At 41.8% G+C, this 67647-nt stretch overlaps 2 protein-coding genes and 1 non-coding gene across 3 annotated transcripts; 2 read left to right on the plus strand and 1 right to left on the minus strand.

The window, feature by feature from the left end:
* Positions 1 to 3076: 3076 nt before the first annotated feature.
* SNX3 (sorting nexin 3) lies at positions 3077 to 55514 on the plus strand. Its single transcript, XM_010382493.2, has 4 exons — positions 3077 to 3544; positions 44258 to 44353; positions 52419 to 52543; positions 54773 to 55514. Exons 1-4 carry the CDS (start codon positions 3383 to 3385, stop codon positions 54876 to 54878), a joined length of 489 nt encoding a protein of 162 aa, XP_010380795.1. The 5' UTR covers positions 3077 to 3382; the 3' UTR covers positions 54879 to 55514.
* Positions 14893 to 16820, plus strand: LOC115896880 (heterogeneous nuclear ribonucleoprotein C-like). Its single transcript, XM_030928563.1, has 2 exons — positions 14893 to 15281; positions 15604 to 16820. Exons 1-2 carry the CDS (start codon positions 14914 to 14916, stop codon positions 16151 to 16153), a joined length of 918 nt encoding a protein of 305 aa, XP_030784423.1. The 5' UTR covers positions 14893 to 14913; the 3' UTR covers positions 16154 to 16820.
* Positions 23914 to 24017, minus strand: LOC115897196. The gene has a single exon (XR_004057125.1). It is a non-coding gene; the product is annotated as a small nucleolar RNA U13 (small nucleolar RNA).
* Positions 55515 to 67647: the final 12133 nt, after the last annotated feature.

Raw genomic sequence — 67647 nt, forward strand, 5'->3', positions numbered from 1 at the left:
ACCACACTGAGATTCTAATTGTATTAAGTTATTAATTTTAGAAAGAGTGACATTTTTCTGATATTAAGTCCTCCCATCCAGGAACACAGACTCTTTTCTCTTTAGGTTTTGTCTTACATCTTTCAATACAATTTCATAGTTTTAGTCCTATGTTTCCTTTGCTCCCTATAGCTCCTATCCCTTCCTTCCTTCCTATTTTGTACTTCTGGTCACTTGCGAACAGGGTATTTTCTTCCATTTCCATTCTAACTAGATACTGCCTAGACAAAGGAAAGCTATTACATTCTATATTTCTATTCTGCCACTACATTTTCTTGTTAATTCTAGTAGCTTATTCTTTCTGGATTTGCATTCTAGAAATGCAATCACAATTCCTGAAAAATAAAGATTTTTTTTTTTCCTGATATTTACACCAAGGTCTTCTTTGGCTATACAACTGTGCTATGATGCTGTGCTGCTGTCCCTCCTAGCCGCTTCCCCACTGCAGGCATTTGTTCCGGCTGCCCAAGTGTGCCCTGAGTGGCCACCAAGGAATCAGACAGAAGCATTCTATAGTAATATTCTATGATTGCTTTGTTCAGGTGTCACCGATGACAACATAATACAGTAGTTCCTGGTCTCTTAGCTTTCATAGACTTCAATTCAGAGCCATTGATATACATTTCTTGAGCTCACATTTCTAATCATACCAGTGAAATTCCCATTTGGTCTGTTGTATTAGGAGACATGCCCAGCATTAATATCTAATGAGCTTGTCTGTCGCTATCTGTCACATTATTCAGTTTTGTCTCATAGCACCAATCATATTGGCAGGTGTATTATTTACTGATTTGTCTCCCTAAGATAGACTATATACTAGGTTATAAACCTGACTTATCTACCCTTTAATCTCTAGTACCTAGAATGAAAACATCTAATAGGCCTTCAACAAATATTTGTTGAATGAATAAATGAATGTTGTTTTCTGGAAAATAATATACAATGTATTTAAGTAATTTCTTTTTCTTTTCTTTTCTTTTTTTTATGAGACAGAGTTTTGTTCTTGTTGTCCAGGCTGTAGTGCAATGGCACGATCTTGGCTCACCACAATCTCCACCACCCAGATTCAAGCAATTCTCCTGCCTCAGCTTCCTGAGTAGCTGGGATTACAGGTATGTGCTACCACGCCCGGCTAATTTTGTATTTTTAGTAGAGATGGGGTTTCTCCATGTTGGTCAGGCTGGTCTCGAACTCCCCACCTGAGGTGATCCGCCCGCCTGGGCCTCCGAGAGTGCTGGGATTACAGGAGTAAACCATCGCACCCGGACAAGTAATTTCTTTTTATTCCAGTGTTTCTTAGTGTTATTAAGAATGGTTGCTGTTGGCCGGGCACGGTGGCTCATGCCTGTACTACCAGCACTTTGGGAGGCTGAGGCAAGCGGATCAGCTGATGTTAGGAGTTCGAGACCAGCCCGGCCAACAAGGAGAAACCCCATTTCTATTAAAAATACACAAAAGTTAGCTGGGTGTCGTGGCACACGCCTGTAATCCCAGCTACTCGGGAGGCTGAGGCAGGAGAATTGCTTGAATCCGGAAGGTGGAGATTGCAGTAAGACAAGATGCGCCACTGCACTCCAGCCTGAACAACACAGCGAGACTCCGTCTCAAAAAAAAAAAAAAAAAGAAAAAAAAAAAGAAAGAAAGGAAAAGAAACAAAGAAAAGAAAAGAAAATTTCAGTTCAACGGATCAAGGGACAGATCAGGCTGAGCACAGTGGCTCATGCCTGCCATCTCAGTACTTATGGTAGGCTGCGGCGGGAGGATCACTTTGATGCTAGGAGTTGGAGACCAGCCTGGGAATCATAGTGAGATCTCGTCTCCACAAATAATTACTAATAATTTAAAATCTAAAAAAAACGGGGGAGGGGAAGATCAGGTTATTTAAAGTAATTATAGGATTAAACTTGACATATTAAAAAATGCAGAAATAGTTGTGAGACCATACCATTAAGAGGGATAACTCTCCGGGCAAAGAGAGAAAAATGTATCGTATCTCAACATTTTAAATCTGCATTTCCCATTGGACCATGAGAGATGAACTAGGACCTAATTAACTGGGTTTTCTCCCCATTTCTTTCCTTTTTTTTTTTTTTTTTTCTTTTTTTTGAGATGAAGTCTCACTCTATTGCCCAGGCTGGAGTGCAATGGCGCGATCTCCGCTCACTGCAACTTCCGCCTCCTGGGTTCAAGCGATTCTCCTGCCTCAGCCTCCTAAGTAGCTGGCATTACAGGCGCACACCACCACGCCCAGCTAAGTTTGCATTTTCAAGTAGAGATGGGGTTTCACCATGTGGGCAAGGCTACTCTCGAACTCCTGACCTCGTGATCCACCCGCCCCGGCCTCCCAAAGTGTTGGGATTACAGGCATAAGCCACCGTGCCCGGCCTTCCTCCCTGTTTCTTAAAAAGGCTTATGTGAGTTGCATTTCCAGTCCTGTAGAGGTACGTTTAATATTTAAAAAAAAAAAAAAAAAAAAAAAAAAAAAAAAAAAAAAAAAACCTTACCAGGACTTCGTGAGAAATGAAAGTGGACACCCAAGGCAGCTTGCAGCCGGTCTACTGTTACTTTGTTTTAGCTGGCCGACCTGTCTCCAAATACGGTTTGACCATAATGCTAGGATTTAGCTAGGGCTTTTGTTTTTATTTCACTCCCACACTTTACTGGTTTCAATTTATCAATCCAGACGGGTGTCTGGTGGAATGCTCAGGTTTATGGCAAAATCATTTCAGGCATTTGTTTAACCCTCTCCAGAAAGGCATTTTCAGGGGTTCACTGTTGGTACAGTTAGTAGGGGCAGTTTTGTTTCGATTTGCTGGCAAATCTCTAAAATCTCCCCGTTTAACTTTCGCCCGCAATTCCTAACGCCGCGAAGGCCGTTTCCGGCGCTCTCCCCGCTGCAGGCCGAGGCTGGCGCAGAGACACAGGAAGCACCGCCCCTGGGCGTCTGGGTCCTCGCCTCGTCGGCCGCAGCCCCGCGGCGGCGGCGCTCGCGGTGCATTGTGGGCGCTGTAGTCCGGCCGGAACCTGTTTGCAACCGCGAGTCCCATGACACCGCTTCGCCTCACACCCCAACCCGCAGTGCCCCTCCCCAGCCTCGGCCGGGCCTCCCAGGACAAGGGCGCGGCGTTCCAGCGAGTCAGCTGTTTCTCCCCTGGGCTCGGCGGCGGAAGCTTGAGGGGCGCGGGGAGGAGCTTCGCGTGCGGGGTGAACGCCCGCTCTACGTGCTCGTTCGCTTCGCGACCGCTGCGCGCGAGCCCCGTGTCCCCACGGCGGGCAGCCTCGGCGGCGGCGGCTGAACGCGGAGGGGGCGGAGGGAGCCCGCGGCGGCGGCGGCTACAGCGAAATGGCGGAGACCGTGGCTGACACCCGGCGGCTGATCACCAAGCCGCAGAACCTAAATGATGCCTACGGACCCCCCAGCAACTTCCTCGAGATCGATGTGAGCAACCCGCAGACGGTGGGGGTCGGCCGGGGCCGCTTCACCACTTACGAAATCAGGGTCAAGGTGAGGCCGTCTTTCCCCTTTCCCAAGAAGCCCCTCCCGCTGGCTCTGGTCACCCCCAACTCGGCCCAGGAGTGAACCTCCGCGGGCAGCCACAGCCGCTCAGGCCTGGAGCCCCCTTGCAGAGGCTGGCCGGGGTCGTGAGCCAGGGCCCCTCTTCCTATAGGGCTGGTGTGGGGGGGCTGCAGAGCGAGCCCGGCGCCCTGGCACTTGGAGAAGGTGCTCGAAGAGGAGGGCGTGGGTTGAGCGCCGCTTGCCCCTCCAGCAGCTGATCTGGGAATGACATTTGAGTTGAAAAGGGGTAGATCTTTCGAGAACACATCCCTTCACAGGGAAGGGAAGAAGATGTTGACTGAGAAAAGGGGCTTGCGCAAAGTTAAAGCCTTTTCCCAGTTTTCTCTTCCTGGAGACTTCCCAGAGGTAGCAAGCCAAGCCGGCTGCTCCGGGCCCTTCCCGAGCTACTAAAGTAACCTAGGTTGTGCAGTCTTCTAAACGGGACTTAATGAAAGTTCACAGAAGCCTGACAATTTTTGATAGGGCTGAGCCAGACCAGAAGGGTGGTTGGACATGGTTGACTTAAGCACTTTGGGCCACCGCCCTGCTAAAGGCTGAAGTGTGGTGTCACTTACCTCATAATCCAAAACTACAGTTGCTTTAAGAAAAGCCTATTTATTTAGGGATCTTGCTGTCTTAATTCGAGATTTGCATTTAACCGAATGAAGAAATCAACAGAAATAAAATATACCTAATTTCACAACTAGTGTTTGTTGGCAATAAATAATTCAGATGATTTGAAAGATATTGAAAATAGTGCTTCACTTTCACTCTATAGTTCAGTATTAAAGAATTTGCCGGCCGGGCGCGGTGGCTCAAGCCTGTAATCCCAGCACTTTGGGAGGCCGAGACGGGCGGATCACGAGGTCAGGAGATCAAGACCATCCTGGCTAACATGGTGAAACCCTAAAAATACAAAAAACTAGCCGGGCGACGAGGCGGGCGCCTGTAGTCCCAGCTACTCGGGAGGCTGAGGCAGGAGAATGGCGTGAACCCGGGAGGCGGAGCTTGCAGTGAGCTGAGATCCGGCCACTGCACTCCAGCCTGGGCGACAGAGCGAGACTCCGTCTCAAAAAAAAAAAAAAAGAAAAAGAATTTGCCCATGTATGGAAGCATCTTTAAAAATTAACATTAACTTAAAGATGACAGCAAATTGTTTTATTAAAAATTAAGTATAAGATAATTTTGCCTTTAATCAAAATTTATATGACAAGCTACTATTAACATTTAAGTGAAATAATTTCTCACTGACTTATGCACTTTGTGTCGTGAAAAACACAGAACGTGAACTTTGCCATCCTAACCATTTTTAAGTGTACAGCTCAGTAGTATATTCACTTAAGTTGTGAAACTTAAGTATTTTTAAAAAACGATTCTTATGTAGTTAGCATTGATATTAAAAAGTTAAACTTTAAAATATGAAACGAATAGTTTAATGTTTCAAGCCACTGTTGTCTTCTTATGGATGTGTAAAATGTGAATCATAGGCCGGGCGCGGTGACTCACGCCTGTAATCCCAGCACTTTGGGAGGACCAGGTGGGCGGAACACCGAGGTTGGGAATTCGACACCAGCCTGACCAGCATGGAGAAACCCCATCTGTACTAGAAATACAAAATTAGCCGGGTGTGGTGGCGCATGCCTGTAATCCTAGCTACTCGGGAGGCTGAGGCTGGAGAATCGCTTGAACCGGGGAGGCAGAGGTTGCAGTGAGTCTAGATCGGGCCATTGCACTCCAGCCTGGGCAACAAGAGCGAAACCCTGTCTCTAAATAAATAAATAAATAAAAATTGAATCATAGGCTATGTTGCCATAGGGAAACTGCAAAATCCAGGCTCCAGTACACCTGGGGAACTACATTCCCACATAAACCTAGCGGAAAAGTGAATGTTTTCCTAATTGTCTGTAATACCTGACAGATGGTTCACTAGAAGGAACTTCCTCTTTTGCCCTATACACCAGTGTTTTCTTTTTTTTTTTTTCTCTTGTGCTAAAACAGAACTTGGTATTCTTGTTTCTAGACTTCCATAGCAGGTACTTCCTGTCACAAAATTGAATTGGAATATCCTGCCTACACTTCCTCCACTTACTAACTTTGAGTTTGTCTTGCCGAGTGCATTATATTAAATGGATTCTAGTATAATAACTTAATCCTGTTTTGTTTTTTTTTTTTTTTGAGACAGAGTCTCGGTCTGTCGCCCAGGATGGAGTGCAGTGGCCAGATCTCAGCTCACTGCAAGCTCCGCCTCCCGGGTTTACGCCATTCTCCTGCCTCAGCCTCCCAAGAGGCTGGGACTCTTTTTTTTTTTTTTTTTTTAAATACAGCTAATACCTTAGCAAATAACTGATGTGACACTTAAAAATGGTTTTTGGGCCTGGCACAGTGGCTCACGCCTCTAGTCCCAGCACTTTGAGAGGCTGAGGCTGGTGGATCACTTGAGCTCTGCAATTTGAGACCAGCCTGGGCAACATGTTGAAACCCCTTCTCCACAATAAAAGAAATTAGCTGGGCATGGTAGTGCGCATGCCTGAGGTCCTAGCTACTCCGGAGGCTGAGATGGGAGCATCACTTGAGCCCAGAATAGTCATTTGTATGTTAAATAAAAAATTTTTTTGTTTTTTTTGAGATGGAGTCTCGAACTGTCGCCCAGGTTGGAGTGCAGTGGCGCTATTTTGGCTCACAGCAACCTCCGCCTCCCAGGTTCAAGCAATTCTCCTGCCTCAGCCTCCTGAGTAGCTGGGATTACAGGCATGCGCCACCACGCCTGGCTAATTTTTGTATTTTTAGTAGAGATGGGGTTTCACCCTGTTGGTCAGGCCGGTCTTGAACTCCTGACCTCATTATACACCTGCCTTGGCTTCCCAAAGTGCTGGGATTACAGACATGAACCACTGCGCCCGGCCTGAAAATAATCTTTTTTAAGAATGATTAATGAGTCAGAGAACTAACAAATTATACACTTACTTTGGTTTGTATTTTTGTATAAACCAACTCACTGGGTGTTAATAGCTGTTAACAGTCGTAAATGCAGGTGCCTATATGAAAACCTAATTGAGTTTTTAATGCATGAAATGCCCTTGGATTTCTTTCTTTCTTTCTTTCTTTTTTTTTTTTTGAGATGGAGTCTTGCTCTGTCGCCAGGCTGGAGTGCAGTGGCGCAATCTCGGCCCACTGCAACCTCTGCCTCCCGAGTTAAAGCTATTCTCCTGCCTCAGCCGCCCAAGTAGCTGGGACTACAGGCACGCACCACCATGCCCAGCTAATTTTTGTATTTTTAGTAGACATGGGGTTTCACTGTGTTGACCAGAATGGTCTCGATCCCTTGACCTCATGATCCATCTGCCTTTGCCTCCCAAAGTTCTGGGATTACAGGCGTGAGCCCCCACACCCAGCCTGGATTTCTTTTAGTATGTAATGTGTTAACTTAAAACTAAGGACACCATATAGTAAGGAAATTAGCCCTTATTTGAGCAGCATATGATTTTTTAGAGTAATTTTAGTCTTGTATTAAGGCAGAGTGGCTATGACATGAATAGTTTAATATTTTGTAATTTTTTTTTTCTTGAGATGAGAGTATCGCTCTGTAGCCCAGGCTGGAATGCAATGGCGTGATCGTGGCTCACTGCAGTCTCAAACTTCAGGGCTCAAGTGTTACCCCCGCCTCAGCCTCCCAAGTAGCTGGGACTACAGGGTGCTACTATCCCTGGCTAATTTTTTATTTTTTGTCAGATGAGACTTGCTGTGTTGCCCATGATGGTCTTGAACTCCTGGCCTCAAGTGACCCTACCCCACTCAGCCTCCCAGTGTTGGAATTACAGGCATGAGCCACCTCACCCAGCCCTGCAATTTTATTATTCTCTAAACTGTTACTGCTCTCCCTAACCCCTACTGACTACCTTTTGCTATTGAATTTGCTATGTGGAAAACCATTTTATGTTACAGAATTTGAACTTTTAAACTATCTTACAGTTACTGTCTCATTCTGGTCTTGAGAAAAATTTTCAGTTTTACAGGATCTGATTGAAATTACTCTAATTCACAGGGCAATTTTATCTGGATGGTGGCACTTAGAATGCAAGTTTCCCAATCTCCATTTATCTTTTGGTTTGAGGATAGTGTTTAAGACTATTAGGATCACTTGATTAGTATCTCTGGGCTTTTGAAAATAATTACACAGTGTTATGTTTTTAAAAATTGTTCTAATGGATAGGTGCAGCAGAGAGCGCCATAAATGATGAAAGGTTTAGGAAAGTTCAAGGTCTAGAATTATTTAGGCATATTAAAGAGAAGGCTGAAAGTAAAATTCAGTCACTGTTTATAAGTTTGTGCTATAATGTAACTTTAATATTCTGGAGATTTTTAAATTAATCAAGATCTATTTTACCTGGAGACCACTGTTTTGAACAGGAATGAAATTAGAATCTTTCTTGAGCTCTGACATAGTCCTCAGTTCAAAGAATAGATTTAGCATTTCCTAGCTGGGTAGGGTACAAAATCAAAGCTCCACTTCCCCTCTGTGAAATAGGTGTGCTAATAATAGTACCTACCTCTTAGGACTAAATGGGATAAGGCACATGAATCTTTCTAGCACAGTGCCTGGCACATAATAAGCACGCAAAATTTAGCTCTTTCTGAAGATAGACATTTTCTAAATTAAACGTCAGTGATCAACTACATTTTCTATGTGTTAACGTGTAATTGAGTTACTAAAATTGTTAGATTTTCTTATCAAGAAACCTACTTGTCTTGGAAGTATACCTTCATTAAGTAAGCATGGTATAAAAAGAAGCTATCTTATTTGGTACTTAACCAAGTAACCTTTGTGTATGTATTTATTTTTTCAAGGCAGGGTCTCCCTCTGTCTCTCAGCCTAGAGTGCAGTGGTGCAATCACAGCTCACTGAAGCCTTGACCTCCAGGCTCAAATGATCCTCCCAACCTCAGCCTCTCTAGTAGTTGGAACCACAGGCACACACCACCACGCCCAGCTAATTTTTAAATTATTTGCAGAGACGAGATCTCACTATGTTGCCCGGGCTGCTCTTGAACTCCTGGGCTCAAGTGATACTCCCACCTCAGCCTCCAAAACTGCTAGGATTATAAGTATGAGCTACCACACCCGGCTCCAAATAATCTTTTAAAGTTGAGCTTTATTAAAGTATAAAGCTGAATAATAACGTTGGCTGATAAAAATTTTAACAAGATGCTAAATAAATGTAGCATCTTATCTTGACTGTTTGCCATTCTAAACTTGTATGTTTTTTGCTCTGGGTCAGTCATCTAATCTTAAATTAGGAGTCATTAATATCCAGATTGGAAGCTGAGAAATAAATTTTAAAATCTTAGACTTAATTTTAGGAATTATAAACATGTATTATTGAAGGGCTAAAATATTAATAGTATTTTAAAGATTTGGGGGGTCGGGCATGGCAAATCCTGTATGTAATCCCAGCGCTTTGGGAGGCCAAGGTGGGAGGACTACTCGAGCTCAGGTGTTGCCACAAGCCTGGGCAATGCAGTGAGACCCTGTCTCTACAAAAATTTAAAAATTAGCCAGGTGTGGTGGTATGTGCCTATAGTCCCACCTATGTGGGAGGCTGAAGTGGGAGGATTTCTTGAGCCCAGGAGGAGGTCAAGGCTGCAGTGAGTCATGATCACACCACTGCACTGTAGCCTGGGTGACACAGTGAGACCCTGTCTCTAAAAAAAGAAAAGAAAGGTCAGGCGCGGTGGCTCACGCTTGTAATCCCAGCACTTTGGGAGGCCGAGGTGGGCAGATCACGAGGTCAGGAGATCGAGACCATCCTGGCAAACACGGTGAAACCCCATCTCTATTAAAAATACAAAAAATTAGCCGGGCGTGGTGGCAGGCGCCTGTAGTCTCAGCTACTCGGGAGGCTGAAGCAGGAGAATGGCGTGAACCCGGGAGGCGGAGCTTGCAGTGAGCTGAGATCGCACCACTGCACTCTAGCCTGGGCGACAGAGCAAGAATCCATCTCAAAAAAAAGAAAAGAAAAAAATCAGGACATTTTGATGCCAAAGGACATCTGCAGAATCTATGTAGTTCTATCAATTGGCCAATGAGATGTTGTCTGTTATAAATGTTCCTGCCAGCTATGGCTGACATTTCTAGGATCTCCATCAAAGAGAAGCATGCTATTAGCAGTGAAGATTCTGTTCTTATCTCATCCATCCCTTAAGAGAATGGAGAGTGGGGGAGGAAGACAGTGGCAATTTTAAAGTAGCCCTGTTATATTGAGTTTTTAGGGATTCTGTTCTGTTAAGGGATGTATCATTTGAGTATCTATTATGTGCAAGGCACTGTGCTGTATGTGTAAAATTTAATATTGAGATAACCAAGCAGAGCAGATAATACTCCTGTTTTGCAGATGTAGAAGCCGAAGTCCCAATTGATCCTCATCTCTTGTCCTTTCCTCATTTTGACTCCAGTCCTGAACTGGTATCTCCCAATTAAGCTGAGTTCTTTTGTATCCAAGCCTTTTGCACACTCTTCCTCCTCTGTTAAGAACAGGCTTCCTTTAACAGCCTCATCTGGTTACTATGACTTATCCTGCAGGACTCAGCCTTAATGTCCGCTTTTTAGAAATTTTGGTGATCCCTTGACTCTGGACCAGATTTCCTTCCTGTGTGTCCTAGTAGCCTTGTTAGGATTAAATTTGTTTGCTTGTCTTTGGCTTCCTGTAAGTTCCTATCACCCATTATAAGCTCTTAGAGGACAGGGGGTCATAATCACCCTTACTCAATATCTAACACTGCTTGGCACATAGTGAACACTTACAAATAAATGAAGTTTAGGAAAGTTAACTTCCCCAAGGTCACAGCTATTAAATGGTAAAACTGGGATTTGAACCTAGATTTTTCTGACCTTCAGAGCCCATATTTTTTTTTTTGAGACAGTTTCTCACTCTTGCCCAAGCTAGAGTGCACGGTGATGCAATCTCGGCTCATTGCAGCCTCAACCTCCTGGGCTCAGGCAACCCTCCCACCTTCACCTCCTGAGTAATTGGGGCTCCAGGAGCATGCAACTATGCCTGGCTAATTTTTTTGTATTTGTAGAGACAGGGTTTCTCCATGTAGCCCAGGCTTGTCTCAGTCAAAGGTTTCACCGTCGTTGCCCAGAGCCCTCACAGAACATTCATACCACCTGAGGAGGCTTTGAAACCATTCAGGTTCTCTTTCAATTGGGGTGGGGTGGGGTTTGGGCAGTGGTGGGGTTTTTTTTTCTTTTTTTTGTCTTTGAGACAGAGTCTTGCTCTGTCACCAGGCTGGAGTGCAGTAGCACAATCTTGGCTCACTGCAAGTTCCGCCTCCCAGGTTCATGCCATTCTCCTGCCTCAGCCTCCTGAGTAGCTGGGACTACAGGCGCCCGCCACCACGCGCAGCTAATTTTTTGTATTTTTAGTAGAGATGGGGTTTTACTGTGTTAGCCAGGATGGTCTCGATCTCCTGACCTCATGATCCACCCGCCTCGGCCTCCCAAAGTGCTGGGATTACAGGCGTGAGCTACCGCGCCCGGCTGGCAGTGGTGGTTTAAAAAGCATCCCAGTAAGGGCACTTTACTGATATGCAGCAAGGATTTCTGCTGCTGTTTATCATGCTCTCTGTCTCATTGAGATAGACAGTAGAGAAGGAGGAAAAATATACATAAAACCACAGTGGTTGGTAGCTTTGATGGGGTTAAAAAAAAAAAAACAGATTCTAAAATAGTAAAACATGAAATGAATAGCAGATCTTGGCAACAGAGATGAAAACCAGCGACATTTGCCAAAGATAGAAAACTTTTTGGAGGGGAGGCATTTAAATATTAACTGAAAGCATACTAATCTCTACAGCTTAAGTTTTTGGGAAGAAGAGGAGACACAGACTACATCCAGTCAAGCCAGATCTTTTTACCCTTGTCTTGCATCATCCATGTCTATATCCCTGTATAATAATCATGAAAGTAAGCCAGAAGTAAAAAACAAAAAAAAAAAGAGACAAAAATACATATTGATTTAAGAAAGGAATTTTTTAGAGACAGTGTTTTGCTGTGTTGCCCAGGATGGTCTTGAACTCCTGGGCTGAAGTGAGCCTCCCACCTCAGCCAAGTAGCTGGGATTACTGTTGCATACCATCAAGCATGCCTCAAAAAAGGAGTCTTTATAAATATTGTCACTTTATACTTTTAAAGGGGAAAATCTAAAAAAATGCTTTGAACTATCCTGGTGATCACATGTAATAGACATTTTCCTCTCCCGCTCACCTTCATCATCATGCTTATCTCACCCCTTCCAGAAAGTACTAGACTGTTATTATTAGATACTTTGATGTTTGTACCATGTTATGCTGCTTTCATGTAAACAGAGCCAGCAATTGAATATCAGATAAGAAAGATGATGTCCAAGAAAATCTTGGAACTGCTATTTTCTTTTTTCCAGAAGTTTATTCCTAGGGCCGGGTGCCGTAGGTAGCTCATGCCTGTAATCCCAGCACTTTGGGAGGCTGAGGTGGGTGGATCACTCGAGATCAGGAGTTCGAGACCAGCCTTACCAACATGGCAAAAAACCGTATCTACTAAAATACAAAAATTAGCCAGTGTGGTGGTGCATGCCTATAATCCCAGCTACTCAGGAGGCTGAGGCACAAAGATTGCTTGAACCCTGGAGGCAGAGAGTGCAGTCAGTCGAGATTGCACTACCACATTCCGTCCTGGGTGGCAGCGAGATTCTGTGCTTAAAAAAAAAAAAAAAAAGAGAGGAAGCTTATTATTAAATGTGCAACAGGCTCCAAGACATTTCATCCTTTGCTTCCTAGAGTGGAAGCAGAAGATTTTATGGTAGGAAATACAGATATTTAAATAGGAATGGGATCAAGGGTCATCATTGCCTCGGGCACAGTGGTTCGTTTTTTGGTTTTTGTTCTTGTTTTCCAGATTTCTCCCTTCTAAGTACTAACCAGGCCCAACCCTGCTTAGCTTCTGAGATCAGATGAGCAATTGGGTGCATTCAGGATAGAATGGCCATAGACTTTTGCCAGATTTGTTAATTCCACCTGTCCAGGGAACCGTTCCCTGTGGCCTTTGCTTTTAGCTCCTCAAGTTTTTTCTGCTCCTCTTTTTGTTTCTGCTTGAAATCCTTGTCTTCCTCATACATCTCCTTGGCCTGTTTCTTGTCAGGGGCTTCTTGCCGTAGGTGCCTGTCAGGAAGGCTGGACGTGGTGCCTGCCATTCCTTCCTCAGACCCTGCACAGGAAACTGGAACTGCAGTTTACTGTTTTGATTCCTTAGTTAAAAGACATAAAGCTTTCAACCAAAGTTCTACTTTGTTTTTTGTTTTTTTTGTTTAATTTTTTTTTTTTAGACAAGAGTCTCACTCTGTTGCCCAGACTGGAGTACAATGGTGCCATCTCAGCTCACTGCAGCCTCCGCCTCCATGGTTCAAGCAATTCTCGTGCTTCAGCCTCCCAAGTAGCTGGGAGTATACAGGTCATGCACCGCCATGCCCGGCTAATTTTTGTATTTTTAGTAGAGATGGGGTTTCACCATGTTGCCAAGGCTGGTCTCAAACTCCTGGCCTCAAGTGATCTGCCCACTTCAGCCTCCCAAAATACAGGCGTGAGCCACCGCGCCTGGCCACTACTTCTTTAAAGAAATATTTAACCGACAACCTCGGAATTTGGACTGTGTTGGTAAAATGTGATGTTTGCTATAGCTTTCCAGAAAGGTTGTATCAAATAGTGTAGAGTTTGGGTTGTTCTCAGATAAAGAAGATAATTTTGTTGTTCTTTTGGTTTTTTTCTCCACATAGAGAGGTTTCAGGCACAGTCTAGGGTTAGTATCATGGCTTGACTATCAGCTTCTAATATATTCACATTCTAGCCAGGGGGAAGGTTTATTTCTGCCCTTGAAGGACACAACCAGGAAGTTGTATTATTTCTGTTTCTGCCCCATTGCCGTACTTAGCTACAAAAGAAGCTGGGAAATTTAACCAGGCAGCCATGTGAAGAAGGGAAGAGTAGATACTGTTCTTTGCTTTGCCACATTAACAAATGGTTGTGGTTGGCCCTTCTAGGATATGGCTTTAAGCTACACTGTGATCATCTCTTACTTCCTTTTTTTTGCTGATGCCTGGAATTTCGGTTTAGAGTAAGTTCATTTGATTTGCAAGAAATAAAATTGTACTTTCATTAGTTTGGAAGTCTTAAGTGAGTAAGTTTTGATTCTTTCATGATAATTTTGTTAAGTTGAGAAAAAAGGCAAGCATGAAGACATGGCATATCTGATAGAGGTATACCTTGAGATTGGGCTAGAGATTCTAAAAATAGTTGATTGACCTTTTTTTTTTCCCCTTCCAAGGCTGCTTAAAACTATATTGGTTTTACTTAGGACCACCATTGTGGTTGCTGACATTGAATGATGGGAGTATATAATTTGAGCCACCAAAATAAATGAGGCCAGTGTCTCTTAGCAGAGAATCACTTAATCTCCTAGCAGAGAAGTAGATAATTACTTAAAATAATTTCGTAAAGTTACTTTGTGTCCAGCAGTATTGGAATGGTCATTCCATAATTATTTGTTCTGTAAGCTTAGATTTTATCACTGATGGAGCATTTCTTTTGGCTTTCCTAAAGTTATTTTAGCACCTGTCACCTATAGCTTGTTTGCTTTCTGTTTTTTCTAGTCCTGCCCTTGTGGAATGACCTTCTCTGTTGTACAATAAGTCTCATTCATACTGAGAAACAGGAGTCTCAAAGCCCCTCCTTGTGTCTGGTCTTGGTATCTCACCCCTCTCTTGTGTTGACTTTACTGGTTATCTTCAAGTGGAAACAAGTAGAGAAAAATCTTGTCAGCTAGGCATGTATGTGTATATCACCAGGTCTTGTCTTAAATTTACACCCAAAGATTCCCCCATGGTATATAACTGAGGACATTCTTAGGACACTAAGGAGTGTAGATAGAGCAAGGGTTGGCAAACTGTGGGCTTACCTTTTTTTTATAAATAAAGTTTTATTGGAACACAGCATATCCATTTCTTCCCATATTATCTAAGACCACTTTTATACTATAAGGGCAGAATTGAGTAGTTGAAACAGTATGTTTACTATCTTGCCCCTTAAGAAAAGGTTTGCCGATTTTGTGAAGAGACGAAGACTGAGCGGTTGTGTCCGCGTTGCCGACCTCGACCAGCAGTCGGTTTCTCCACGCAGAATCCGGGAGTAGGAGACTCAGAATCGAATCTCTTCTCCCTCCCCCCTCCTGTGAGATTTTTTTGATCTTCAGCTACATTTTCAGCTTTGTGAGAAACCTTATCATCAAACACAATGGCCAGCAACGTTACCAACAAGACAGATCCTCGCTCCATGAACTCCCGTGTGTTCATTGGGAATCTCAACACTCTTGTGGTCAAGAAATCTGATGTGGAGGCAATCTTTTCGAAGTACGGCAAAATTGTGGGCTGCTCTGTTCATAAGGGCTTTGCCTTCGTTCAATATGTTAATGAGAGAAATGCCCGGGCTGCTGTAGCAGGAGAGGATGGCAGAATGATTGCTGGCCAGGTTGTAGATATTAACCTGGCTGCAGAGCCAAAAGTGAACCGAGGAAAAGCAGGTGTGAAACGATCTGCAGCGGAGATGTACGGGTCAGTAACAGAACACCCTTCTCCGTCCCCTCTACTCAGCTCCTCTTTTGACTTGGACTATGACTTTCTTTTTTTTTTTTTTTTTTTTTTTTTTTGAGGCGGAGTCTCGCTCTGTCACCTGGACTGGAGTGCAGTGGCCAGATCTCAGCTCACTGCAAGCTCCGCCTCCTGGGTTTATGCCATTCTCCTGGCTCAGCCTCCTGAGTAGCTGGGACTACAGGCGCCCGCCACCTCGCCCGGCTAGTTTTTGTATTTTTGGTAGAGATGGGGTTTCACCGTGTTAGCCAGGATGGTCTCGATCTCCTGACCTCGTGATCCGCCCGTCTCGGCCTCCCAAAGTGCTGGGATTACAGGCTTGAGCCACCGCGCCCGGCCTGGACTATGACTTTCAACGGGACTATTATGATAGGATGTACAGTTACCCAGCACGTGTACCTCCTCCTACTCCTATTGCTCGCGCTGTAGTGCCCTCGAAACGCCAGCGTGTATCAGGAAACACCTCACGAAGGGGCAAAAGTGGCTTCAATTCTAAGAGTGGACAGCGGGGATCTTCCAAGTCTGGAAAGTTGAAAGGAGATGACCTTCAGGCCATTAAGAAGAAGTTGACCCAGATAAAACAAAAAGTGGATTCTCTCCTGGAAAACCTGGAAAAAATTGAAAAGGAACAGAGCAAACAAGCAGAGATGAAGAACGATAAGTCAGAAGAGGGGCAGAGCAGCAGCTCCGTGAAGAAAGATGAGACTAATGTGAAGATGGAGTCTGAGGGGGGTGCAGATGACTCTGCTGAGGAGGGGGACCTACTGGATGATGATGATAATGAAGATCGGGGGGATGACCAGCTGGAGTTGATCAAGGATGATGAAAAAGAGGCTGAGGAAGGAGAGGATGACAGAGACAGCGCCAATGGCGAGGATGACTCTTAAGCACATAGTGGGGTTTAGAAATCTTATCCCATTATTTCTTTACCTAGGCGCTTGTCTAAGATCAAATTTTTCACCAGATCCTCTCCCCTAGTATCTTCAGCACATGCTCACTGATCTCCCCATCCTTGTCCTTCCCATGTTCATTAATTCATATTGCCCCGCGCCTAGTCCCATTTTCACTTCCTTTGACGCTCCTAGTAGTTTTGTTAAGTCTTACCCCGTAATTTTTGCTTTTAATTTTGATACCTCTTTATGACTTAACAATAAAAAGGATGTATGGTTTTTATCAACCGTCTCCAAAATAATCTCTTGTTATGCAGGGAGTACAGTTCTATTCATTCATACATAAGTTCAGTAGTTGCTTCCCTAACTGCAAAGGCAATCTCATTTAGTTGAGTAGCTCCTGAAAGCAGCTTTGAGTTAGAAGTATGTGTTTTACACCCCCACATTAGTGTGCTGTGTGGGGCAGTTCAACACAAATGTAACAATGTATTTTTGTGAATGAGAGTTGGCATGTCAAATGCATCCTCTAGAAAAATAATTAGTGTTATAGTCTTAAGATTTGTTTTCTAAAGTTGATACTGTGGGTTATTTTTGTGAACAGCCTGATGTTTGGGACCTTTTTTCCTCAAAATAAACAAGTCCTTATTAAACCAGGAATTTGGAGGAAAAAAAAAAAAAAAGAAAAGGTTTGCCAATTTTATGTCTAGAGTTTGTTCATGTAACATTGAAATAATGGAAATCAAAAGGTACTTGGAGAGTCTATTATCAAAACATGAGGCCAAGCATGGTGCCTCGCTCCTTAATTCCAGCACTTGTGGAGTCTGAGGTGGGTGGATCACTTGAGGTCAGGAGTTCAAGACCAGCCTGACCAACGTGGCAAAACCTTGTCTCTACTAAAAATACAAAAATTAGCCAGATGTGGTGGTGTGCCCCTGTAGTCCCAGCTACTCAAGAGCCTGAGGTGGGAGGATCACTTGAACCCTGGAGGTGGAGGTTACAGTGAGCCAAGATCACAACACTGCACTCCAGCCTATGTGACAGAGTAGAACCCTGTCTCAAACCCTAAAAAATATCATGAGGTTGTGGAAAGAACATTCATTTAGGAAGCCAGTAGTAAATGACTGAGGAAATAGTCATTAAATATAACACTGCACATTCATCAAATAATAGGATCTTAATGCATAGCCCTATTGTTGGGTGGTGAATGAAATATTAAATACCATTCTTTCCTCCTAGAGGTCCAGTTTTTTTTTTTTTTTTTTTTTTTTTTTTGAGACGGAGTCTTGCTCTGTCGCCCGGTCTGGAGTGCAGTGGCCGGATCTCAGCTCACTGCAAGCTCCGCCTCCCGGGTTTACGCCATTCTCCTGCCTCAGCCTCCCGAGTAGCTGGGACTACAGGCGCCTGCCACCTTGCCCGGCTAGTTTTTTGTATTTTTAGTAGAGACGGGGTTTCACCGTGTTAGCCAGGATGGTCTCGATCTCCTGACCTCGTGATCCGCCCGTCTCGGCCTCCCAAAGTGCTGGGATTACAGGCTTGAGCCACCGCGCCCGGCCTGAGGTCCAGTTTTACATAGAAATTGTAACTTTGTGTTGTCATCCCACTGGTAATACTAAGGCCAGGCACAAGGATTTTCAACTTTTGAAGTTTATTTTCCCACTCGAAGCCTTTTATGTAAACTCCTTTGAATACCCACATAAAGCAAAGAAAGTTGGTGCTGATAAACTAGTGGGCAGCAGGTTCATGGTGGTTCAGGGTTGGTCAGCAAACCAGTGCCAACACTGAAGATGATGCCAAACAAAATTGACTGCAATCAGTTCTAGCCAGGATCATGGTTTAGATATTTTCTAGCCAGAATTAATTAATTTTTTCTTTTTTTGGATGGAGTCTCACTCTGTTGCCAGGCTGGAGTACAGTGGCGCAATCTTGGCTCACTGCAACCTCCACTTCCTGGGTTCAAGCGATTCTCCTGCCTCAGCCTCCCGAGTAGCTGGGATTACAGGCGCGTGCCACCACGCCCAGCTAGTTTTTGTATAATTAATTAATTTCTTATACAGTATCATCATTTAATGATTTGTGGGGTTTTATGTGTGTGTGTGTGTTTTAAGAGACAGAATATCACTATATAGCCCAGGTTGGTCTTGAACTCCTGAGCTCAAGCAATCCTCTTATCTGCCTCAGTCTTCTGAGTAGCTGGTACTACAGATATGAGCCATTACACCCATCTTAATGTTTCGTGTTCTTACATGTTAACCCCCTATGTAATAGGGCAGTGTGCCATTGTATAAACAATAGTTAATAAAATTTAAATTGGTCTTGGTTGAACTATTAACATAGGTAAGTCCTTTCTACAAAATTTGTCTGTCTGTCTAAAAGCTGGGTGTGGTGGTGCCCAGCTGTAGTCCCAGCTACTCAGGAGGTTGAGGTGGGAGACTCATTTGAGCCCAGGAGGTTGAAGCTGCAGTGAGCTATAATGGTACCACTGCACTCCAGCCTGGGTGACAGAGTGAGACCCTGTCTCAAAAAAAGAAAGGAAGGAGTTAAGTGGAAAATTGAGAAACTGTGATACCGACTCTAAATGGGACAACGTAGTAAACTGATAGAAGTTTTGTCTTAGTTTAGAAGGCCAGGTTATGTTGATATACTTAAGTTGGGATAAATTGCCGTTTTAGAGCGTTTTTCTTTAGACATCAGGATATGATTCTTATCTATAATTGATATTTGCTGAGTTTTCTTCCCTCAAGACATCTGATCAGTTGTTTTTTTCTAACTAAATTTCTTTTTTAGAGTTGCTGACTTTAACTTGAGTAGCTCCTGTGGGTCAGTTGCTTTATTGAGTACTTGGAATGCTAAGTTTAATAACATATGTTACTGCATTTAGTAAGTTCACAACAGCCTGAAACAGGGCCAGATTTCTCTGATAAGTTTTCCCCAGAACTGTCCAATAAATGAACATTTATGAACTGTCTGCTATATTCCAGACATTGCTAGATGCTTGTTTAAGAGATGAATAAGACATGCCTAGCCTTTAGAAGCTTCCAAACTGGTGGTAAGGAGAGTAGGGAGAGGTAAATTCATAAAATATGCATAAGGTGTAGTGGAAACCCAGGTCTGCCCTGAGGGGCCAGAAGTGTGTGAGGGCAAAAAGAGAGCCAGTAGTGTTTTAGGTAGGGGGAGCACCTGTCTCTTCTGTCCTTCACTGCCAACATCTGACGTCAATGACCTGCCAGAATCACACAGTAATACTGGAGTGATTCCTTGTTACTCTCTGACTCAAACATTTTTCTCGATTTTTATTTATAATTATATATATAATGTATAATTTGGTTTTAAAATTGTTATTTTAATTTTAATTTTTTGATAAATAGAGACAGGGTCTCGCTGTGTTGCCCAGGCTGGTTTTGAACTCCTGAGCTCAAGCAATCCTCCTGCCTCTGCCTCCCAAAGTGCTGTGATTACAGGCATGAGTCACTGCACCCGGCTATGATTTGTTTTAAGCATCAGTGTTCAGGCGGTATGGTAGGCACTTTCACTCTGTGTTTTCTCTGATATAGTTTATTCTACTGCATTTTCTTACAAACTGTAATCACTCTTATTTCCAGTTAAAACATATGATAGACTGGACATGGTGGCTCATGCCTATAATTTTAGCACTTTGGGAGGCAGACGTGGGAAGATCACTTGAGCCCAGGCATTCAAGACCAGCCTAGGCAACATAAGGAGACTTAAACTTTTTTTTTTTTAATTAGCTGAGCGTAGTGGCATGGACTAGTAGTCCCAACTACTTAGGAGGCTGAGGTAGAAGGATCACTTGAGCCCAAGAGGTCGAGGCTACATTAAGCCGTGTTCATGCTACTGCACTCCAGCCTAGGTAACAGAGTGAGACCCGGTCACACACTGAAAAAATAGATCATGGATATCGACCACTTCATCATTCTTACTTAGCAATAATCGTTTCCTTTTTCCTCTTGTCTTACTCCATTTTCACACTGCTATAAATGTACTACCTGAGACTGGGTAATTTATAAAGGAAAGAGGTTTGACTCACAGTACTGCATAGCTGGGGAGGCCTCAGGAAACTTACAAGCATGGAAGGCAAAGAAGCAGCAAGTACCTGCTTCACAAGGCGCCAGGAAAGAGAAAGTGAGCAGAAAGAGCCCCTTATAAAACTATCAGCTTTCGTGATAACTCACTCATTATCACGAGAAGAGCATGGGGGAACCGCCCCCATGATCCAGTCACCTGGGGGATTACACGTGGGGGTTACAATTCAAGATGAGATTTGGGTAGGGACATACAGCCAAACCATATCACTTCCTGATCATGCTTTATGATATAGCTAAGAAAGTTTACCTGCTCTTTTCCCGTGCTAAACTCTAATGATCTTTCCTGATTCCTCTTGCCAAAAGGTAATCCAGTGTGGACTTGAGCCTGTAGTCTTAGCTATTTGGGAGGCTGAGGTGGGAGGATCGTTTGAGGCCAGGAATTAGAATCTGCACTGAGTTATGATCTTGCCACTGCACTCCAGCCTGGGCAATACAGCAAACCCTATATCTTAAAATAAAAATAAAATAAAATGCTGAGAACACATTCTATTCTATAATGAGTTTGTGTTCCCAGGCAAAAAAAAAATAAAAATAATCAATACAATTTTAAGAAAAAAAAAAAAAAAAGGGGCAGGTGCAGTGTCTCATGCCTATAATCCCAGCATTTTGGGAGGCCAAGGTGGGTGGATCACCGGAGATCAGGAGTTTGAGACCAGCCTGTCCAACATGGTGAAACCCTGTCTCTAGTAAAAACACACACACACACACACACACACACAAAAGGCAGACGTGGTGGTGTATGCCTATAAAATCCCAGCTAGTTGGGAGGCTGAGGCAGGAGAATCACTTGAACCTGGGAGGCAGAGGTTGCAGTGAGCCGAGATTGCACCACTGTAGTCTAGCCAGGGCAATAGGGCATGATCCTATCTCAAAAAAAAAAAAAAAAAAAAAAAAAAAAGGAACGCTCAAAGCTCTTTTAAGAATTTCTTACTTAGAGGCCTCAGAAATAACACCACACATCTACAACCATCTGATCCTCGAGAAACCTGACAAAAACAAGCAATGGGGAAAGGATTCCCTATTTAATAAATGGTGCTGGGAAAACTGGTTAGCCATATGCAGAAAACAAACTGGACCCCTTCCTTACACCTTATACAAAAATTAACTCCAATGGATTAAAGACTTAAATGTAAAACCTAAAACCATAAAAACCCTAGAAGAAAACCTAGGCAGTACCATTCAGAACATAGACATGAGCGAAGACTTCATGACTAAAACACCAAAAGCAATGGCAGCAAAAACCAAAATTGACAAATGGAATCCAATTAAAAAGCTTCAGCACAGCAAAAGAAACTATCATCAGAGTGAGCAGGCAACCTACAGAATGGGAGAAAATTTTTGCAATCTATCCATCTGACAAAGGTCTAATATCCAGAATCTACAAGGAACTTAAATTTACAAGAAAAAAACAACCCCTTCAAAAAGTGGGTGAAGGATATGAACAGACGCTTCTCAAAAGAAGACATTTACGCCGCCAACAAACATATTAAAAAAAGCTCATCATCATTGGTCATTAGAGAAGTCTAAATCAAAACTACAGTGAGATACCATCTCACGCTAGTTAGAATGGCGATCATTAAAAAGTCAGGAAACAACAGATGCGATGATGTGGAGAAATAGAACACTTTTACACTGTTGGGAGTGTAAATTAGTTCAACCATTGTGGAAGACAATGTGGCATTTCCTCAAGGATCTAGAACCAGAAATACACCATTTGATCCATCAATCCCATTACTGGGTATATACCCAAAGGATTATAAATCATTCTCCTATAAAGACACATGCACACGTATGTTTATTGCAGCACTATTTAGAATAGTGAAGACTTGGAACCAACCCAAATGCCCATCAGTGATAGACTGGATAAAGAAAATGTGGCACATATATGCTATGGAATACTATGCAGCCATAAAAAAGAATGAGTTCATGTCCTTTGCAGGGACATGGATGAAACTGGAAACCACCATCCTCAGCAAACTAACACAGGAACAGAAAACCAAACACCGCATGTTTTCACTCATTAGTGGGAGTTGAACAATGAGATCACATGGACACAGGGAGGGGAACATCACACACCAGGGTGTGCCAGGGGTTGGGGGACAAAGGGAGGGAGAGCATTAGAACAAATACCTAATGCATGTGGGGCTTAAAACCTAGATGACGGGTTGATAGATGCAGCAAACCACCATGGCACATGTATACCTATGTAACAAACCTGCACGTTTTGCACAAGTATCCCAGAACTTAAAAAAAAAAGTTATCTTCTTGGCCGGGCACAGTGGCTCCTGCCTGTAACCCCACCACTTTAGAAGGCTGAGGTGGATGGATTACTTGAGGTCAGGAGTTCAAGACCAGACTGGCAACATGGCAAAACCCCATCTCTACTAAAAATACGAAAAATTAGGCGGGCATGGTGACGCATGCCTGTAGTCCCAGCTACTGGGAAGGCTGAGACATAATTTCTTGAACGCAAGAGGTGGAGGTTGCAGGTTGCAGTGAGCTGAGATCGTGCCACCTCACTCCCGCCTGGCAGCAGAGCCAAAAAAAAAAAAAAAAAAAATTCCTTACTTATATTCTTACAGACTATATTATTTTAAATGTGATATTCTAGAGATTGATGGTGGTGATGTTTGGATAACAGTATGGATTTACTTAATGCCACAGAACTCTGTACACTTAAACATGCTGAAAATGATAATTTTATATTATGCATATTTTACCACAGTAATAAATATGGAAACAAATAGTATGGAGGGGCCAGGTACAGTGGCTATCTCCTATAATCCCAGAACTTTGGAAGGCTAGAGCAGGAGGATCACTTGAGGTCAAGAGTTAAAAACCAGTTTGGGTAACATAATGAGACCCTCCTCTACAAAAAATACAAAAATTAGCTAGGTATGGTGGCGTGCACCTATAGTCCCAGCTACTCGGGAGACTGAGGTGGGAGGATTGTTTGAGCTCAGGAGGTCAAGGCTGCAGTGGGCCAGGATTGCACTACTGCACTCCACCCTGGGTGACAGGGTGAGACCCACCATCTCATAAAGAAGAAAAAAAAAAAGGGGGGGAAACTGGAGAGGGCAGTTTCTTTCCCTTCAAACTATAAAAGCAAGGAAAAAAGTAGTTCTTTATGACTTTTTGCCAAGAACCCTCAGTTCTTACTCATCTGTTGTGTTTTACAGTCTACTTTATCTAATACTAGTATAGCCAGTCCAGTTTTCTTATGAGGATTTGCAGGGTATGTAATTTTCTGTCCTTTCACTTTTAACCTGTTTTGATTTTTGAGGCAGAGTCTCACTTTCTCACCCAGGCTGGGGTGCAGTGGCACAATCTCGGCTCACTGCAACCTTCACCTCCCAGATTCATGCGATTCTTGTGCTTCAGCCTTCCAAGTAGCTGGGATTACAGGCGCATGCCAACACGCCTGGCTAATTTTTGTATTTTCAGTAGAGACAGAGTTTCACCATGGTGGCCAGGCTGGTCTCGAACTCTCAACCTCAGGTGATCCACCCCGCCCTTGGCCTCCTAAAATGCTGGGATTACAGGTGTGAGCCACCACGCCTGGCTCTTCATGTGGATTTCATTTACCATCTGGTATCATTTTTTTCAGCCTGAAGGGCTTTCTTTAGTATTTCTTTTTTCTTCTTCTAAGGTTCCCATCAGATGGGTAATGTGCTGAAGTCATAACAAGGTTTGAAGGAGGCATGTCACACACATGAGCATGAAAACCCAATCATCATGCTTACGAACTACAGAAGGATTTCTTTAGTATTTCTTCTAAGTCAGGTCTGCTAACTATGAAGGCTTGTAGTCTTTTTTTTTTTTTTTTTTTTTTTTGTCTGGAACTGTCTTAATGTTTTTATTTTTGAAGGATAGTCTTGTTAGATGTATTAGTTTTTTATTGCTGAATTAAAAATTACCACAATTGTAGCTCTCAAAACACCCCCAGCCAGGTGCAGTCCCATCTACACAGGAGGCTAAGACAGGAGAATCACTTACCCCAGGAGTTTGAGGCGGCTGCAGTGTGCTGTGATCATGCCTGTAAATAGCCTGTACTCCAGCCTGGGAAATAAGCAAGACACTGTCTCTTTAAAAAAGTAAAAATTAAAATAAATAGATGGAGTTTTTAATTATTTAAAAAACACCACCAAATATCTCACAAGTTTCTGTAAGTGAGAAGTCTGAATATGGCTTATCTGGACCTTTTGCTTGGGGTCTCACAGTGCCTGCAATCAAGGAAGGTTGGTCAGGGTTGTGGTTTCATCTGAGGCTCCAGAGTTCTCTTCCAGGCTTACACAGTTGTGGGCAGTATTATTTTCCTGGAGCTGTAGAGTTTAGAGTAGACTTCCTCTTAAAGGCCAGTGAAAAAAAACCTCTTTGATCTCAGTGAAGACTAAAGCCCCTTTTTAAGGGGCTCACCTGATTAAGTCAAGACTACTCACAAAAAAACTCAGTGAAGTCAAAGTCAAACTGATTAGGGAGTTTAATATCTGTAAAATCCCTTCACCTTTGCCATGTATTGTAACCTGATTATGGAAGTGACATCCATCACATTCATAGGCCTTTCTCACATTCTCAGGGAGGTGTGTATGCCAAGTGGTGGCAATTTTAGGCACCGTCTTGGAATTCAGCCTACCACACTGGATAGGGAATTCTTTGTTGATTTTTTTTTTCTTTGAGCACTCTGAATATGCTGCTGCTTCCTTGTCTCCATTGTTTCTGGTGAGAAGTCAGCTGTTAATCTTACTATGGATCCCCTGTATTGATGAGTAGATTTCTCTTGCCACTAAATTCAAGATTTTGCTTTTCTTTGGCTTTTAACAGTTTTACTGTGATTGTTGGGTGGGGATCTCTTTGTGTTTATCCTACTTAGAGTTCATTGAGCTTCTTGGATGTATAGATTAAGGGTTTAGTCAAATTTTTAAAGTTTTCAGCCATTATTTATTGTTTCTTTCTCTCATCGTGGGACTCCCATTACTTGTGTGTTGATAGGCTTGTTGGTATCCTACAGGTCCCTGAGACTCTGTTCATTCTTATTTTTTTCTTTCTTTCTGCTTTTCAGATTGGACAGTTTCTTGATGTGTCTTCAAGTTTGCTGATGCTTTTGTCTGCCAGTTTGAATCCACTGTTGATCCCCTTCAGTTAATTTTTCGTTTCAGCTATTATACTTTTCAGCTATAGAGATCCAATTCAGTGTTTTTTTAATAATCTTTTTATTGAGATTCTCTATTCCTTGAATCATTGTCATCATGCTTTTCTTTCAGTTCTTTAAGCATGGTTTCCTTTAATTTGAACATATTAATAGCTGCTTGGAAATCCTGGACAGCTGAACAGCTGAACCTCCCCAGAGACAGTTTCTGACTTTTTATCCTGTCTGTGGCCCACACTTTCCAGTTTCTTTGCATGTCTCATAATTTTTTGTTAAACTGAACATTTTAGATAATACATTGTAGAGACTCTGAGTTAGATTGCCTCCTGCCCCTCCCCAAAGGGAGGTGTTTGTTGCTATTTTTTTGGGGGGGGAGTTGCCTGCATTAAGTCTGTAGTATGAGGTGGTGATAGCAGAGATCAATTTTTTTTTTTGCCAGGTTTTCTAAGGGTCACCCTGAGTCAGTTTGTCAGTTTATCTTAGTGGTCAGAAATGAATGGTTAAAGGTTATGCGTAGCTACTTGAGCCAGTGAGGCTTCAGCCTTTTTCTTTTTTTAAGAGACAGGGTCTTGCTCTGTTGGCCAGGTTGGTCTTGAACTCCTGGCCTTAAGCAGTCCTCCCACCTTCGCCTCCCAGAGTGCTAGGATTACAGGCGTGAGCCCCTGCACCTGACTAGCTTCTGCTTTTTGCCAATGCAAGTTGGAAAACAAAGTCAAAGTTCAGGCAGTTTACAAGTTTGCCCCAGCTTTTACTTCGTGCCGTCTTCTCATGTCCATAGCTGTCCGTGTCTGTTAAAGGTGTCATTCAGCCATGGATGTTTGTATAACTAGGGTCCTCTCCAGCTGAGCATGCACACAGCTTTGTGTAAGCACACATACTTCTTTTTTTGAGACGGACTCTTGCTCTGTCGCTCAGGCTCTAGTGCAGTGGCGTGATGTTGGCTCACTGCAGCCTCTGCCTCCTGGGTTCAAGAGATTCTTCTGCCTCAGCCTCCCAAGTAGCTGGGATTATAGGCATGTGCCACCATACCCGGCTAATTTTTTGTATTTTTAGTAGAGACAGGGTTTCACCATGTTGGCCAGGCTGGTCTCATACTCCTGACCTCATGATCCGCCCGCCTCAGCCTCCCAAAGTGTTAGGATTACAGGCTTGAGCCACCGCGCCTGACATCACACAGACCCTCAGACCTCCACAGATACCTGGGAGCTAATCAAGGCCCACCATGGCTATGTAATTCTTTTGGTAAGCCTGCTGGTTTGTTGCTTGCCCCCAATATTGCAACCTTGGGTTGCTGCAATATTAGCCTTCCCCACTGTTTGCTGCCAATATTGCTGTTGGTTTCAACAATAGTCCCGCATTTGGGGCTTTTCTATATTCTACTCCTAACCAGTGGCACCCCTCCAGCAGTGATGGTGTTGGTTTTCACAGCGTGCCCCATCCTGGTAGAACTACCATTGATAGAGCTGGTGGAGCTTGGTAACAATAGCCCTAGGTTAAAACACACAGACTTCTGGCTGGGCAAGGTGGCTCATGCCTATAATCCCAACACTCTGGGTGGCCGAGGCGGGTGGATCACCTGAGGTCAGGATTTTGAGACCAGCCTGGCTAACATGGTGAAACTCCATATCTACTAAAAATACAAAAATTAGCCAGGCATGGTGGCGGGTGCCCGTAATCCCAGCTACTCAGGAGGCTGAGGCAGAAGAATCGCTTGAACCCACAAAGAAGAGGTTGCCATGAGCCGAAATCGCACCACTGCACTCCAGCCTGGGCAACAAGAGTGAGACTCCTTCTCAAAAACAAAAACAAAAAAACCCACACACAGACTTCTGCTCTTCTTAACTGAGTTGAGTAGTTTTTCTTGAATGATCACTTTTCAATTTGTTATACACCTGTGCCTACTTTCCAGAGTTCTGATATGGTGGTTTGACGTGTTTGTCTAGTTTTTTCATTGAATTTTGGAGAGAGGCTCTGTTGAACTTCTCACTCGACTATTCCAGCAGTTCCCCCTTTACCTTTTTATTTTATACATTTCTTTTAGGTTCTCATATTTTTAAGAGAAATGGTCTTATTCATGTTATGTTTTTCTTTACGTTATTATGCTTTTACTCTTAATTTATGGGTGCTCAGAAACACTTTTTATGCAGTGTTTAAATGTTTTTAGAAGCCTCTTAATCAAATATTCCCAGGCCCCTTGAACATAGTAGTTGTTGAGGTAGTCATTAAATGCCCATCTAGTAGAGTTTTAAAGCTTTATTTAATATCTGCTTTGGGTCACGTACTATAACCATAGTATGACTTTAGAGCATGGATTTGAAGTTGAACCTGTGCACAATCCTCTCTCTTGTTAATGGAAATGTGACCTTGAACAAGTTGCTTAATTCTTCTCTTTTGAATGTCTTCAACCATAAAATAAAACTTCAGAGGCGTAAATGTGACTTAAGGCATAATATTTGCCCCACATTAAGTATTCAGTAAGTGATAACCTGTGAGAATGTGTGAGAAGAATGTATAATAATAGTTTCTACGTAATTATTAAGGTAAGTGACAGTATTTTCTTTCTTTTCTTTTCCTTTTCCTTTCTTTTCTTTTCTTTTCTTTTCTTTTCTTTTCTGTCTTGAGACAGGGTCTTGCTATGTTGCCCAGGCTGGTCTTGAACTCTTGGCCTCAAGCAGTCCTCCGGAGTAGCTGGGATTACAAACATGAGCCACTGCACCTGGCTCATTTTAAAGATGGTAAAACTCAGATTAGAGAAGGAAAGTAATTTGGTAATTTGGCGTGATCATACTGTTAATGAGTTCCAGAAAGAGTTGAACCCGGGTCTGCTTGACTAATCCATTTTTCCCTGCTACTTCTGGGAATCAGAAAAGGCATCAAGGGCTGGGCACAGTGGCTCACGCCTGTAATCCCAGCGCTTTGGGAGGCTGAGGCGAATGGATCACTTGAGGTCAGGAGTTCAAGAACAGCCTGGCCAATGTGATGAAACCCCATCTCTACTAAAAAATACAAAAAACTAGCCGGGCGAGGTGACGGGTGCCTGTAGTCCTAGCTACTCGGGAGACTGAGGCAGGAGAATGGCGTAAACCCGGGAGGTGGAGCTTGCAGTGAGCTGAGATCCAGCCACTGCACTCCAGCCTGGGCGACAGAGCGAGACTGCATCTCAAAAAAAAAAAAAAAAAATTAGCAGGATTTGGGGGCACATGCGTGTAATTCCAGCTACTCGGGAGGCTGACGTAGGAAAATTGCTTGAACCCAGGAGATGGAAGTTTCAATGAACCAAGATTGCACATGGCAGTCCAGCCTGGGTGACCTGTGAGACTCTGTCTCCAAAAACAAAGAAAGAAAAGGTGTTACGGGTTTGTGGTTAGCTCTTATCATTGGTACAAAGCAAATATTTATTTGTTTGCATTTTCCCCCCACATCATGCAACAACATGTCAAGAACTTCTACTACAAAAGTGATACACCAATTATTTGAACCTTGTGTGTTTCTCTAAGATACAGCCTTAGTGAATAAAACCTGGAATTTCTTAGGTGAACGGAAAAATAAGAGACTTTAAACTCTTCATCCACAAATATGAGCATCAAAACTGGGACACTTTTATTAAAAAAAATTTTCTTTTTTAGTGGGGTTTGAGGTGGAGGTTTCACTGAGTTGCCTAGGCTGGTCTCAAATTCCTGGGCTCAAAGGATCCGCCTACCTCAGGCTCCCTAGTAGCTGGGACTACAGGCACATGCCACTGTACCTGGCTCTCAGGAACGCTTTTGATACATAATGGTGTAAGTAGCTATAAAAAGTATACTTAGAACAATTTTGTTAGCTTTAAAGCCTCTGAGACTGAAACATTGTACATACATGTTTTTATCATAATGTACTCCAAAAATTATGTACTCTCTTACAGAAACCTCCCCAGTGGTATTCCATCTCTTTAATTCTCTTTCCTGACCTATTTTTGTCTGTACTGTGACACATACTCTGCTTGGGTATCCTCTTATAATTCTTAACTGTGTCATAAAATCAGCTAATGCAGGGACAATGTTCATGTACTTAGTTCATGGTAGATTCTTATGGGGAAGAGGGGTATCCATTTATAGTGGATTCTTTTTTTTTTTTTTGGAGGCAAGGTCTTGCTCTGTTGCCCAGGCTGGAGTGCAGTGATGTCATCGCAGCTCACTTCAGCCTTGATCTCCTGGGCTCAGGTGATCTCCCACTTCAGCCTCCTGAGTAGCTGAGACTACAGGCGTGTGCCACCATGCCTGGCTAATTTTGTAGTTTTAGTAAAGATAGGGTTTTGCTATGTTGCCAAGGCTGGTCTCAAACTCCTGAGTTCAAGCAGTCAGCCTACCTCAGCCTTCCAAGGTGCTAGGATCACAGACACGAGCCACTGCACCCAGCCCATCATGGTAGATTCTTTTTTTTTGAAACGGAGTCTCACTCTTGTCCCCCAGGCTAGAGTGCAGTGGCACAATTTTGGCTCACTACAACCTCTGCCTCCCTGGTTCACGTGATTCTCCTGCCTCAGACTCCTGAGTAGCTGGATTACAGGCACTCACCGCCATGCCTGGCTAATTTTTGTATTTTTAGTAGAGATGGGGCTTCACCATGTTAGCCAGGCTGGTCTCGAGCTCTTGACCTCAGGTGATTGATCTGCCTGCCTCGGCCTCCCAAAGTGCTGGGATTACAGGCGTGAGCCACCGCACCTGGCCTCATAGTAGTTTCTTCATGCCTTTTTTGCTGTGTACTTATTAGCATTCTAAGTAACATCATTTTAATGGCTAATGAGCTGTCATAATCAATATTGATAGATGTCATGGTTTAAAATCTTACCATGCTTCCAAGTAAGATTTGAGGGCTAGAGATAAAGGATCTGGAATGATTTCCTTTTCTTACAAACTCTGCAACTCAGAGTAGAGGGGAAGGTATTGGAAGGTAGAGAGAAAGGTGGCCAAAATACTTAGAAATCAACTTTAAATTATGAGGGAAAGAACCAGAATATTCTGCTCTCCAGCTCCACCTCAAACGCTTATTATACCTAACAGTTAAAAAAGCCAGAAAATATTTTAAATTGTGCCGATCTGATTATGTATTGAAACTTTTGATGGCAAGTTGCAGCTCCTCTTAACCATGGTTTATATGGGGGATTCTTAGACAGTTACTTTCCATTTCTAATAAAAAGATTTTTGTGTTAGTGATTTGAGTACTGTGAGGCTGTTAGAACAATAAACATTCTTTGTGGAGCTTTATGAAAGGAGTAATGTGTTGTAATGGCACTACTGTCAATCTGCAAATATAAAGCATGCATGTGTATAGTGTTTAATGTCATTGTCTAGTTGCTGTTATAGCTAATCACTCTGGAAGAGTTTATTAACATATGTATCACTCATGTGTTAGAGAATTTAGACTTATTAAACATTCGTTTTCATGTTTTTTATAGTTTTCCAGGTAATACTTCAAGCTTTGAAGAAACAGCTTAGTTTTGTTCTTTTATAATATAGGTGGCAAACTATTATATATATATATATATATATAGAGAGAGAGAGAGAGAGAGAGAGAGAGAGAGAGAGAGGTAGAGAGAGAGACAGGGTATAGCTGTGTTGGCCAGCTTGGTATTGAACTCCTGACTTCAAGCAATCATTCTGCTTCAGCCTCCCAAAGTGCTGGGATTACAGGCACGAGCCATCGTGCCCAGCCAAAACTGTTTCATGCAACTATTTTTAGAGGTTTATTAAGTTATTTATTGTAGAGAGCAACTCAGTCTTAAATTACAGTTTTTATTTAGAATCTTACCTTTCTTTAGCATAGAAAAACTTTAGCTCATTTTATCAGATTTCTAAATTATGAAGGAATTCTTTCCTTGCTGAATAATCCAGAATTAATTGACTTTTCTGTATTACTGAGGAACCTCAACTACTCAGAATATAATCAGAAGCTAATTAAGGAATTAGAAAAGAAGAGCAAAGAGTTAAATAACAAGTCTTATATACTTTTTTTTTTTTTTTAAGGTCAAGTCTCACTCTGTCGCCCAGGCTGGAGTGCAGTGCGTGATATCAGCTCACTGCAACCTCCGCTTCCCAGGTTCAAGTGATTCTTGTGCCTCAGCCTCCCGAGGAGCTGGGACTACAGGCATGTGCCACCATGCCTGGCTAATTTTGTATTTTTAGTAGAGACGGGATTTCACCATATTGGGCAGGCTAGTCGTGATCTCCTGACCTCAAGTGGCATCCCAACATGCTGGGATTACAGGTGTGAGCCACTGCGCCTAGCCCAAGTCTACATACTTTTGAGTTACCAAGTTTTTAGAGATGAAATACTATCCTCTCATAATCTGCATCTTGTTTAGCATAACTCTACCAAAGTCACGTTATTGCTTCAGTTGATTATTGCTATGTAAAAACCCTAAAAGTTGGTGACCGAAAGCAGTTACAATTAAACATTCACTTCATTACAGTTCTACAGTTTGGTCAGGTCTTAGAAGTCATGACTTGTCTCTATTCCACTTGATATCTGTGGGGACACTTGACTGGGACTGGAGGATTTATTTTCGAGATAACTCAGTCATATGGCTGGCTGCCAGCTGGGAGCTCAGATGGGAATGTAGATCAGGTCCTCAGTTCTTCATGGGGAGAGTTAGACTTCTCTCAGAATAACGGTGACAGGATCCCAAGAGAGAATATCTTTATGAACAGATGTTCCAAGAGGACAGGCCCCAATTCACAAATGTTTCATCAAAGGCAGTCACATGGCCAAGCCAGTGTGAGAGAGGATACAGAACAATATTTAAATATTCAGCGTTACGGTTTATTGTAGGCTACTAAAGTAAAGTAGCTACTACTACTGCAGTGTTCCTTCTCATTCTACAGCAAAGTAGCCTTTCTGGAGGACAACTTGAAGGCTTAATATTTATAGTCTTTGGCCTAGGAATTTCACCTTTAGGGTTTATCCTAAGGAAAATATTTAAACTCCCTGGATCTGTATCAAGGCTTAATCTAGTTTTCATCCATAGCATTTTGCCCAGAGTGAGATAGCTGGTTAATGCAGGAATTCAGATTAAAACCAGATTTTCTAGTTCCAGAACTGTGTGCTTAATCATTGTACTATACAGCCTCTCACCCAGGGATGTCTATATATAACCATGTCAATGATATGAGAAGCTGATAATATATTTAATAAAAATAAGATTTGTATATATAAAAATCTAAAAGGCTGTATACTGAAATGGAATATCTACAAGCCAGTATGTATGTTTTTTAATTGTAAGGATGTCTTTTATAAGTCCACCATGCAGACTCAATATATTCACATGTATATGTTTTGTTTTGTTTTTTGTGACAGAGCCTCACTCTGTCGCCCAGGCTAGAGTGCAGTGGTGCAATTTTGGCTCACTGCAACCTTTGCCTCCTGGGTTCAAGCGATTCTCCTGCCTCAGCCTCCGAGTAGCTGGAACTACAGGCACATGCCACCATGCCTGGTTAATTTTTATACTTTTGGTAGAGATGGGTTTTGCCATTTTGGCCAGGCTGGTTTTGAACTCCTGACCTCAGGTGATCCACCCGCCTCGGCCTCCCAAAGTGCTAGGATTACAAGCGTGAGCCACCGCACCCAGCTGTCACATGTATATGTTTTATATATTTTTTAATTTTACCCTGATACTCAAATACTGGTCTCCACCCTTTCATTCAAACATCAAAGAGCTATGTGATTGTGGTTGTAAATGCTACATGTAATGAATCCCGTCCCCATCCGCCTTCACACTGTAAATATAATGTAAATATAACCCTTGAGGAGGATGTCTTGAGATCCCTGTGGTCCATGGCTGCCTGATACTCCATGTGTAGAAGCTTAGAAAATACCAGTACTTACTGAATAGAGCTTCTTAACCAATATTCTTTAACTGGCTTCCACATCATAGTTTTACTTATAATGACTTTACACTCCATTCTCGCAGTATTATTCCAAATCACTACCCTTAAAGAGGTAAAATATTATTGCCCATATCTGTCCCAGCTAAACCAGAATTACTTGGTGATTGTACAAATTCCCAAGTTCCTACCCTCTTTCACATTTGTTAAGTCTAGGGCAGCAGTTATTCCCTCTGTCAGCCAGGCTGGAGTGCAGTGGAACAACCTTGGCTTACTGCAACCTCTGCTTCTCGGTCTCAAGTGATTCTCCTGCCTCAGCCTCCCGAGTTGCTGGAATTATAGGCGTATGCCACCACACCTGGCTAATTTTTGTATTTTTAGTAGAGACAGGGTTTCGCCATGTTGGCCAGGCTGGTCTCGAACTCCTAGGGCAGCAGTTCTTGACCCTGGATGCACTTGAGAATCATTTGAAAATGCTGATGTCCAGATTCCACCCTAGATCAGTTGCATGAGATTCTCTAGTTGGTGTCACTTGAGTATGTTTCTTAGCATTGGACAAGTTGGGAAGATACAGAAAATAGTTTTGCATTTTAAAGATTGTCCAAAAAAGGTATTAGACTATTAATAGTTTTATTTCAGCATAAGCCTGTAGGATTATGTAAATCTTCATGAATTGTTATGAATGAATTTTCCTTTAAAATAGAATTACTATTGCACAGTTTCATTAGAGATTACTCATTGAAAACCTTGTGTGAGCTCTCCAGTGAGTCTTGTTGCTAATTCACAGATGAAGAATATGGGCAATGTAGGAAAAATATCTGGAATTCCTTGGTTTATGCATTTAAGCTAGTCTAGATAATTTATTCTCTACTGTTTTGGAAATTATACCATAAAGGATACTTCTTTTAAAATAATGAGGAATTGTATCACTGGAAGGCCATGTCCTTATTTTTTAAAGAAAGAAACTAAATACTTTGGCTTAGTGACAATCTACATTTCAAAGGTTCTCGGGACTAAAAGCTTATTCTTCATTTAAATGACTTCTTCTCAGCCTTATTAAGAGTTCATCTAGGTTATAAACCATATCTCCAGTTATTCATGCTGTTCCAGATTGGGTAAAACAGGTATCAAAAGTACTGAGGGGAGAAGTAATAGCTTAAGCACTTCTCAGTTTATCTTTTATCTCTAGATGTAGATATTTGGAGAAATGCGGCTGTTTAATGAGAACTGTAGTGGGGCATCCATTTACATCTCTTAGGATTGGTTGAATAGAGTATGGCCTATTGAGTATACTTTTGATGTTGTTGCCAGTCTCTTTTCAAATGTACACGTGACACTATCTGAAGAAATACTAGAAACACCTCGTAAACATTTTTCTAATATCTATTGTTAAGCTATATTCAGGTGATCACATTTTGAGGCTTGGTTTTCTGCTTGGCTATCAGTGATAATCAGGTAACATATAGGGTATTTGTGAGCTGCTGACTTTAATAGGTCAGCCTGTGTAAGTGTATAAGACCTACCTTTTTGGAGACCAATAATGTGGTAGTTTCTTATGCTTAGACTTGAAGGGAGCACTTGTTTTAGACCTCTATACCATGGTTTCAAAAATCTTTTCCTTAGTATATAATGTCCATTTGCATTCCTGATGATCTTACCCTGTGTGATTAGTAATACTTTTTGTAGAAAATGGCTGGTTTAGTATCTGGCCTACACATACCTCTTTTAACATTTTATCGCTTTGCAGTTTTGTTTCTGGTATATTAGAACAAATAGCAACAAAATAACATTGAACAATTCTCTTCAGGTTTTTAGTCTTGTTCTTTTTTAGTTCTTTGACTGTCCCAGGATCTTGTAATTATTTCATCACTTTTTCGTGAGCCAAGCAAAATATATTCTCATCTTGCAAATGAAAAGCAAGATACCTACTAGCTTGAGCATTACCCTGAATTTCTCCGTAAGAGTACAAATATCCAAGTAGACTATAAACCCTTCTTTAATTCTGTTTATTAAATCAACAAATTGAGAACGTACTATACTTAATACATCTGTATATTAATACTGTATTTGGCAGGGAGTGGGGCTTTCCTTCAGTAAAGCAATCTCTCTCCTAATGGTTAAAGTTCGATAAATAACTTCACCTAAAAATGTGAATTCTCCAAGAAGCAGAGTTTATTCTGTGGTCTGATAATTTTGTAAGTACAAATTCGCTGGGCAAATTCTAAATGGCACTAAATTTTATTGTGAAGGGCTGGTTCAAGAAAAAGGTATTAAAAGGTGGGGGAAAGATAACTGTTGGAGGAATCTGACCTCTCCTTACCAAGTGACCCAGTCATGGGACAAAACTGACATTATGTGCCTTCTGATGTGATGCCTCAGAAAGCATCAACATTCCTGCGGTTTAGGAACATTACTGCCAACAATGCATAACAAAACTGGTCATGAGGAAACAGACAAACCCAAATGTAGAATGTAGCTCAGATAGCTGGCCTGAACTCTTTATTGTCAATGTCTTCAATGACAACAAGGCAGGGGCGAGTCTTCTAGGTTAAAGGTGACTAAAGAAACAACGTGCAATATATAATTCTTGAATATTCTAAAGCATAGGGAATGGTGGGCAATAAAACCGAAAAGTTTAAACTGCACTCTAAATATGGGGCTAAGGTGTTTACCTGTGACCTTGAGATATGGTTTATAACCTAGATGAACTCTTAATAAGGCTGAAAAGAAGTCATTTAAATGAAGAATAAGCTTTTAGTCCAGAGAACCTTTGAAACGTGCAGTGGCTCACGCTGATAATCTCAGCACTTTGGGAGGTCGAGGCGGGTGGATCACAAGGTCAGGAGTTCAAGACCAGCCTGGCCAACATGGTGAAATCCCATCTCTACTAAAGATACAAAAAAATTAGCCAGGCATGGTGATGCGCGCCTGTAATCCCAGCTACGCCAGCTACGCGGAAGGCTGAGGCAGGAGGCAGAGGTTACAGTGAGCTGAGATCGCGCCATTGCACTCCAGCCTGAGCGACAAGGCGAGACTCTGTCTCAAAAAAAAAAAAAAATAACCACCAGAGGTGGGAGGATCCCTCCAGCCCAAGTGTCTGTCGTGCGCTAGGATCTTGCCACTGTACTCCACCCTTGGCAACACAGCGAGACCCTCTGTTTTTTCCTGTCTTCTTTGATAATATTGGTAATCTATTTTATAGTTTTCCAAAGAAATGTTACTAAGTAGTGGTAACAGATTAGCATTTGGCAAATAACAATTAACAAAGGCATATTTTGAGTGTGGAATAAGGTAGTTTTGTAGACTCAGTGGATTCCAGGCAACGAACTTAACTTTTTTGAGATGCAGATAATTATAATTATCTGCTCTTTAAATGTTAGTTTGGGCCCTGACATAGCGTTAAGTGACTGTTAATATTGGGTTTCTTACATAGAACCCTTGAGAGCTATCCAGATTATTTGAGCCTCTGTCTTTGCTTCAGATATATGATGAAACGTGATTTGCAGAACTTTTGAACTCCATGAACAAAACTGAAGTCTAAAGTTGTCCAGGGTTACCCAAACTCACTGTCTTCAGCATTTACTAATATATACCTATACAAATAGATGAAGGCTGTGGCTTACTTTTTGGTTCTTGCCCCATGCTGTACTTTACTTTTGCTTGTCTCCCATCTTACCTGTGATCACTGTGCCCATATTGGCTGATCTATTGTTATTTCCCACAAATAACATATTTCTTGTATTTCCTACAAATACTATTTCATACAGATGGTTGTATTTGACACTTTTACCTGTTAGGAAATAAAATGAACAGTAGCTAGGAAGAAAATTATGGCTTCCACTTTATACTCAGCCTGATACTAAGAAACTTCTCTTAAAATTGGGGGGAAATATGAATATTAGGGTGAGAGAATACTAAATCTTGCTGTTTAAATTTCAAAAGTTTTAGTCACCTTAAAGTAAGTTAACAATATTTAAGCCTGATTTACGTTTAATTTCAGAATTCAGCATTCTTTCTGGATAAATCTAGAGCATTTAAAGTGACATCCAAGATAAAACCTTTAAGGGATTTTTGCTGTAATTTGCCTCAGTAGTCTGACTCTTGTCCATACACTTCAAAGCAGATAAACCTAGTAATCAACTAGAGCCATCTGTTCTTAATTCTACACCTTAAGCCTACATGCAGCTCATCTGTGGCTTCTACTTCTGTGGTAACTTCTGTTCTATTTTTTCTGTTCATAGCTATCATTTTTCTATTCAAACATATTAACTCCCAGTGCTCATAGGTAGACACCTTAGCCCTATATTTAGAGTCCAGTTTAAACTTTTCAGTTTTATTTCCCACCACTCCCTATGCTTTAGAATATTCAAGAATTATATACTAAATATACCCTGTACTTACTTCTTCTCTGCATTTAGCTCACACCATTGTCACCGTTTTCAACGTTTTCATCTTATAGTATGGCTAGCTCTGTCTTAAGAGAGTCCTGGCTGAGGCCATTGCACTCTCACCATTGTACTCTAGCATGGGCAACAAGAGGGAAACTCTGTCTCAAAAACAAAACAAAAAAGAGTCCTGGCTGGCCGTATGCGGTGGCTCACACCTCAAATCCCAGCACTTTGGGAGGCTGAGGTGGAAGGATCCCTTGAGCCCAGGAGTTCAAGACCAGCCTGAGCAACTTAGGGGGACCCTGTCTCTAAAGGAAGGAAGGCAGGGAGGGAGGGGAAGCAGAGAGACTGAGGAAAGGAAAAAAAAGGAAGGGAAAGAATGAATGGATCTGGGCCAAATCAATTGTCAATTCCTTCGTGCTTTTTGTATTACACAAATGGTATTATGCTATAGAATATACTGTTCTGAAACTTATTTTTTTTTTTCTTGAGGTGGAGTCTCGCTCTGTTGTCCAAGCTGGAGTGCAGTGGCATGATCTCACCTCACTGCAACCTCCGCCTCCCGGGTTCAAGCGATTATCCTGCCACAGCCTCCCGAGTAGCAGAAATTATAGGCTCGTGCCACCTCACCTAGCTAATGTTTATATTTTTAGTAGAGATGGGGTTTCACTGTGTTGGCCAGGCAGGTCTTTAACTCTTGACCTCAAGTGAGCCACCCGCCTCGGCCTCTCAAAGTGCTGGGATTTGAGGCATGAGCCACCACGCCCGGCCTGAAACTTTTTATATGTCATACATTCTAGACAGCTTTTCTGATTAACCTATGGCTGAGTTATATTTTGTAAAAGGCTGTGTAATGTAAGTTTGTAATGTAAGATTTATTGTTTCTGGTCTTTTTTTTTTTCTATTACAAACAATGCTGAAATATTTTTGTATGTGTAGAAATATTTGTAGGATTAATTCCCATTGAAATTGTTCATTCAAAAGTTATGTGCATTTAATAGAGTAATGGATAATGTATTCACCAAAATGCCCCCCCCGCCCCGCTTTTTTTGAGACAGTCTCCCTCTGTCACCCAGGCTGAAGTACAGTGAGTGATGTGATCACAGCTCATGCAGCCTCAGTCTTGAAGGCTGAAGCCATCCTGACACCTTATCCTCCCACTACAGGCATGTGCCACCATGCCCAGCTAATTTTTTTTTTTTTTTTCTTTTTAGCAGAGTTTCGCTCTTGTTGCCCAGGCTGGAGTGCAATGGTGCGATCTTGGTTTGCTGTAGTCTCCACCGCCCAGGTTCAAGCATTTCTGCCTCAGCATCCCGAGTAGCTGGGCTTACAGGCACCTACCACCACGCCTGGCTGATTTTTGTATTTTTAGTAGAGACAGGGTTTCACCACGTTGGGCAGGCTGTTTGCGAACTCCTGACCTCAGATGATCCGCCCACCTTGGCCTCCCAAAGTGCTGGGATTACAGGCGTCAGCCACCACGCACAGCCTGCCCAGCTATTTTTTTTATTTTTTATAGAGATGGGGGTATCACTATGTTGCCTAGCCTGTTCTCAAACTCCTGGCCTCAAGTGATCCTCCCACCTCAGCCTTCCAAAGTACAGGGATTACAGGCTTGAGCCATCATGCCCAGCCAGTTTGTAGTATTTTTAACCATGGAAATTCAACTTTTTATATGCTTATTTTCTAACCTCCTTGGTTGGTATATGTTTGATAAGGGCCAGGTCTGCATCTTATTCATCATTACAAATAATGATTCTACCTTATCTAGTATGGTGCCTTTTATAGATGATCAGTAAATAATAGTTTAGTCCTCCTGAAGCTGTAGGTAAAAAACTTCTCCTCTCTTCAGTCATTTTATAGAAGTTGAATAAGTTGAAAGTGACCAATCACAGGAGTTTCAGCAGTGAACAAATAACAAAAAACCCCCACATTTTCCACTTACTTATTTTAATCGGTGACGTTGAATTACAAGTCCTTGTAATGATCAGGAAGACGTTTAACAAGCTAAGTTAACCACTGCATATGTAATGGACAAGTGATGTTCGAATTTCTTGATGTGACTTTAAACTCTAAAGAAGTCCTCATGCAAAAAGAAATCATAACCAGTTAAGAAAACTAAAAGAACTCTCTTAAGCTAATCATGATCCTCTTTAAGTATATAAACTATCAAACTATTAGCTAATCATACAAGTGAAAGGACTTTTTCCCCATCACCCCTCCCCTTTCTATTAGAGTGAATCAGATATAATCATGATTGTGTCAAAAGTTCAAAAGGGAAAATGGAAGGTAAAATGAGCTGAATTGGCACTCTTCTCTCAACATTGTACCTGTAAGCTTGATATGTTGTTTCAGAGATTAACTTTATAGACTTCCGTACCCAGAAGTATGAAAATTCTTAGGGACTCTTTTCACAAGCTTGATCTTAACGTATTTGAATAAAGAGAGCAGTTAATCCCCTTTGTAAAGTAATTTGAGAGGAGGGAATTCAGAATGTAAAATCTCACCTGCAGAAAACACTCAACTCTGTAAAGGCCTTTTTATCTTTAAGACACTTACAAAGACTTAATATTTTAATGCGGAAGGGTGAACTTGGTTAAAAAGCCAATAGGTGAAATTAGAGAGAAATAATCCAGTGCTTTCTTTCTGGGAATTATTCTACTCTCCAGGGGACCTAATTTTATTCCCTACGGGGAATGAGAATACCCTCTGTACAACAAGCCAGCATCTTTAAATATAAGCTTGACTTTTAGTATAATAAGAGTCTTGTTAGGTGCAATTATTTCCTTAGTCATTAATACAATGAACAAATGTTGTGGTTACCTGGGAAAGAAAATTCAAGTGCTTTTAAATCTCTTGTGAGATTTGGTTTCATGCTTGAAACCTATACACTGTTATGCCCAATAGATCTGTTGAGAATTCTAAGCTATAAGGTATACAACATAGAGAAGTTAATACACTTAGGAAAAAATTGAGACCATTACAAAATGGATGTAAGGTCCTAAATAAAAAGCTTTTATTGTGCTGAGTGACAGCTATTTACTAGTGGCATTAAGCTTAACAAATAGGTAGAACTTTCTTAGGAGTTAATATTACAAGATGATGTCCCTGTATACACAGTAGGAAGCCAGTCTTTCCTTCAGGTGGCACTTAATTTTTTTCTTCCAGTTGTAAAACACTTTGCAGTTCTATGCAAATTCTGTGCTAATTAATTCGAGGTCTGAATTAACAGACAGAATATAATTAAGAGAATATATAGTGTTGAGTAGTATTTTTGGTAGAGTATGGCATTAGTTATTGTGTTAAGTCATTTCTGTCACCTACAAACTGTGATATTTTGCACATTTTAAAATCTTTTTGACTGGGCACAGTGGCTCATGCCTGTAATCCCAGCTCTTTGGGAGTCCAATACAGGTGGATTCGTTGTACTCAGGAGTTCAAGACCAGCCTGAGCAACATGATGAAACCCTGTCTCTACCAAAAGTACAAAAATCAGCCAGGTGTGATGGCATGTGCCTGTAGGCTGAGCTACACAGGGAGTTGAGGTGGGAGAAATCACTTGACCCTGCTGTGATCATGCCGCTGCTCTCCAGCCTGGGTTAGAGTGAGACCCTGTCTCAAATAAAATAAAATCTATCTTCTCCTTTTTTTTGAGAGAGGGTCTCGTTCATTGCCCATGCTGGAGTGCAGTGGTACAATCACAGTTCACTACAGTCTTGAACTCCTGACTCCTGGGTTCAAGAGATCCTCCTACCTCAGCCTCCCAAGTAGTTAGGACCACAGGCACATGCCACCATGCCCAGTAAATTTATTTTATTTTTTATATAGATGGAATCTTTTTATGTTTCCCAGGCTGGTAACTCTTGACCTCAAGTGGTGCTCCCACCTCAGCCTCCCAAAGCACTAGGATTACAGGCATGAGCCACCATGCCAGGCCTGAAATCTATTCTTAATTATAAAATACTGGTCTCATACCACTCCTAATAGTCTTTAGTGTCTTTAGTCATAAACCATTTTTTATTGGATTTGGTAGCATTTTTTTTTTTTTTTTTTGAGTCGGAGTCTTGCTCTGTCACTCAGGCTGGAGTGCAGTGGAGCGATCTTTGGCTCACTGCCATCTCCACCTCCCGGGTTCAAGCAGTTCTCCTGCCTCAGCCTCCCAAGTAGCTGGGATTACAGGCGCCCGCCACCATGCGCAGCTAAGTTTTATATTTTTAGTGGAGACGGGGTTTCACCGTATTGGTCAGGCTGATCTCTTGCTGGTCTCGAACTCCTGACCTCGTGATCCTCCCACCTCGGCCTCCCAAAGAGCTGGGATTATAGACGTGAGCCACCCCACCAGGCCTAGCAAATTTTTTCTTTAAAAGGAATCCAGTAAAAGATAATAGAAATCTTTCTTGTTACTTTTTTTAAATTTAGAAGTTGACTGAAGTGGCAACAAGTAGCCTTTGCAATCTTATTTTTTTTTTTTTTTTGAGACGGAGTCTGGCTCTGTCTCCCAGGCTGGAGTGCAGTGGCTGGATCTCAGCTCACTGCAAGCTCCGCCTCCCGGGTTTACACCATTCTCCTGCCTCAGCCTCCGGAGTAGCTGGGACTACAGGCGCCCGCCACCTCGCCCGGTTAGTTTTTTGTATTTTTAGTAGAGACAGGGTTTCACCGTGTTAGCCAGGATGGTCTCGATCTCCTGACCTCGTGATCCGCCCGTCTCGGCCTCCCAAAGTGCTGGGATTACAGGCTTGAGCCACCGCGCCCGGCTGCAATCTTAAAAAGAACAAAGTCTCCAGAAATTTTCTTACATTCTGGAGTAACTTCCAAGTACTGGGTGTTATGTTTTCAGTTCTTGCCCTCTGCTTTTAAAGCTGTGGGTTTATGAGCTTGGTCTACTGAGTACGATTTAATTTCCTACTAGTGGTAAGACCACAGACACTGTATGCAGCACTTTCCCTACTGTTTTTGGCATTTTTTAGGTGGCCGTTAAGAATAATGTTTTATTTAGGTCCTTTTTTATGCAAGATCTAATCTAATCCTCTTAACAAAATATTTTGTTTTCATTTAAAAGTAGCTAAGTGGGCGGGTCACAGTGGCTCACGCCTGTAATCCCAGCACTTTGGGAGGCTGAGGTGGGTGGATCATGAGGCCAGGAGATGGAGACCATCCTGGCTAACACGGTGAAACCCGTCTCCACTAAAAATACAAAAAATTAGCCGGGCGTGGCGGCTGGACCTGTAGTCCCAGCTACTTGGGAGGCTGAGGCAGGAGAATGGCATGACCCTAGGCGGCGGAGCTTGCAGTGAGCCGAGATCGTGCCACTGCACTCCAGCCTGGACAACAGAGCGAGACTCCGTCTCAAAAAATAAAATAAAGTAGTTAAGTGAGCCAGCACAGTGGTATGACCCTGCAGTCCCAGCTACCCGGGAGGCCAAGGCGAGAGGATTGCTTGAGCCTAGGAGTTTAAATCCAGCCTGGGCAATGCAGTGAGACCCTCTCTCTGGGAGAAGAAAAAGAATTTCTACATCAATGGGCAGTGATAGGCATTGAGACATAAGTTGGGGTTTTGCTATAATGAATGAGCACCAAGAAAATTAAATTTTAAAAATGAAAAGGTTAGTTGTATTTCCCCTATGAGGACTGTTTGCTGAGGTACTAGCTAGAAGAATAGTCAAGAGCCAACCTTTTTTCACCCCTGCTTAGTTGACATTTTTAAAACTCACTAAAATAATAAGAAAATGACCTACATTTATGCAGATAGCCCCAGGCAGAATGACATCCAAAAGCATGCATGCAAAGGTACATTTAAAAGTTGTATTCTTGTGTAAATACTTTTGAAGAACTAGTGGGCCAGGCAGTGGCTCAGGCCTGTAAGCCTAGCACTTTGGGAGACTGAGGCGGCAGATCACGTGAGATCACAAGTTTGTGATCAGCCTGGCCAACATGGTGAAACCCCGCCTGTACTAAAAATACAAGAAAATTAGCCAGGCCTGGTGGCAGGTGCCTGTAATCCCGGCTACTTGGGAGGCTGAGGCAGGAGAATCACTTGAACCTAGGGTTGCAGTGAGCCAAGATCGCATCTCTGCCTGGGCAACAGAGCGAGACTCTGTCTCAGAAAAAAAAAAAGAACTAGCAAAATCTTTTTTTGTTATGGGTAAGAGGTCATCTTAAAAACGTCATGATTTCGGCCGGGTGCGGTGGCTCATGCCTGTAATCCCAGCACTGTGGGAGGCCGAGGTGGGCGGATCACCTGAGGTCAGGAGTTCAAGACCAGCCTGGACAACATGGTAAAACCCTATCTCTACAAAAATACAAAAATTAGCTGGGCATGATGGTGGGTGCCTGTAATCCCAGCTACTCGGGAGGCTAAGGTGGAGAAATCACTTGAACCTGGGAGGTAGAGGTTGCAGTGAGCCGAGATCATGCCACTAAACTCCAGCCTAGGCAACAAAGCGAGAATCTGTCTCAAAAAAAAGAAAAAGAAAGTCATGATTTCTTTTGTTAAGGTAATCAGATTTGCCATATTATCAATTGGCAAGCCTAGATTCCCCCGTTCCCCCATTTATTTGAAGTTTCCTTAATGTACTTCAATTTAGGAGTAACTTTTTCTGTTTCAGACAAATCTTCCTATTTTCAAGCTGAAAGAATCTACTGTTAGAAGAAGATACAGTGACTTTGAATGGCTGCGAAGTGAATTAGAAAGAGAGAGCAAGGTAAGAATGATTCGAAATACAGTTTTAAAGCAAAACATTCCAAGTTTTAATGTTTAATATTTCTCAGGAAAATGATCTTGAATAAAATGGGTAAAAGCAAATGTGATTTCTTTTTTTCAAATAGTTCGATGTCATTTTATAGAGGTAGAGTCTTTGAAAATTTTCCATAGAACTCTTTCTCTTGTCTACTTTGGCCCAGTTGAGGTCTTTGCTGACTCACACTTGAATAACACTTCTTAGAATCTTCTTGCTATTACTTCCTTCCTTTCCCTCATCGTCCTATTCCATCTTCCCCTCTCCACACACTGAAGCCAGGTTTCTCTTTCTCAGTACATTTTATAAATGTCAGTGTATTTCCAACTTTGTTTTACTGACACATAAGTTTTTTTCATCACACATGTGTTCATGTAACAGAAGTTTCATTCATAAAGCGGTAATGACCTCACTGTGTGATATATGTTGATACTCTTCAGATTAGCGTTTTTAAATGATGGCCGTGATCCACTAATGGGTTGCTGCCTGCAATTTAAAAACACTGTTACATGCCTGATCTTCTTAGAATAGAATTTGGTAGCTTTGGCTTCAAAATAAGTTAAAGCAAGGTCTCACTCTGATGTCTCTCATTTCAGCCCTGCCTCAGAATGACATCAGAGGCAAGGAGTCATGGAAGGACATGGTATGCTCAGAATGATGAAAAGTTATTTTGTGACTAGAAAGTAGATGAAAAGAAGTGGGTATGGTAGGAGTCCTGAACTAGATGAAGGCTAGTTTGTACTAATTTCTCAAGTTTTATAAGGGTTATGGTTTTTTTTTTTTTCTGTTTCTAGCTTAAAAATGGCTGCATAAGAGCACAAAATATGCAGATCATAGCATTCCAACAAAAATGTAAAGAAGGCCAAGCATGGTGGCTCATGCCTATAATGCCAGTACTTTGGTAGGCTGAGTCAGGAGGATCTCCTGAGCCCAGGAGTTCAAGATCAGCCTGGGCAACATAGTGAGTCACGCCCCATCTCTTCCAGAATGTTTAAATAGGAATAAAACTAGAAATACAAAATCCATGTTAAGAAAGCTCTAAAACTTTACCAAAAAAAATAAGACCTAAATAAAGAGGGACCAGGTGCAGTGGCTTACGCCTATAATACCAGCACTTTGGGAGGCCAACACCAATGGATCACTTAACCTCAGGAGTTTGAGACCAGCCTGGGCAACATGTGAAACCCCATCGCTACCAAAAATACAAAAATTAGCCAGGCATGGTGACATGCACCTGTAGTCCCAGCACGCAGGAGGCTGAGGCAAGAGGATCACTTGAGCCTAGGAGGCAGAGGTTGAAGTGAGCTGTAGTCTCACAACTGCACTCCAGCGTGGGCACCAGAGCCAGACCCTGTCTCAAAAAAAAAAAAAAAAAAAAAGGTGTAATACTGTATTCCTTGTAATACTGTGTTCCTCGTTTGGAATATTTACTTTTGAAGATTTGTTTATTTTATGAACATTTTAAGAGAGCTCATTCTTTGTGTTCTAGGAGTTATAGGTAGAGCTATGAACAAATTAAGGTCCCCTCTTTTATGGTGCTTATATCTTATTAGGTAAATTGCGGCGGGGAGGGAGTTGTTAAAGAGAAGGCAGGAAAAATGTAGTAAAATATATAGATGTCAGATAATGAGAAGCTCTAAAAAAAAAAAAAAAAAAAAAAAAAAAAAAAAAAAAAAAAAAAACAAAGCTAAACTAAGGGAAGTAGGAAGTGCCAGGGGAGCCACTCTCATATAGAGCACAGGGAAGGCCTCGCTCTAGGTGACATTAGCAGAGACCTGCATGAAGTAGAGTAGTATCTTCTAACTTATTTATAAATTCATAAGATTCTACTAGAAATTTCAGTAGGGGTGTTTATAAACTTGCAGATTTATATATGAGCTTTAGAATCAGAAAAAACTCAAGAATAACCAAAAAATATTTTCAGTATATAGTGGGCAGCAGGTGTTTGTTCTCCCAGACGTCAAAACATCTTAAGGCTATAGTAATTCAAACAATGTGGTGTAGTCATATGGCACTTAGTGATGAGAATACATTTTAAGAAATGCATCCTTAGGTGATTTCATTGTTTGTGCAAACATCATATGAGTATACTCACACAAACGCAGGTGGTGTAGCCTGCTACACACCCTAGGCTATGTGGTACAGCTTATTGCTCCTAGACTACAAGCCTATCCAACATGTTACTGTACTGAATACTACAGGCAGTTATAACACAGTGGGAAGCATTTGTGCATCTAAACATAGAAAAGATATGGTAAAAAATACAGCGTGGAAAATTTTTTTTTTTTTTTTTAAAGCACTGACAATTTTTTAAATGGTACACCTGTATAGGGCACTTACCATAAATGGAGCTTGCAGGATTGAAAGTTGTTCTGGGTGAGTCAGCGAGTACGTGGCAAGTGAATGTGAAGACCTAGGACATTACTGTTTATTACTGCAGGCTTTATAAACACTGTACATTGAAATTTATAAAATATTTTTCTTCAGTAATAAATTAACCTTAGCTTAGTTTTTAAACTTTTTACTTTAACTCTTTGACTCTTGTAATTTAACACTTAGCTTAAAACAAACATGTTGAACAACTATACAAAAATATGTTCTTTATATTCTTATTCTATAAGCTGTTCTCTATTTAAAATTTGTTTAACTTTTTCTTAAAAATTAAGTCACAAATATACATAGGAGCCTAGGCCTGCACACAATCAGGATCACCAAGACATTTCTAGGCAGTAGGAATTTTTTACCTCCATTATAATCTTATGGCACAACCATTATTATCTTGCGTGGTCCATCTCTGATGGAAACACTGTTATGCAGTGTATATTGCTTTAGGTTGGGCAAATAGATGAGTGGAATGTAATAGAGTTTAGACTTTGACCCATGTATTTATAGGGAATTTAGTTCATAACAAAAATAACATTGTCATTCCGTGGGAAAGGAATTCAGCAAATGGAGTTGAAATATTTGTCTATTAGGAAATAAAGATTTGTATCTCACTATATACAAATTACAGATGGTTAGGAAATTGATAGATTAATTGATTGACAGAGTCTTGCTCTGTTGCCCAGGCTGGAATACAGTGGTGTGATCATATCATACTATAACATCCTCCAACTCCTGGTCTCAAGTGATTGTCCTGCCTCAGCCTCCCAAGTAGCTGGGACTACAGGCATGAGCCACCATGTCCAGCTAATTTTTAGAATTTTTTTTGTAAGAACGGGGTTTCACTATGTTGCCCAGGCTGGTCTCGAACTCCTGGCCTCAAGTAATCCTCCTGCCTTGGCCTCCCAAAGTGCTGGAATTACAGGCATGAGCCACCACACCTAGCTGAGAAGTGTCTTGATACATAGGCTTTGGGCTTTGCTTGACATACCATGTGGCACACTGGAAATGTTTAATAAACTTTTGCTGAATGTATATTTTGGTTTTTTTTTATTATTCTTATTTTTATTTTTAGTAGAAATGGGGTTTCACCATGTTAGCAAGAAGGTCTCGATCTCCTGGCCTCGTGATCTGCCCACCTTGGCCTCCCAAAGTGCTGGATTACAGGCGTGAGCCACCCCGCCCGGCCGCTTTCGTTTTTAGTAACAGCTTTATTGAGATATAATTCACATACCATGCTCTTCACCCATTTGAAGTGTATAATTCACTGGTTGTTAATATGTTCACAGAGTTGTGCAAACATCACTATTTTAGAGCACTAGTCAATTTCAGAGCATTTTTATCACCCATTAAAAGAAACCCTGTCCCCATTAGTAGTCACTGCTGATTTCTCCCCAACCCTTCCTCACTCAGCCTGAGGCAACTACCTGCTAGTCTCCTTTCTCTGTGGATTTGCCCGTTCTGGACATATATAAATGGAAGCCCAGAATATGTGATCTTTTTTGTCTGACTTCTTTCACTTAACATGTTTTCACAGTTCATGCTTTTCTAACATGCATCAGTACTTCATTTCATTTTATTCCTAAATAATATCCTATTGTATGCTTATACCACATTTTATTTATCCACTTATTTGGTGGACATTTGGTTCTACTTTTGGCTATTTTTAGTAGTGCTGCTGTGAACGTTTATGCATAGGTTTCTGTCTGCATGTGTTTTCATTTCTTTTCAGTATATACCTACCAGTACATTACTGGGTCATGTCACAACTCTTTTTAACCTTTCGAGGAATTGGCAGACTGTTTTTCCAAAGCCACTGCATAATTTTAACATTCTTACAAGCAATGTGAGGTTCTACTTTTCTCCACATCCTTACTAATTGCCTGTCTTCTTTATTATATTGCCTGTCTTCTTTATTATAGCTATCCTACTGTTTGTGAAGGGGTGTTGCATTGTGGTTTTGATTTTTATTTCTCTGATGGCCACTAATGTTGATTTTTTTCATGTACTTACTGGCCGTGTATATATCTTCTTTGGAGAAATCTTTATTGAGATCTTTTGCCTTTTTAAATGGATTCATCTTTTTTATTATAGAGTTATGTCGAGAATATATAAGATTCTTAGAGTTCCCTATCAGATACGTCTGTGGGTTGTTTTTCACTTTCTTGATGTTGTCCTTTGAAGCACAGTACTTCACATTTAACATTAGACCAGTTAAATATATTGCGAGTTAAATCCATGTGAAAGTTGTACTCATATTACAGTATTGGAAAGAACAATGTAATCAAGTTGTTTTGTGGTATATTAGTACTTTTAACTAAGGTCTGTTAAACTAAGCTAGAAATTCGCCGACATGTATTATGGTCAGATCTTTTAGCTTTTATTCTAGTTTACTTTCGCTTTCAATATATTATGCTCACCAGGTATTCTGTTTCTCACCCCACATGCATGCACATATCTTTGCATTCGTGACCTTTTAATTAGTATTAGATTTTTTTTTTTTTTTTTTTTTTGAGACGGAGTCTAGCTCTTGCCCAGGCTGGAGTACTGTGGTGCAATCCCGGCTTACTGCAGTCTCTGCCTCCCAGGCTCAAGCAATTCTCCTGCCTCAGCCTCCTGAGTAAAGGGGTTACAAGCATGCACCACCATGCCCAACTAATTTTTTGTATATTTAGTAGACACAGGGTTTCACCATGTTGGCCAGGCTGATCTCGAACTTCTGACCTCAGGTGATCTGCCCACCTTGGTCTCCTGAAGCACTGGGATTACAGGTGTGAGCTACCGCACCCAGCCTGGTGTTAGAATTCCAATTAGGTGTTTTCAGACTGCTTTAGCAAAAATAATTTGATGTAGAAGAGAATCTTAGCTGGATAAGCCATTTATGATTTTTATAGGTCATTAATCCTGTTGCCTACCACCTCACCATCCATTTGAATGACTAGTTTGAATATGTTCGGAAGAATGTATCTCTACAGAGGATAATATAGCAATCCTTTTCTTAAATTTCCCTTATATATGAAATTTATATATATTTAATTATATATATATATATTCTTAAATTTTTTAAATCATTTTCCTTCTTTCTTTAACCGACATCTTCGAGCCATACTTTTGTTAAGTTTCATGCTAAATTCTACCCTGAATTAATGGTGGTCGTTTATTTAACGCACTGGTTCTAGATTCTTTTTTTAAATAATAATTGTGTAGATACAGATATTTTTCCCTGCCCACCAGATAGCCATTCTACTGGAACTTAATGGTTAGCATTCCTTTGTTTCTCAGTTATAAAAGGTCCCTGCAGATTTTAACTCTCAGCTAAACAGATGCTAACATGGGGGTGAGATCTAAGAATGCTAGCATAAATTCACAGAGATAAATCCTTAGATATCTTCATCATTGGTCATGTGGGGAGAGTAAATCTAGGAAGGGATTATAAAGTTTATTTGGACGTTTCGTTTTTTGTTTTTATTTTGTTTTTTGTTAATCTACATGAAGTCGAGTTGTTCTTTCCCTTTTTTACCCTATTGAATTTTGTTTGAGGATAAACTCCTTGGTGTAGAAACTGTATCAAAGGTTTAAAGTTTTAATTTTTTTGAATATGTGTAATTTTTATTAGTGAAAAGAAATATATATATGTATCAGTTTACTATCTATATTTCTCCTTGTTCTAATTGTTTGCTTACACATTTTTCTGTTTGGGTTTAAAGTAAGGATCCAGCTAAGTGGTTGGTCATTTAACAGATATTTGAGCTTCTGTTGTATGCCTAGTTTTTCTTAAAATAACCACAAGAAGCCTAAGACAGGGGTCTTGATTTGAAGGCATTAGTATGATAGATTGGTGGTTTTCCACCAAAGACAGTTTTATCCCCTGGGAGACATTTGACACTGTCTAGAGACAGTTTTTATTGTCTCAGCAGCGGGTGCTATGATATCTAGTGGGTAGAGGCTGGGGATACAGCTAAAGAAAAGAATCCCAGCCTGGACAACATGGTGAAACACCATCTCCACAAAAAACAGAAAAATTAGCCAGGCATGGTGGCACGCTGTGTGCCTGTAGTGTCCCAGCTATTCGGGAGGCTGACGCAGGAGGATCACCTGAGTCTGGGGGAGGATGCAGTGAGCCATGATTGCACCATGGAACTCCAGCCTGGTGACAGAGCAAGACCCCATCTCAAGAAAGAAAATAATGCACAAGAAAGCCCTGCAGTACAAAAATTACCTGATTCTCAATAATGCTAGGATAGAGAAACCAAAGTAACCTGTGAAATAGCTAGGTGCTATTTAATCAAAACAAGTATTTTGAGCTCCAGAATAACATTTTTAAAAATTTGTTTATTTTTTTTAAGACGGGGTCTCGCTGTCACCTAGGCTGGAGTGCAGCAATTGATTTTAGCTCATTGCAGTCCTGAACTCCTGAATTCAAGTGATCCTCCCACCTCTGCCTCCTAAGTAGCTGGGACTACAGGCTCACACCACCACACCCAGCTAAGTTTTTTTTATTTTTGTAGACATGTGTCCAGGCTTGTGTCAAACTCCTGGTCTCAAGCAATCCTCCCGCCTGCCTTGGCCTCCTGAAGTGCGGGGATTGCAGACGTGAGCCACTACACCTGGCCTAGAGTAGTATTTGAGCTCCAGATAATTCCCAGAAGGGAGAGATCGCAGGAGTTGACCCTTGGTTAGGCTTTGAAGGGGAAAATTTGGGATCTTCTTTTAGTGCGGGGAGGGAGAAATGACAGGTCTTTGGGAAAAGACGCAGGATAGGGCATTTGTGAGAAAGTTGACTTGTTTCTTAATTTAGGAAACAGAATAGTGACAACTAGAGTTATTGATATTTTGTCATCATCTCAAACACAAATAGGAAAGACTATAACGCAGATGGTAAGAGGTTGAAGAAACCAGAATTCTTTTTTTTTTTTTTTTTTTTTTTTTTTTTGAGATGGAGTCTCGCTCTGTAGCCCAGGCTGGAGTGCACTGGCGTGATCTCTGCTCACTGCAAGCTCCGCCTCCCGGGTTTACGCCATTCTCCTGCTTCAGCCTCCAGAGTAGCTGGGACTACAGGCGCCTGTCACCATGCCTGGCTAATTTTTTGTGTTTTTTAGTAGAGATGGGGTTTCACCGTGTTAGCCAGGATGATCCTGACCTCATGATCTGCCCACCTCGGCCTCCCAAAGTTCTGGGATTACAGGCGTGAGCCACCGCGCCCGGCTGATACCAGAATTCTTATCTAACCATGTTGCAGAGAGAACATTAACATTTCTTCATTTAATTGAGAGTTGATTTTGATCTCTGCAGTTTCTATTGCAAGAAGGCATTGCCTTCTCCAAGTGGCATCACAAGTGTCTGAGGGGCATGGTAACCTTTATTCAGTATTGTGAGTGTTCTCTTTGTATACCTGTGCTTCGATAAGGCCAAGAAAAATAATAAAAGCTCTGGGCCCTGCCTTTGAGTTAGGAGCTTTTGTCTGATGGGCTATTCTGCATTTGTCTAAACATTTGGTCTTTTTTCAGTGTATTTTTTGCTCTTTTATATTTAAACTAGTTTGATCAGGTGATGGCTGCCGTAGTGAGGACATGCTTTGTGTTCATGCTGTGCTCTATACATTTTCACAACCAGTCATCATGATCAAGAATTTTCTGTCTTCATGTTTTAGGTCGTAGTTCCGCCACTCCCTGGGAAAGCGTTTTTGCGTCAGCTTCCTTTTAGAGGAGATGATGGAATATTTGATGACAATTTTATTGAGGAAAGAAAACAAGGGCTGGAGCAGTTTATAAACAAGTAAGTGTTTCCTATTCCTCAAAGTGTAGCGGTGAGGTATGTTTTGAGACTACTTTAAGTGACTACTTACAGTTTAGATGTTAAGCTAAACTGCACTGTTGCCTTTTAGCCATTTCCTAACTTTTCATATCATTTAAACAAAGTAAAAGTATCTGACAAGTTGAATATCATGTGATAAATATTAACACGCCTGAGTGATTGAAATGAGCATCTTTGTGTTGACCTAAGTTTTGTATTTGTTTTTCTTGGTTAATTTATGCAAATTACATTTAAAATTACGGCATTTAAAAATACAGTTTTACTTATGATTCTTTCTGATTTAAGGTATGTTCTAGCATGCACAATAAAACTTACAATATACTTGCAATCATCTTGTCTGATTGCAGATGGAGGTATTAGTATGTCTTGTATAAAGGTGCACGTTTTTAATTTTCATGGTAAAATGTATTCTTTTGAAAAGAATGTATTCTTTTGAAAAGACTTAGGATTGTTTCTCTCTTTAGAAACTCTTGATAAGCTCAAACCAATATTTTTAGCTTTTAATTTTATTCCCGTTTGAAATACAGCTATTTTGTAAAGTAATAGAAAGCCAGAGTGATAGAAAGATTTATGCCAAGAAAGACCTCACTGTAATTGTGCATTGGCCTTAAACTAGGAAAAGTAAATCAAATCCTACAGAATATGGTAATCTGAGCTTACACTTTAAATTTTATGTAGTGATTTGAAGATGCATGAGTGGTAAACAGAAGAGAAAGGGTTACATAAAGCCCTTGGTTATCTACTGTAGCACTCAATCTACATTGTCTGTAAACCAATTTTTTTTTTTTTTTTTTTTTTGAGACAGAGTCTTGCTCTGTCACCCAGGCTGGAGTGCAGTGGTGCAATCTTGGCTCACTGAAACCTCCACCTCCCAGGTTCAAGTGATTCTCATGCCTCAGCCACCTGAGTAGTTGGGATTATAGGTACACACCATAGTGTCTGGCTTATTTTTGTATTTTTAGTAGAGACAGGGTTTCGCCATATTGGCCAGGCTGGTCTCGAACTCCGGACCTCAAGTGATCTGCCTGCCTCAGTCTCCCACAGTGCTGGGCTTACAAGCATGAGCCACCACGCCTGGCCTGTATCAGATGTTTTTAAGTTCTAAAATAGGAGTCTGGTTGCCCAGTCTGGTTTTAAGCAGGCAAAAACAAAATGCTTGGATATTTGTGCCTGTTTTTTTAGTATTTTGGGCTTTTATTGAACTTCATTGTATTTCTAACTTCAATCCTGTATCTTCTCCCCTTTAAAATAGATTCTGGCCTGGTGCAGTGGATCACACCTGTAATCCCAGTACTTTGGGAGGCCGAGGTGCACAGATCACTTGAGGTCAGGAGTTCCAATGCCAGCCTGGCCAACATGGCAAAACCCTGTCTCTACTAAAAATACAAAAATTAGTGGGGCGTGCTGGTGCATGCCTGTAGTCTCAGCTACTCAAGAGGCTGTGGCAGGAAAATCGCTTGAACCTGGCAGGTGGAGGTTGCAGTGAGCCGAGATCACGCTGCTGCACTCCAGCCTGAGTGACAGAGCAACACGTTATCTCAAAAAAAAAAAAAAAAAAAAAAAGATTCTTACATCAATTGACCTGTTTCACTTTTAACATTAAAATTAAGTTTCTTATGAATACACCAGCTATATGTAAAGCTAATTGGATACATGTACCACAAGCAGTGAAAAATTTGTGATTAAATGTTTTCTAAATGAAGAGTTGTGAACCAAACAAAAGAAAATATGCCATTAGTTGATAGTGCATAGCTTTATGGACAGTCCAGAATAATACTTATTAGTAAACTGTACATGCTTCTGGGCCAAGCACAGTGGCTCACGCCTGTAATCCCAGCACTTTGGGAGGCTGAGGTGGACAGATCACTTGAGGTCAGGGATTTGAGACCAGCCTGGCCAACATGGTGAAACCCCGTCTCTAGTAAAAATATAAAAATTAGCTGGGCATAGTGGCGCACGCCTGTAGTCCTAGCTACTCAGAGGGCTGAGGCACAAAATCACTTGAACCCAGGAGATGGAGGTTGCCATGAGCCAAGATCAGGCACTGCACTCCAGCCCGGGCAACAGAGCAAGACTCCATCTCAAAAAATATATATATATATATATATGCTTCTTAACCTTAAAATATGTGTTTTGAACTCCCCCACCTTGTATAAAATATTGGACTAAATTAATATTTTTTATTCTTAGGGTCGCTGGTCATCCTCTGGCACAGAATGAACGTTGTCTTCACATGTTTTTACAAGATGAAATAATAGATAAAAGCTATACTCCATCTAAAATAAGACATGCCTGAAATTTGGCAAGAAGGGGCAAAAATGTGACTATTAATGATTGATAAGCACCAGTGAAGAAGTTCTAACTTTTAGCATGCTGCACAGAAACTGGTATAACATGCCTTCAGTATACTAACACTCATATGCTCAGTTTTGTTTTGTTTTGGCAGTGGACAAGAAGTTAATTTGCTTTAGTGAAAATCCCTCATTCCAGCCTTTCTATATAAATAGCTCTTCCTTGCTGTTTTAATGTGGTGCACACTATAGCCTCACAAACCTGTTATTCCAATGTAATCTGCAGTGTCCTAACTAAAGTTACTGGCTTGGTCTTATTTGCACAGTTTTTGTGTCTTGTTTGCTTCTTGCATCTGATTAACTAGAATATTTCTCTTTCCCCCTTTTAATGTGTGATGTCACTTGACCCAATTTATGTGTAGGAGCACTACACCATTGGTTTCCAATACTGCACACATAAGATACATACTTGTGTGCAGAAAGTATCTTCCTTCAGGCTTATAATACCCTTCACATGGAAGATTAATGAGGGAAATCTTTATATTCTGTATAAAAACAAAATCAAATTTATATACTAAAATCATTTGTCTAAAAATTTAAGTTGTTTTCAAATAAAAATTAAAATGCATTTCTGATATGCACTGGTTGTGTTGCCTCCAGCTTTTCTTTGCTCTCTATGAGTGACTGCTTAAGTCATTTGTTGAGAGGGGTTATTTACTAATTATATACTTCTCATTCCTGTCATTCCATTCCCTTTAAACAGTGGTGACATCAAATATACTTCCACCCATTGAATGGGGTATTTTCAACAACAACAAAAGTGATATACTAAAAAATGTATTCCTTAAGACTTACTGAATCATTTTGAAGCACTTTGTGTATTTCAAAACTGCTTTATAATCTCAAGTAATTTATTAAAAGGACTTTTAAAGATAAGTCAATACCATTTCTCCTATTTTTCAGAAGTTTTTTCCTAGTTCAACTGAGTGACTTGTTTAAATAAATTTAGCAGGGGTGTAATAACTCTTCTTAGTCAGCAGGTTTGTGCTTTCTCTTTAATTTGGTTTGGGATAGTAGCACACTTTATCCTCTTAAGAGAAGGGCACAATCTTGTAGCCTGACCTGCAAAAATGATAAGATACCAGAAAATACGTGACTTCTTGCTGCCTGGCTTGTATTGCGGTCAGACCTTTCAGCCAGAATGTGGTCTCTAGTTTGAGTCCGTACAACTTCTGGTGGTTTGGGGACCCGTTGTGACTTGGAGTTAAATCCCAAGGTAAAGAAATTTTGTCCTCCTACAGCAGAGGCGTCTCCTCTGAAGACGGATCAGTCCATTTAAAAGGAAACAAGCTTAGGTCTTGGCCAAACTAGGATGTCCACCAAGCAGATGGAAGTCATAGGAAGAAGTCATAGTTGCCCCATAAGGCCTTTCGTTGCTCAAACAGTATTTCACAGTTCCCTAATACTGGACATTTCAATTACCGTAAAGTAAGAAGGTACAAAGCTAAGCAACACGTAAATTTTATTTCAGTGAACTGAGAAGTAAAGTCAAAGGCTGTCAGTTTTGGGTATGCAGAACAGAATAATGGTAGCTCTGCAAAACCAAATAATTCTTTAAAGCAGTGGTTCTCACCAAGGTGCAGTGACTTGCACCTATAGTGCCAGCATTTTGGGAGGCCAAGGCAGGAGGATTGCTTGAGGCCAGGAGTTCTGAGACCAACCTGGGTGACATAGTGAGACTGTGTCTCTACAAAAAGTTTAAAAATTAGCTGGGCATGGTAGTGTGTGCCTGTAGTCCCAGCTACTTGGGTGGCTAGCTGGAAGTGTATCTTGAGCCCAGGAAGTTGAGGTTGCAGTGAGGCAAGATAATGCCACTTCATTCTAGCCTGGGTGAGAGTGAGACCTTGTCTCAAAAGAATTTTTTTTTTTTTTTCTGTTAAACATTAAAATAAAGCAGTGGTTCTCAACCAGGGATGATTTTGTCCCCCAGGGGATGTTTGGCAATGTCTGAAGATATTTTTGGTTGTCTCAACTAGGTAATGTTACTGGAATCTAACAGGTGGATGTCAGAGTTGCTGCTAAACCTCTTAACAATGAACGAGCCAGCCTCCCACAACAGAAAAATGTCAGTAATGTCAAGGTTTCCACTCAACATAGTCTTGATTTTGATCACTTACAGATAAGGAATAGTGTGGTTTAGGATGGTTTGTACCAGCCTGCCCACTTTTAACCTCTACCACAATTTCCTAAGGGCAGGCATGCTCTTGAAAAGTCAGTGGTTTTAAAGTAGGCAAAAAGTTTATTCTAGGTAACATGTTTTTGCCTAATGGAGGAGGGTACTTTTCAGTGTTGTCTTGTAGGAAATTGAGACCATGGTTTATAGTAAAACTATGCCTTTAACCCACTGAAGTAAAAATACAGGTGCTCATAATTCTAACTACATAGGAGGGGTTTCCAGAATCCCTTAAGAATCTTCCTAAAAAAACTAATTTGGCCGTGAATTACAAAGCAATAGATGGGTAATTCTAAGGAATCTCAGGCTCTGTGTCCATTATTTAAGTATTTAATTGCCTTGTCTCAACTCCTGCCAGTTATAAAGGGTCAATATCGGTGGTAACTTTAGTAACTTACATTGAGGATTACATGTAAAATTCATTGAACAGTGTGGGAACATATAAAAGCATAATAATAGTTATCAGTTGACTGTGGTAGTCATGGATACAACAGTAGTAGTAGCAAATGGTACCACTCTTACTCATTTACCATGGCAGTTCCAGAATAGGTTTATCTGGTATTTGATTTGCTACCCAGAGGTTCTGCCATCATGACCCCTGGTAGTGATTATGACTTGGGAGAAGGGGTGTTTGGGGAGGAGGAGCATCTCCTTTTTATTACATCCCATGGTTTTTCCACTCAGCCCTTTTTGCTAGGAGGCCACCCTAGATTAAAAGTCTGTCCTGTTGTGTCCACTTGCTTTGCGTTTTTTGGTTACATGAGTGGGGTGAATATGGCCAATGAAGGAATAAGGCTGTGCCCCCCAGGCCTTTACAGATAAAATGTGTTTGAGCTATGGATGGACACAGTTTAGCCCACTCCCTGGCATATAGATTAATATTCAGTGGGTGCCAGCTGCTATTATTAACGAAACGCCAGTGTTTAGGCTAGGAAAGGAGTTACAACTGTTTTAGGATAGAGAGAATAAGTTTGTAATAATTCCACTGTGATCTCTGTAACAGAACTTCCCTATGAGGTAGATAATGTTACTTTTACAAATGAGAAGACTGAGGTTTTGAAAGCTTGAGCAGAATTTTCAAGGTTAACCAGGAGAGGATGGTACTGGATATAAACTGTGAAGATGTTTGATTCTAAAGGCCATGGCTTGGTGTACTTCCTTGTGGACAGGGCCTATGACTTTTTTTTTTTGAGATGGAGTCTCACTCTTCCCCAGGCTGGAGTGCAGTGGCGTGATCTTGGCTCATTGCCTCCGCCTCCTGGGTTCAAGCAATTCTCCTGCCTCAGCCTTCTGACGTAGCTGGGATTACAGGCGTGCGCCACCATGCCCAGCTAATTTTGTATTTTTTTAGTAGAGACGGGGTTCACCATGTTGGTCAGGCTTGTCTCAAACTCCTGACCTCAAGTGATCCACCTGCCTCAGTCTCCCAAAGTGCTAGGATTACAGGCATGAGCCACCGCGCCCAGCCGTGCCTGTGACTTTCAATACAGTTACTGAATGAGTGAAAGGGTGAATGTTAAGAAACAATTCCTATGTCCTTTGTTATGAATGAATAGGTTTGGTTTGGTTTTCTAGTATTTTTCACTTTTGTCTCCCTAGTATGTTTTTTTGTTTTGATTTTAAGTTTAGGTGTAAGTAGCTCTTTTGGACATGCGCAGCTTACTAGAAGTATCGTATTTTCCTAAACATAGCTGCCCACCACAATTACTCTCTTAGGACTGAGTTTAGGATTTTCTTTTTTAAAGCTTCCCAAGTAATTCTGAAACTGTCAGGTTTGGTCATTTAGCTCGGAGGCCCTGTGATATCCTTGAACTTGGTCAAATCTGATCTTACCTGGCTACTTAAGTCATTACAAAAAGAAATCAAGAAATTGAGAAAAAAGGATTTATCAGAACTTGAGAAATTACTTTTGTAAATCCTGATTTACCGGAAGTGAAGTTTGCTTTATTCCAACCTTGCTAAGAAAATAAGACTGACTTGGAGGCCAGGGAAATTAATTTAAAAGCACAACGGAAGTTTAGAGGGTGCTGGGCAACAACACCTCATCCCAGATGCTCTTTACTGTAGAGTGAGTGCCAGAAATGAAAGCAACCCAGTGGACTCAACTAGCAACACCAAGCACTTGATTGTGCAAAGTGCTGACAGACAGGAGAAATCAAACACCAGCCCTTTCCTCAAACCCAGTCATGAAAAGACTAAGAGGTACAGTGGTCACGGCAAATGTGAGGACAAGAAGGGACACAGTAGTTCAGGTGGATGGAAGGGAATGACCAAAATGAAATAAATAATTCTGGTTTAAGCTTCTACAGGTAAAAAGCTTGAAAGTTGGCACCAAGCCTGCCACAGTGGTATGCACCTGTAATCAACAGTACTTTGGGAGGCTGAGGCATGCAGATTACTTGAGCCCAGGAGTTCGAGACCAGCCTGGACAACATGGCAAAATGCAGTCTCTATAAAAATTAAAAAATTAGCCAGGGGCCGGGCACGGTGGCTCAAGCCTGTAATCCCAGCACTTTGGGAGGCCGAGGCGGGCGGATCACGAGGTCAGGAGATTGAGACCATCCTGGCTAACACGGTGAAACCCCGTCTCTACTAAAAAAATACAAAAAACTAGCCGGGCGAGGTGGCGGGCGCCTGTAGTCCCAGCTACTCGGGAGGCTGAGGCAGGAGAATGGCGTAAACCCGGGAGGCGGAGTTTGCAGTGAGCTGAGATCTGGCCACTGCACTCCAGCCTGGGTGACAGAGCGAGACTCCTTCTCAAAAAAAAAAAAAAAAAAAAAGAAAAGAAAATTAGCCAGGGATGGTGGCACGCACCTGTAGTCCCAGGTACTTGGGAGACTGAGGCGGGAGATTACCTGAGCCTGGGAGGGTGGGGCTGCAGTGAGCCGTGATTGCGCTGCTGCACTTCAGCCTGGGTGACAGAATGAGACCCTTTCTCAAGAGAAAAAGTTACCGTCTTGTCCTTACAACAAGAAAAATCTGGACAAATGGAAAATCTATGACTTTTCTTGGACCCATCAGAGAATTGAGGTTGAAGGGCAAACCACCATCCTAAAGTCTGGAGAAACAGGGCTATCTAGAGAGAGACAGCCAAAATCTGCTTATCTGGAGCAAAAGCTACTGGAGCCATAAGCTAGTTGGAAACACTTAGATGGTAATGAATTGCTAGCGGCTGAGTGTGGGCGAGTATGAGAGTGAGAAGTCCCTGGGGATCGTAGTCTTTAAGAGGGGTCTCCACAGGTTCGTCAGCTTTACCTCCAAGAATCCCACCACATTCTCAGTGAAGTTCTAGTAAGATCTGTGGCTCTGATGTGGAAAAGGGATCAATGTCCAAAACCTTTATTACAAAGGCTTACTCTCCAGGGTGAAAGACTGCCAGAGCCTTATCCCAATTGGCGGAAGGGTGTACTTCCCACTCTAGCCCCTCCCCTCTAGGCTTCCTGTCTTACTTAATTGGGGCGGGGATGGGGACTTAGTCAAGAGGGGTCAGGATTTCAAGGAAATAGACTGGAAATGCTGCAGCCAGAGAAGGGAGTAGGAGGCCAGAAAGGAAAAGCTCTACCACTGGAAAAACATTTGTGAAGCTCACAGGCCCACTAAGACATAGATTTAATATGAAGATTATAGAATGGCCGGGCGCAGTGGCTCAAGCCTGTAATCCCAGCACTTTGGGAGGCTGAGACGGGCGGATCACGAGGTCAGGAGATCGAGACCATCCTGGCTAACAAGGTGAAACCCCGTCTCTACTAAAAAAATACAAAAAACTAGGCAGGCGCCTGTAGTCCCAGCTACTCCGGAGGCTGAGGCAGCGTAAACCCAGGAGGCGGAGCTTGCAGTGAGCTGAGATCCGGCCACTGCACTCCAGCCCTGGCGACAGAGCGAGTCTCCGTCTCAAAAAAAAAAGATTATAGAATATCCCGCTTCCCACAGTTTACCACCACACCAATGAGATTCCAGTGTAATCGTAGTGGATTACAGCTGGAAGTCCCCCTCTGTGGAGGAGTAACTAGGGAAACCCAGAGTTAAGAGACAGGCAAAAGCAAAGACACTAGAGGAAGGTGAAACCTCTGGCACCTGTAACTGCAGCAAACATTAAGCACAGTCCGTCCTCTAGCCAGATTACCATGAACCTTCACACTTAAGGCCTGTCTATCTCAGTTTCTATTACCCAGTGCAACATACCTGGCTTTCAACAAAAAATTTCAAGGCATGCCAAAAAGAAAGAAAAAACAGTCTAAAGAAAGAAAGCAATCAGAACCAGAGTTGGATATGACACAGATTCCTTGTTTGATAATTACAACCTAACATATTAAAATCTGTAATGGAAAAAGTAGACATGTGCAAGGATAGATGGGTAATCAGAGAGATGGAAACTCAAAAGGAAATGCTAAAAATCAAAATCACTATAATAAAAATGAAGAATGTTTTTGATGGACTCATAAGTAGACTTGACAAATTTAGGAAACAATTAGTGAATTTGAAGGTAGGTCAATAGGAACTTCCCAAACTGAAATGGGAAGAGAAAAAGTAGGAAAAAAACCCAGACCATCCGAAAACTGGGATCATTTCCAAAGATATAGCATATGTGTAATTGGAATACCTGAAAAAGAGAGAGTAGAGCAAAAAAATATATACAGTTGAACAATGCAGGGGTTGGGGTGCCAACCCCTCATATAGTTGAAAATTTGCATATAATTTTTGACTCCCCCAAAATTTAATAGCCTAATGTTTTCCAGAAGCCTTGCTGATAACATAGTTAACAAGTATTTTGTATGTTACGTGTATACTGTATTCTTAAAGTAAGCTAAAGAAAATGTTACTAAGAAAATCCTAAGGAAGAGAAAACATTCACTATTCATTAAGTGGAAGTGGATCACCATAAAGGTCTTCATCCTCATCTTCACGTTGAGTAGGCTGAGGAGGAGGAAGAGGAGGGGTTGGTCTTGCTGTCTAGGGGTGGGGAGGCGGAGAGGTGGAGGAGGTGGAAGGGGAGGCAGAAGGGACGGGCACATTCTGTTACTTTTATTGAAAAAGTCTATGTATGAGTGGGCCTGCGCAGTTCAAACCCGTGTCGTTCAAACTGTCTATATGTTTGAAGTAATAATGGCTGAGACCTTTCCAAAATTAGTGAACCAAACCACGGATCCAGGATGCTGAGAGAACACCAAGCAGAATAAATTTAAAAATAATAACCTTGTTGGTAAAAAAATAAAAATAACAAAAACACCTAGGGATGTCATGTTCAAACTGCAAAAAAACCAAAGACCAAGATAAAATCTTGAAAGAAGTGAGAGAAAAAAGTAAAATAAGGGAGTGCTGGCTTGACAGTTTGTAAGTATCTTTTATCAGTAGTCTTGAGAACAGAGGTAATATTTTATAATACCTGGAGTCTAATTTGAATGGGAAAATGGTGTATTTTTAATATTCTTTTTTTTCTTCTGCTCTAAGGAAGAGAGAGAGGGGGTCACCTTTAATATTCTGTAACTGAAATTTATTATTTCTTCCATTATGAATGTAGAAGTAAACCAGAGTATTAGTAGAAGCAGGACTTTTGACTGTCACCAATTAAAAAATGTAAGTATGTTAATTATATCACATTTGTTGTTGCAGATCTTGAAATACATTGATCACTGCTTGAAAATTGTTGTAGTTATCAGACTCACCCCCAGATCTTGTTTAATTTTTTTTTTTCTTTTTCTTTTTTCTTTTCTTTTTTTTTTTTTTTTTTTGAGACAGGGTCTCAATCTGTTGCCCAGGCTAGAGTGCAGTGGTGCGATCTCGGCTCACTGCAGCTTCCACCTCCTGGGTTTGAGTGATTCTCCAGACTCAGCCTCCCAAGTAGCTGTAACTACAGGCACACACATGCCTAATTTTTTTTTTTTCCAGTAGAGTCAGGGTTTCACTGTGTTGGTCAGGCTGTTCTCAAACTCCTGGCCTCAAGTGATCCGCCCTCCTTGGCCACCCAAAGTGCTGGGATTACAGGTGTGAGCCACCGCACCCAGCTTGTTTAACATTTTCCAAAGAAGCACATATTTTATCACAAGTTTTAAAATATTTTAATAAACATACTTCAATAAGTTGGTTTCTTTTATAATCCTATGTATTTTATTTTATACTTTTACAAACAGATATGTGAGTAGGGGTCTTTACAAAAATGTTTAAGAAGCCCTAATGTAAAAACTCTGAATGCTTCTGTCACAGAGTAAGATCTGAAGTGCCTGATGTGGAACAGGTTCACTTGGTGCTCCGGTGTGTGTACAAGGGGAAGCAGAAGCAGGAGAGACAGAAAGACGGAGACTGGTGATCCGACCACCTATTGAGTGTTTAGGTTTCGGTGTAGGCTTTTACATGTATTACCTCATTTAATTATCAAAACAGCCCTATTGGATGAGTATTATCTTCATTTTACCAAGAGAGGAAATGGGACAGAGTTTAATTTGTCCAAGGTCACACAGCCAGTAAAAAGTACAATTGGGATTCAAACCCAAGTCTTTGTGATTCTAAAACCTGCACCTGTGTGATGGATGCTGCCTCCAATCTGGACTGTGTGCAGCTTGGCCAAGGCCCATGCCGAACACTCGCCCTGACAGCTGGTGCCTGCAGACTCCTGGACTCTACACCCCTCGTTCTCACACAGTTGCCTTGGTGCCAGTGTTATCAAAGAGGCCAACATGAGCAGAGGCTCATGTTGAGCTAAAGAAAAGTTAAACATTTAAGAGAATTCAGTTACAAACCTGGAATGGTTGTTCCTGCTTGACAGATGTAAACACCGCAGCTTTGTCATTGCTTAGCTCTCTCAGCACATTTCCTTTGCTTTCTAGCTAGATTATACTTTAATCCAGTTGTTTTCATGTTCACTAAATCCAAACCATGTTTAACCGGTTTATTCATTGGAGTGTCTCTGAGGTGAAGAAAGTTTTGTCCTTTCAACTTCACTGGGGATTTGCTGTCTTCTTTCTGCAAAGGGATTTTCCTGGATCTGTAATCTGAACACTTTGACCTGTGAGGGTTTTTCCCCCCAACTAGGAGCAAATTTGTGAGGCTTGACCCTTTGTGTGCTGTGGAGCAGAGACAATGCCCTTCTGTGAATGTCTTCTCCTCTTGAGGACAGTAGTAATTGGCGACAGGAATGTTAATCATTTGGCAAGCGCTTCTTCATGGCTTTGCTACCCTTTGCCACTGTAGCCAACTCCCGGCTTGCCTCTACTCCCTCCTTGAGAATAGAGCCACCATTTTGTGGCAGCTTTCTACAGAAGTTTTGTTCAAGAGCACTTTGAGAGCTGACAGTCTTACTTAAACTGAAGTAAGTGAATACCAGTTCACTCTCAGATCACAGTCTGAGTTGATGAGACGACAGGTCCTCACACACATTGTCTGGTGGAAGGATAGATTGTTACAACTTTTATGGAAGGCAATTTGGCAATAACTATGAAAACTATATGCCCAGGAATCTCACTTCTAGGAATTTATCTCAGAGCACACTTTCTATTTGGAGATATATTTGTAGAATATAGATTTTCTTTTAATATTAATTGAATATATCTTAAAGATTATATAAGAAACAGATAACATTGAACATTGGTTGTCTGGCTTGGGGACTGGCTGGCTCAAGGACAGGGACAAAGGGAAAACATTACTTTAAAAACAAAAAACAAAAACCCTTTTTATTTTGGAATAATTTTTTTTTCTTTGAGACAGAGTCTTGCTCTTATCACCCAGGCTGGAGTGCAGTGGCACAATCTCAGCTCACTGCAACCTCCACCTCCCAGGTTCGAGTGATTCTCCTGCCTCAGCCTCCCAAGTAGCTGGGATTACAGGCACCTGCCACCACGCCTGGTTAATTTTTGTATTTTTAGTAGAGATGGAGTTTCACCATCTTGACCAGGCTGGTCTCAAACTCATGACCTCAGGTGATCTACCCGCCTTGGCCTCCCAAAGTACTGGGATTATAGGCGTAAGCCACTGCGCCTGGCCTGTTTTGGAATAATTTTAGATTTACAGAAAAGTTGTAAGAGTACAAAGAGTTATATACCCCTTCATGCTGACATCTTACAGAACCATGGCATATTTGTCAAAACTAAGAACCAAGCACTGGGACCAGGAGTGGTGGCTCACGCCTATAATCTCAACACTTTGGGAGGCCAAGGCGGGTGATCACTTGAGACCAGGAGTTCGAGACCAGTTTGGTCAACATAGTGAAACCCCCTCTCTACCAAAAACACAAAAATTAGCCGAGTGTGGTGGTACGCACCTGTTATCCCAGCTACTCGGGAGGCTGAGGCCAGAGAATCGCTTGAACCCAGGAGGCAGAGGTTGTAGTGAACTGAAATTGTGCCACTGGACTCCAGCCTGGGCAACAGAGTGAGACTGTCTCAAAAAAAAAAAAAAAAAAAAGAAAGAAAGAAACTAGTATTGGTACATTGTTACTAACCAAATTCCAAACTTTGACTTTCACTAGTTTTTTGTTTTTTTTTTTTATTTTTAAAATTTTTTTAGAGATGGGGGTGTGTGGCTCACTGTGTTGCCCATGCTGGTCTCCAACTCCTGGGCTCAAGTGATCCATTCACCTTGGCCTCCCAAAGTGCTGGGATTACAGGTGTGAGCCACAGTGCTGGACCACTTTCACTGATTTTAAAGAATATCCTTTTTCTATTCCAGGAGCCAATCCAGGAAACCATATTTCACTTAGTCCTCCTATCTCTTTAGTTTCCTGGTCTGTGGCATGTATATCCTTTTGAACTTTGTATCATGTGACTATTAACTATTCAAAAACAAGTAAATTAATTAATTAATTTTTTGTTGTTGTTTTTTTGAGGTGGAGTCTCACTCTGTCGCCTAGGGTGGAGTGCAGTGGCACCATCTTGGCTCACTACAACCTCTGCCTCCCAGGTTCAAGTAATTCTCCTGCCTCAGCCTGAGTAGCTGGGATTACAGGCACGTGCCACCATGCCCAGCTAATTTTTGTATTTCTAGTAGAGACGGGATTTCACCATGTTGGTCAGGCTGGTCTCGAACCCCTGACTTCGTGATCCGCCCGCCTCAGTCTTCCAAAGTGCTGGGATGACAGGTGTGAGCCATCGCACCTGGCCAAAAACAAGTAAATTTTTTAAAAGAAATAGACTTGGAAAGTGCTAGGATGTTAGAACTGTAACAAATCTTAGAAACAATCTCATCTAAGCCTCTCATAATGGGAAAGGACTTGTCCAAGGGCCTCCCCTAACAGCGGACCTGGGGCTCAGACTAGAAACCAAGGGGAGGGGCCTGGGATTCAGGGAGCTGAGGGGCCCTTGGAGAGTGGTTGAAAGAACACAGGCTTAGCCGGGCGCGGTGGCTCAAGTCTGTAATCCCAGCACTTTGGGAGGCCGAGACGGGCGGATCACGAGGTCAGGAGATCGAGACCATCCTGGCTAACACGGTGAAACCCCGTCTCTACTAAAAAAATACAAAAAAACTAGCCGGGCGAGGTGGTGGGCGCCTGTAGTCCCAGCTACTCCGGAGGCTGAGGCAGGAGAATGGCGTGAACCCGGGAGACAGAGCTTGCAGTGAGCTGAGATCCGGCCACTGCACTCCAGCCTGGGCGACAGAGCGAGACTCCGTCTCAAAAAAAAAAAAAGAACACAGGCTTTGAAGTCACCCAGACTTGGGCTGGTCACTACACTTCTATTTGGACTGGCTTCTTTCACTCCACATAATGTTTTAAGAGTCATCCATGTTGCACACATATCAATAATTTGCTTAAAAGACCAAAAAAATTAAAAACAATTCCTTGAAGAAGTATTCCTGATTTCTAAGAATTTTCTGAGAAAAAGAAGTACGTTTCTCTATCCTGGATCTGTACTTGTGCAGAAATGCGACACCACTGACCACTCTCTAACCTTCCCATAGACATTCCCGCACATTTCAGCACCAAACAGAAGCTTGCTTGGTGCACTTTGTCCTCAGCCCAGGCACTGTTGCTGGGGAGGGCCTGCAGGGAAGCAGTGGTTAAGAGCACTGTGAGACAAAGCCCTCAGGCAGGGGGAATCAGAAGAAAACCTCAAATGTAAACACTGAGTCAGTACCTCCATATTAAGAAAGAAGCAGGGGAAATTAGCTAGGCGTGGTGGCGTGCGCCTATGGTCCCAGCTACTCAAGGGGCTGAGGTGGGAGGGTGGCTTGAGCCCAGGAGGTCAAGGCTGCAGTGAACTGTGCACCACTGCACTCCATCCAGCCTGGGTGATAGAGCGAAACCATGCCTCTAAATAAACAAATAAAATAATGCAAATTAAAAACCACATGATAGATTTTTTGGAAAATGTAGATGAAAAGAACTTAAAGGCCCACATGGGAAGATCCCTTGAGGCCAAGAGTTTGAGACCAGTCTGGGATTCTACCCTGTCTCCAGGCAGAAGAATCACTTGAACCTGGGAGGCGGAGGTTGCAGTGAGCCAAGATCATACCACTGCACTCCCGCCTGGGTGACAAGAGCAGGACTCCGTCCCACCCCTGCCAACCGCCAAAAAATTTCAAACTGTCCACACCTTGTCTTGCAGGCCTGCTGA

Source organism: Rhinopithecus roxellana, chromosome 4 (genome assembly GCF_007565055.1).
Source record: "Rhinopithecus roxellana isolate Shanxi Qingling chromosome 4, ASM756505v1, whole genome shotgun sequence".
NCBI classification, from domain to species: Eukaryota; Metazoa; Chordata; class Mammalia; order Primates; family Cercopithecidae; genus Rhinopithecus; species Rhinopithecus roxellana.

Bases quoted from the DNA above. Each gene is read 5' to 3' on its own strand.
- SNX3 (XM_010382493.2), top strand. From the start codon at position 3,383: ATGGCGGAGACCGTGGCTGACACCCGGCGGCTGATCACCAAGCCGCAG. The intron at 3,545-44,257 runs GTGAGGCCGTCT...TTTCTGTTTCAG, and splicing joins CTTACGAAATCAGGGTCAAG to ACAAATCTTCCTATTTTCAA. The intron at 52,544-54,772 runs GTAAGTGTTTCC...TTTTATTCTTAG, and splicing joins CTGGAGCAGTTTATAAACAA to GGTCGCTGGTCATCCTCTGG.
- LOC115896880 (XM_030928563.1), top strand. From the start codon at position 14,914: ATGGCCAGCAACGTTACCAACAAGACAGATCCTCGCTCCATGAACTCC. The intron at 15,282-15,603 runs CTTGGACTATGA...CACCGCGCCCGG, and splicing joins CTACTCAGCTCCTCTTTTGA to CCTGGACTATGACTTTCAAC.